The sequence below is a fragment of the Aotus nancymaae genome, unplaced genomic scaffold (assembly GCF_030222135.1).
Source record: "Aotus nancymaae isolate 86718 unplaced genomic scaffold, 86718_ANA_hifiasm-v0.15.2.pri h1tg000033l, whole genome shotgun sequence".
In the NCBI taxonomy this organism is placed as follows: Eukaryota; Metazoa; Chordata; class Mammalia; order Primates; family Aotidae; genus Aotus; species Aotus nancymaae.
Window position 1 is genome coordinate 64,836,647 of NW_026988447.1, and position 72,089 is coordinate 64,908,735.

A 72,089-nucleotide genomic window follows, 5' to 3' on the forward strand; every position below is an offset into this window, starting at 1 on the left:
CGTGACTGAACCACCTCCCAAATAAAGGTTTGAAGAGGCCTTCTTCCAGTTAATGTTATTTTTAATCTACACTAAAAATAACACTGTTGTTTTTAATGACATCTTAATCATAAACTGTTTTAAAATAAGATAGCAAATATTAAAAAAAGGATACTTGATAACTACAATCTTTCATTCAAAGTGATTTGGAACTAATTAATGTAACACAAAAGAAAAAAAGGACTTATTTCTAGTGGGAAAATCATAAAATATCACCTTTACTAATGGAGAGTTATGCAATACTTTTGTGGCATTGACAATGATGATGGTGAGATAAAGATCATGATGGTGATTATGTGGTTCGCTAAAAACTTAAGCCTCCATGGTATTTTCTTCTTGAGGTATTTTTTATTAGTATCTAAAAAAGTACTGATAAGCTGGATGTGAAACGTTGGTCAGTGAACTTAACGTGAACTCTCACTTAAGTGTGAGGATTAGTTAGAAGATTTACTTTGACAAATTTGTGTAATTGGCTAGATTTTTTTAATGGTTAATTCTTTTAATATTTCATGGCAACATTCTCAGCCTTAGATTTTCACCAGTTAACACTTGACACGTTAGATTTTCACTTTACAATTTTCAACCGAAAAGCAGAAACAGTATCTGATTTGTGACACGCTTCTTGTTTATGTAGAACTTTTATTCTGAATCAGTAAGAATGGGTCAGAATATAAATCTGGATAATTAACTTTTGCTTTGTTTTTAAAGAGAAAATTGCTATGAATGTATAAACACGTTGTGAGTATCTCAGTCATTTTCACAATATTCACAGAAAGCTTAATGAGATTCTACATATAAAAGCAGAAATAATGGTAAACATAATTATGTCTATTAGTTACACCAATTATCCTTTCTCACCTTCATATGGAAGAATAAAAATGGTGATGTTACTTATTTAAAAGTTAAACTTAGTCACCAAATTTTTTATTTTACAACAATATCAAGAAAAAAATGATTGTAAGCTTCAAAAAAATGTAGTATGGTTTATATGGATAACTACTCATTAAGTCTGGAGAGAAAAAAAGGTCTGGAAAACAGTGAAGCTTTCCTATTCTAACCACCTGCTTTTTCTTTCCACTAGATTTTATTTTGTATAGCTAGGGAAATTATTTCTTCATCCCATCTGAAATAATGTAGCCTTACTCTCTAAAATATGGGAATTGTGCCACTTTGAGAAATTATCTCATTGATCTTAATCTTCCTCCCTTTTTTAAGATTGATCTTAGTATAAAGTCACCTTCTCAATTTCATTTTAAGACTGTGACCTTAAAGCAAATCATATGTATCTAGAAGTGCCAAGCAGGAAGAATTAAAGAAAGACATTTAGATTCTTGTGTTTATTCAAGAAAAACATCACCTGAAGTTTTCTGACAGTATTTTAGGTTATATCTAAATATCCATAGAAGTGCTGGGGAATGGAATAATCGTCAGTCAGTTGGCTAGTATGTCTGCACAATATCAAACAATTATTTTAGTTTCCTTTTTAATTTATCATTCACTTCTTTGCTTTTACTGAAAGTTGAATCCAAAGCCGAAATTCAAACTTTTCTTGGCAAGATTGAAAATACAATAGTTGAGGAAGTAGTCAGGACTCTATATCCATGTGTGACTAAGGCACCTCTCAGAGGGCACAGACTTAACTTAAAAATAAAGAATATCAGTTAACTTGGCTCAATGACAAAACCTCAGTGATGACAGGAGACATAAAAGTTTAAGTGTGGCCAAGAGTCTGTCACCTAGAATATAAGATCTATGAGAAAGGGAAGTTTTGCTTCCTGTGGCATTCCCAGCATGTAGAAGAATGCCTGGCACAATGGTAGATGCTCAATAAATAGGAATATTGTTAGCTGGGTGTGGTGCACACCTGCAGTCCTAGCTACTTGGAAGGCAGAGGCAGGAGAATCACTTAAATTCAGGAGTTTGAGGTTGTGGTGAGCTATGATTGTGCCATTTTACTCCAGCCTGGAAAACAGAGCAAAACACTGTCTCTAACACACACACATATTGAGTGAATGAATATATGTCCTTAGTCCAACTTCTCATAGAATTATATTTGAATCAGGGTGCTTTGACTGTGGGAATCTGTAAATGCGGGGGGCGGGGGAGGGCAAAGAAGGGAAGAATTATAAGGGGAAACACAGAATTAGTTTTTCATTTTAAGAAAAAACACCATAATTGGGGCAAAAGTCACTGGTGCACTGGTGGCCTTCTGCAATAGATGCTAGGGTGCATCACCTAGATTTCCCCATTCAGGACAGAGGTACTCATTCCTCCAACTGCTGATAATGTTGTCTGCTGATGGCTCCTTCAGAGGAATTGAAGAATTCCAGCTGGCAATTCTTTCAGTCAAAGGGAGCTGTCTCATCCAAAATTATGTTTCCTGCCAGAGGAGCCCACATCCAGTGACTGATCAAGACCAGTGGACCATCCCTGGTTCTCTTGCCTGACGCAGAGCATATCTGAATGCCCATAGGATTGGCTGAGGTCTCTGCAGCAATTACATTGCAGTTCAACTTCTACCTCTTCTCAGTCCTGCCTCCCTCACATCAGTACCGGTGTGGCTGATGAGAGCACTGTCTGTTAAACCTCTGCATGCAAATTCCATATTGGAGTCTGTCTACAAGGAAGTCAGCCTACGACAACCTCTAATAGGGTAAAACACAAAAAGGAAGAAGCATTAATGCCCTTCTACAGAATACATGCAGCTGATGGCAAAAATCAAAATTCAAAAAGAAGAAATCATGCTGGAATAGGATAAAAAAATAAAATAAATTTTAATGGGGTGTGTATTAGTTTGTTCTTACATCGCTATAAAGAACTATCAGAAACTAGGTAATTTGTAAAGAAAAGAGGTTCGATCACCGCATGGTTCTGCAGGCTGTACAGCTTTCTGCTTCTGGGAGGCCTTAGGAGACTCACGATCACAGTGGAAGGCAAAGGGGAAACGGGTCATACTCCCATGACCAGCAGGAGAACCAAGAGGGGAAGTGCCGTGTACTTTAAACAGCTAGATCTTGTGAGAACTCACTCATTTTCACCAGAATAGCAAGGGGCAGTCCGAACCCATGATCCATTCACCTCCCACTAGGCCCCACCTCCAACACTAGGGATTAAAACTCAGCATGAGATTTGGGTAAGGACACAGAGCCAAACCATATCCAGGTGAAGATAACGTTCTAAGGTAATACTTTCAATTAACCTTAGAAGAGAGGGATACAGGAGATTTACTCAACGCACCATGAAAAAACACTTAGGATTTTTATTGAGTGAAAGTTTAGATTGAGCCTATGGTGAGATGTGGCTACAAGGAACTCCAATGGAAACTTAGTACAGAGCCCAAGACAAGAATAGTCCCTCAGGGTTCTTAAATGGCCACCCTGAATCAAAAGTATTTTGTTCAGTCCAACATTTTAAAATTGACTAATGCCTCCAGAAGCCAGGAGAAGAAAATGTGTCATAAAACAGATCATATAAAGAATAGTTGAAAAGACTAGTGATATTTAATTACATAAATCAAATTTAAAATGGCTTGAGATAGGATAAACGTGGAGTGGAGGGCACAGAGATGCAACCTGGCTGTCTTTACACATGTGAAGAGCTGTCATTTAAAAGAAGTATACAAATTATACTGTATCACAATTAATTGTAGGAAATGTGCTAACACTTTGTATCAGAAGGCAAAATTAGAAACAGTGAATAAAAATGCACACTGGCACATTTGATCTCAATATTATGAGGAAACTTTGAATGATTCAAATTGCTCAAATGTGAAGTAAGATTGACAGGTCGATTTTTCTTTCCATTAAGCCACCATTGAGCCCCATCTTACAACTACAGCATTCAAGTACTTTCTAAGCCTGTACTGTGTTCTCGGCCCTGCAATTGGCCCGCTGTGTGTAGCGGACAGCAGGGATGAGGACGTGAGCATGCAGTCAGCTCCTCTGCCCGTGCCCTTTACTCTGGGCACCTGTGCTGGAAGTTACTGTTTCTCTTGGGTCCTGGGAAGTGCCAAAGTGCCACTAGATTTCTGTTTAGTATTGAGTCTTCCTTATTTTTTAAAAAAATATACATTTCTTTCTTAAAACATTTTTCTGAATTCTAAATATTTTTTAACGTTTATCTAGTGTCTCCTTAAGATCCAGCTATACCAAAACTTCTAGAAAACAGAAATAATTCAAGCACCGTAGTCCTCCCTTTGCTGCAGTTTCACTTCCCGTGCCTTTAGTTACCTGTTGTCAATTGCAGTCTGAAAATATTAAATGGAAATTTCCAGAAACAAACATTTTGTCATGTTATTTTTTCTTCTATTTATTATTTGTTAAGGCCAGCTCTAAATTTTATTGGCTTTAAATATCATTTCAGTTAAAGCCAGCTCTAAATTTTATTGGTTTTAAATTCTAAGTAGCATGGTGAAATCTCGTGCCCTCCTGCTCCAGCAGGAATATGAATCATCCCTTTGTCCAGAAATCCATGCTGTAGATGCTACCCACGCGTTAGTCACTTAGTAGCTGGCTGGGACATCAGCCTGACTGTCACAGTATGGAAATGCTTGTGTTCCAGTAACCCTTATTTTATTTAATAATGGCTCCAAACCTCAAGATGAGTGATGCTGGCAATTTACATATGTCGAAGAGAAGCTGTAAAGTGCTTCCTTTACGTGAAAAGGTGAAAGCTATTGGCTTCAGAAAAGAAATTATACGCTGAGTTTACTAAGATCTTTGGCAAGAACAAATCTGCTATCTGTGAAACCGTGAATAAGGAAAGAGCTTGATGGTAGCTTTGTTGTTGCGCCTCAAACTGCAAAAGTTACGGTTTGATAAGTGCTTAGTTATAATGAAAACGGCATTAAGTTTGTAGGTGAAAGGAACAGAAACGGGTTCCAGCTGACAGCACCTGGGCTTGGTCCTAGCTATGGTGTTGGGCATCCCCCGGTGGTCTTGGAACACATCCCGATAGATAAGAAGAAACTGCCATAAAATTCCACATGGCTCTACTTAACTTTATTGCTTCCTGTAACACTGGACATTTATGAAGTCTGCACTAACAAAACACAGCTAATTTGCTCCACAACACATTAACAAAGGGATTCTCTGTCAGTTACCATTAACGGTTACCACTCTCTTTTGCATTCTTTCTGGGAACCTGCTTTCTATCCCCCTGCCATATATACAGCTGTGGAGTCTCAGACTTTTCTGTGTGTACAAAACTCAACAAACCAAACAACAACAAAAACTCTTGGTTAGAGACCCTGGCACTTCTTGAAAGTATATTACAGAGCAAATCATGTTTTCTACGGAAAATTGGGTACCAGGAGGGGTCATCATATGATGGAAGGAGATACCAAAATGTTCACTACCACTGGGCCTCTTTCTCCCTTGAAAACTGTAGTATGAAAACATTCTATGGCCGGGCATGGCGACTGATGCCTGTAACCCTAACATTTTGGGAGGCTGAAGTGAGAGGATTACTTGAGCACAGGAGTTAGAGACCAGTCTGGGCAACATAGTGAGACCCCCATCTCTGAAATAACAAACAAACATTCTATCATTCAAAAGCAGCCTGTCAAAAACAGCCTTGAAAACTGCTCAGGGCCTTCAGAGTGAGCTTTGGGTCCAGGAACACTTATCAGGACTCCCTTCCACTGGTTCTCCAGGGCACTAGCCCTCACCCTCATGCCAGCCAGCAGAGGGTAAGTACATGCATGGGGCGGGGGCTGGGTGAATGCACCTGAGTTGCGTCTACAGGGCAAAGTGAATGACAGAACTGGCCACCCCATCCATTTGGTCTCTGTAAAAAGCAAAACCAGATTATTTGTTTAATTTTGTATATGTATAGAAGTGCAGAGTGTCTTTCTAAAAACAGATTCATGTGAGAAATAAAATCTGCAAAACGGCCCAGGATATTCCAGTCATCATGTCCAGCTGAAGAAATACGAAGGAGGAAGGAGACATAGATGGAGAAAATGGGCAGCCCGACTTCACAGACAGGAGAATTTCCAAACGCTTTTCAGAAATCAGAATGTTTCCCATAAAAATCACCTTATAAAATATATGCTGGTTTCTAGGCAAAGCCACAAAAACCTTTTTAAACTCACCTTGAACCTAGACGTGACACTAGTCTATCATGAAAGTAAAATTTTTAAAAGCCAGCACGTTTCAAACATTTAATATTTTCCAGTTATCTCATTCAATCTTAGCCACAATAAATAAATCATACCTAATAAATTAGATATGATTTATCATCCTCTTCTCTAATACGTAGTTGGGTAAACTGAAGCTCAGGCTCAAGCTATTAACTGTTGGTGAAACGTCTCGTGACAGGACTTCCGGCTGCAAAAGCTCATCATTTTAACCACGACACAGTATTCCCTCCAACTTCCTCACGGCAGTCACGCTTCTGAGACAATGTATCCTGAGCTCCAACTGGAGATATCAATACTTCATCACCTTGGCAGCCCTAAAGCTGAATGTGGATCCTACCTGTGCCCAGCTACCCTCTCTTGAGCAATTAGACGAGATAGTTCCCTGTTCTAAGTCAAACGGTTGTAGGGAAAATGCTAAAACACTGTCAGAAAAGATAGCAGGAAAAAGCAAGCAGAAGAGCGGGATCTCAGGCCCCAGAGAGGGAATTCTCCATCGTAGGAAAAATGCTAAAACATTGTCAGAAAAGTTCGCAGAAAACAGGCAAAGGGAGAGAGAGCATCTCAGGCCCCTGAGAGGGAATTCCCACTGTTAAGAGGCTTCCAAGAGACAAGCCCCTGTTGCAGCAGGGAGGTGTCCTAGCGCTCATTCAAAAGGAAATATAAAATGAGTGTGTGAAGTTAGGTCAGGAACTACTTGTGTGTTCAATACAACGTCGGCCTGCTGAATGGTTCCCATTAGACTTGCCCCTGACCTCACGAAGACTACACTCCATGTTGTAGTTAGTAAGAGTTTGGACACTTGGTTGTTACACTGAGCTCTGACACTAACTAGAACTATGGCTGTCTTAGTCCTAGAGCTGCTATACCAAAATACCATAGACCGAGTGGCTTATAAACAACAGAAATTTATTTCTTACAGTTCTGGAAGCTGGAAGATCTAGGTATCAGAAGATGTGCCTGCTAAGGGCCTGCTTCCTCAACAGACACCCCTCTTCTGACTTCTCGCCACATGGAAGGGAGTAGCTGGAGTTCTGGGGTCTCTTTTATAAGGATTCTAACCTCATGACCTAATCACCTCTCCAGCGCCGCTCCTTCAAATACCATCACCTTATGGGTTACCATTTCAACATATGGATTTGAGGGGACACAAACATTTAGACCACAGCGTGCAGTGTTAGTCAAATCTCTTCCCTTCCCTGAATCGCTGTTTAATATTTAAATTTGAGGAAGCTTCACACAAGCACAAACACAAACTCAAGATTATGATCTCTAAGACCTATGCTAAAAGACTTTGAATTCTAATTATCTTCCTGACTGCTGCGGTCCAGGAAACATAAATTACAAGTACAGGATGAACTAGAAAAATTAGGAGTGAAAAGGGAGGAGAAAGGTCTTTTTTCTCAGTCATTAAAGAAAACATTACTCAGTGACAATTGTTAAAGCACAGAAAGGCAGACCTTATTCAGGATCATAGCAATAAGCATAGGGACCCTGCTACGGGATTTCGTAGTGGAGGAGAGAGATTGGGCTCAACTCCAAAGACAGCATGGGCAAGTGGAAATTTATAGTCAAGAAGCAGGGTTGGGGTGAGTGGATGGAAAATTACTAAGAGGAAGCATTAGGAGTAAGGAGGATTCTGACTAAACTGACCTTACAAGATTCTTGCTGAAGACAGGCCTGGGTGATCAAACATCAGCTGGGATTGGTGGAAGAGAGGAACCCGATCAGGTATCACCCAAGAGTGATCACAGCCAGGCATGGTGGCTCAAGCCTGCAATCCCAGCACTTTGGGAAATTTAGGTGGGAGGATTGCTTGAACCAGGGGTTTGAGACTAGCTTGGGCAACATGAGACCCCCTATTTCTACAAAAAACAATTAAAAAAAATAATTAAAAATAAAAATATCCTGGTGTGATCACACCACTGTACTCTGATCTGGATGACAGAGTGAGACCCTGTTTTAAAAACAAAACAAAACAAAAAACAGAGTGATCAGACATTGAGAGCGGAGGGTTCATGCTAAATTTTGATTTTATAAAAGCATACAAATGGGTCTAGAAGCCTGACTAAAGTTTAGCTGAGCAAAAAATCTTTGTCACAATGAGGGTGGCATCAACCCTACAGTAATCTGGGAGTTATTTTTAGGCTTGCTAAGTGTAGCGTTGAAAAAGGTGTAATACCTTTCCCCATCTATTGAAAGCGTCATGGGTGACACATTTATAAAAGTAGATCACAAGAGAACAACATAAATTTATTTAATCAAAGCTTGATGTGATATGGGAGCTTTCAGAAATGAAGATCCAAAGACACATTGAAAACTTTATTTTTTTGCTTAAGTTCAGTGATGAATAAATAGCTGTATAAAAATATGCTTGGACAAAAATGGTGTAATCTAATGCTAATAGATTGGGGGTGGGGGGGATATCCAGCAAAGTCTGTGCAGATACTTCTTGGCCTCTCTGTGTAGCATTTCTTCCTACCAGGTATGGGGCCTTATGACCAACTGGAATGAGGGTCTATGACCAACTATTAGACAAAATAAGTCGGAGAATTTCTAAGCCGGGCGCGGTGGCTCACGTCTGTAATCCAAGCACATTGGAGGCCAAGGCGGGCGGATCACCTGAGGTCAGGAGTTCAAGACCAGCCTGACCAACATGGTGAAACCCCGTCTTTAAAAAAAAAAAAAGAAAATTTGTTTGTTGCCAGCTCCTAGATGGAAAGTCAGGGGAAGGTTAGAGTAATATTTCTAAGTGCTATGGTTTGATTTTGGGGGAGAGAGATTCTAGTCTCTATCACCCACCGTAGGGAAGAGGAATTCTGGTGTCTGTGACTGGCTTTGCAGGAGAAGAATGGCAGGAGACAGCAAGGCAGGAGAAGGACAGAGAGAACTTTCCGCTTCTGAGGCCTTCCAAGCTTCTTGAGTTCAAAGTACTGAGCATGCCAAAGCAGCATGCTTTAGGGTGTCGTTCCGAGTCCCAACGTAATAATCCATCACAACTGCCTCACTACCGTAAGGCTCTTACTCAGATAGAAGCATTCTTATCTTAAGAAAAGGCCTGAATCTGAATACCCGTAGGTAAAATATTTAGGGCAAACGTTTAGAGGAAATTATGTTTAATATTTGAAATCAATTAGCATTCCTTTGTAACCACCAGTAATGGAGATTTCACCTCCTGCTAATGTTCCTTTTGGTTTTGGAAGCAGCTTTGTGTGAATGCAAAGGGTTTGAGGGAGAATAGTCTGTTAAAAGCAATTCACAGAGAGAAAGAACCAGGAGGGTTCATGAATATGAATAAGGCAAGTCAGACGTGTCTGAAAAGTACAAATGAGACACCTCCTGTTAAACTTTGGATAACAGAAGGCAGCAAAAAAGGATTTTTCTGCAGCCTAAGTAGCCAATCCTTAATAAAATAAGCAGAGCAAAATAGAAAGCAATTGACAAATGGAAAAATACAGAGCACAGTGGATTAGTACGCCCGCTGGTGGGAGCTACCAAAGTCCCGCGTGACGCCCGCTCGTGGGAGCTACCAGAGTCCCGCGTGACGCCCGCTGGTGGGAGCTACCAGAGTCCCGCGTGACGCCCGCTCGTGGGAGCTACCAGAGTCCCGCGTGACGCCCGCTCGTGGGAGCTACCAGAGTCCCACATGACTGAGAAATGAGACAAACTTAATGACATTTGGTTTAATTTGTTAATGCTTTACCACTGGGATATCCTTTGAATGGGCATATTTTCTAAATAAAATATGGGTAGGAATCAAGAGACAGTAGACAGTTGAAATGTCCCTTTTTCTTCCAATTCAGTTAAAGGATAATGCTCTCTCTAAAAATACTATTTTCTCAGTTTAAAAATCTTTGTTTTATGAAATAAATGTTGTGCTCTGAATAGCAATCCTTAATGCTCAGGCGTGGCTGGTTTTTATGCACTCATTTACTCAACAAACATTTGTTAAGTGTCCTCTGTAAGGTGGTATCAGGTGTGTAATCGCTCCTGCCTTAGTCCATCGAGGTTGCTAGAACAAAACACCATAAACTCAGTAGCTTTTAAACAACAGAAACGTATTCTTCACAGTTGTGGAGACTGGAAAATCCAAAAGCAAACCGCCAGCACATTTGGACTCTGGTGAGGGCCTGCTCACAGATGGCACCTTTTGGACTCTGGTGAGGGCCTGCTCACAGATGGCACCTTTTGGACTCTGGTGAGGGCCTGCTCACAGATGGCACCTTTTGGACTCTGGTGAGGGCCTGCTCACAGATGGCACCTTTTGGACTCTGGTGAGGGCCTGCTCACAGATGGCACCTTTTGGACTCTGGTGAGGGCCTGCTCACAGATGGCACCTTTTGGACTCTGGTGAGGGCCTGCTCACAGATGGCACCTTTTGGACTCTGGTGAGGGCCTGCTCACAGATGGCACCTTTTGGACTCTGGTGAGGGCCTGCTCACAGATGGCACCTTTTGGACTCTGGTGAGGGCCTACTCACAGATGGCACCTTTTGCTGCTTTCTCACCTGGTAGAGTTGGGGGTTCTCTCTCGAGTCTCTCATAAGTGCACTAATGCCATTCCTGGGCGCTCCATCCTCATAACCTAATCACCTCCCAAGAGCCCTACCTCCTAATTTAGGAGGGTAACTTACCTTGGGATTTAGGATTTCAGTATATGAATTTTGGGAAGACATAAACATTCAGTCCATTGAAGCTTCCATCAAAACACATAGTATGTGCTAATTTCATACATCAAACGACTTAATTCTCACATTGTTACAAGTGAAGTATAACACCTTTTATATTTCAGAAAAGTTAGGCTCAGAGAGGCTTGTTAACTTCTCAAGTTCTCATGCTTTTATTTAATGGAGCCAGGTTTGAAACTCAAGTTTGAGTCCAAAGTCCGTAATTTTTTCATGATGCCAAAGTGCTTCCCAAATGACTGCAGAGATAGATCTTTGATTGTGCCAGGACTCAGACCTTGTGAAAGGAGCTTCTGATCTTAGTGTAGGCAGCTAGAAAGTGTACAATTTTAACATGACTTAGCTTGATGGTTTGAAACCACGGTCACTGTTGTCTAATTTAGGCCTCAGTTTTCTCATCTATAACATTGGGATACTAATAAGCCTACTGCCACGTAATAGGTATCGATTACATGAGGTATTAGAGTAAAATTCTTATTTCAGAACTCAACAGTAGCGAGCATCAGTAAATGTCAGCTCATGATAGATGGTTACTTCCACAGTATTTTATGCAAGAGTGCCCATCCGTACCTGCTATGGGTACATGTTTGGAGAAGAAAATACTTTTAATTCTTTTTTTCTTCATTTTTTACTATTTTTCTATTTTTATTTATTTTATTTTATTTTATTTATTTATTTATTTTGAGATAGAGCCTCACTCTGTTGCCAGGCTGGAGTACAGTGGCACGATCTCGGCTCACTGCAACTTCCGCCTCCCGGGTTCAAGCAATTCTCCTGCCTCAACCTCCTGAGTAGCTGAGATTACAGGCGTGCACCACCATGCCCAGCTATTTTTTTTATTTTTAGTAGAGACGAGGTTTCATCATGTTGTCCAGGATTGCCTCAATCTCTTGACCTTGTGATCTGCCTGCCTCAGCCTCCCAAAGTGCTGGGATTACAGGCGTGCGCTACCAGGACCGGCCTTTTTTTTCTCTCTTTTTTTTAAGATGAAGTCTAGCTGTGTCACCCAGGCTAGAGCACAGTGATGCAATTTTGGCTCACTGCAATGTCCACTTCCCAGGTTTAAGCAATACTCCTGCCTCAGCCTCCCGAGTAGCTGAGATTACAGGTATGTGCCACCACGCCCAGCTAATTTTTGTATTTTTAGTAGAGATGGGATTTCACCATATTGTCTAGGCTGGTCTCAAACTTCTAACGTCCAATTATCTGCCTGCCTTGGCCTCCCAAAGTGCTGGGATTACAGGTGTGACCTAGTGTGCCCGGCCTTAATTCATTATGTAACTTCTCTCCTGAAATTTCCGTGTTTTCTTATGACTTGATATTCTGGGTATCATTTTAACTGGCTATAAACTCAGATAGAAAAATTGAGTTTTTTAATATACTTCAAATTTAAAATTTTTAATAAATAGATTTATTTTCCTCATAAGCCTCAATATTCCCCCATGGCAGAAAACTTGATTCACTCATTTCTAGGTAAAACTCAGACATATTCATTGATATCTCAGTTTAATCAGGATTTTGGCAAATCTTAGTCTTTTGGGGTTTCTTCCTTCCCCCAGTCTTCTGTGGTCCAGAGATGCCACGGTCTTGGTGCTTGATCCTTGAAAAGTCTTTCCTGTCAAAGCGATTGTCTTTGCTATGCATTTGTGGACATCTATTTGTTAAAGTCAAATGTTAAGCCTTGAATCTTTTCCTTCTTTTATATTTTTGAGGTTAAAGCCCCTACCCATGAATATGAACATAGAAGGCCCTCCCTGCTACCTAAACAGAGGGAAAAAAGAACAAACATAAAAGCTCAGTTACTAGGTCAAAATATTCTCCTACTCTGTAAGAACAGAAACCTTCTCAAATTAATTGAAGTTAAAAAAAAAAAAAGCGAGGGGTCAGGGAAGGCAGGGATTTCATGGATTTCGAAGTCAAGAAGCAAAGCAAGCTGGGCTTCCTGGAATACGAACACCAGAAGACTCCAGGTCCTAGCTCTCTCTTCCCATCCCAGGACTTCGTAATTTCTCTCATCTTCTTTTTTCTATGAGTCTGCTCCATTCTTCAGTCTCAATCTGCTTTCTTTGTTTAATTATCTTACACACGGCTCCAAACAAGGGTTCCAACAACGTTCGTGTGACTTTTCAGCTCAAGTCCTGTAGCGGCTGCAGTTGTCTCTGAGTGTCTTAATACAAAACTATCACCAGAAAGAATCTGACTGGTTGGGCTCGTCTGCTACAGCCAGCTCTGCCAGGCTGCTGAGCAGTCCACGGCTTGACGGCCTTGGGGTCAGTTATCTGTTTCTCGGCCACTCTGCTGCTGCTGTAGCAGATGCCCTAAAACACATCGTTGATAGGTTTTTCATTATAGAAGAAAAGGTGTTAAAGACATTGCATGCTAAAAGTAAAAAGAAAAGTGAATTATTTGATCAAAAAACTGCTCTTATCCAAGACTTCAGAGCAAACTACCTTTGACTGCCCAGCAGCCATTCTAGAAGTTTCCAAGACATGTAATGGCAGCATGAGACCATTTATCCACGTCATTTCCACCTGCCAGTGTTCTCCAGTGCTGGAATATCTGCTGAGGGAGGGGCGGTATGTCTGTGAACCTGCTTAATATTTTATCACATAGCCCTTCTTAGAGATAAGGAGATGGATTTATTTTTCTTCTAGGTAATATTTTCTGTGCAAATATATTAGCTGGGTGTCCTGGAGGAGCTGCGGGACCTGTGAGTTGTCCTGATGTGTCACTGGAGGATAAGAGGCCAAGAGAATCTCAGCTTACTATGAGGTTTCATTTCGTGTTGGCTCAGCCTGAAAGAAACGGCTCTCAAAAGATTTTCATGGTTGTATTTTGGACCTTTAGAAAAGTATATTTAACAGAGGTTTCTGTTATTCAGGAAGTAACTTAAAAGAAAGAATAACTGATTTATGTGAAGTAAAAAGAAAATAAGGTTTCTAGAAAAAGTTATCTCTAAATTTTTATGAGTCCTTATTGAGTATCACTTGTGACAAAATTCTTTTTGTGATTTTAAATGTAAAATTCATGAAATTTACACTTAATTAAGAAGATGCTCTAAATGAAGAAACCAATTACATGTAAAGCAGTAATAAGACTCAGAAAAGAGAGAAAGGAGATGAAATAAAATTAGATTTTATCTTTGCTGCTTTTTAAGGTAATTGAATTAACAGAGCTAACCGCAGTATACAAATGGATAAAATCTCAAAACAGGGTTCTTCAAACCCTGGGTACACATTTTCTTATGCTGGGACATCTGGGAATCTTCCAGAGTGGCTACACTTAAAACCTTCACAGCCAATTGTATCAGGAGAGAAGGGGAAAAAGAAAAAGCTACGGGGACAAACACGTATCGGCTGTAAGTGGTCAAATCACCCTCCACCTAATTCTCATAATTTCGTTAAAATTACTTCCTGTTTGTATGATTTCTTGACTAGTAATTGAAACACCTAATGAGAACCGCCAAAATCTGAAAAGAAATGTACTGGGCATGAAAAAACGCATGGAAAACCTAAGAACCAAACACTGCCTTAAACATAAGAGCACATGCCAAGATCAGTTGCAAAGTTGGTCAAGTTTGTTTTGCGGAAGGAAGCTGTTTGAACATATTTTCTGTGCTTTAGAATCAATTCTTTCCTTTTTTGTCATTACATTTCCCATCTGTAAAAATGATTATAGAAATGTATTTGCAAGATGGCCACGATCTGCCATCTGTGTATAATCGCTACATGTCGATAACATACACCAAAACTATGCGAGCCTTAAGCAGAATGACAACTCTATCATCTGTTAGGAAGCACAGTACTACACAAATAAGTACCGCTTGGAGTTGAAATGATGGGTCAAGGGAGTAATTGAGCAAAATGAGAGACCTGACTTTGTGATATAAAATACGCACACTTAGAAGTCGTGCAATCTGGAACATTTTAAAACGTAAGTGAGATTTGCGTCTGTGGTATCCTTGTTTGCTAGGGAAATCTTTAATGTGTGTGCCTATGCCTGGACAGAGAAAACATTTACTGAGAAAGTATCCTTTTCCTCCCAAAAGAGGAAAAATTCTTTTTACGGTTTTAGATGTAAATATAGTTGGCAGAGAAAATTTAATGAACACCACAAAAAAATTGCATTTAGCCACTCCATGGGAAGTGGTAGTTGCAGACACAGCCAGGTGATTCTTCTGCTACAAGGTGGCTTCTAGAAGGTAACCTGATGTATAAATAGAAGGATCTTTATATTATTTCGCTTTATTGTTTTATTAATGGGAAAGTCTTCAATAAGTTTTATTTGCTAACTCCATAAAGCCTACTTAGCCTAAAAGAAAAATTCAACAAAAAAAAATTACATCCTTCTTTTTGGATAGGAAAAGCAATGGAAACCCACAAGATTCTAAGAGGTCATCAGAGTATTAGCAAACGAAATGCTAAGGTTGGTCATAAGTAGCATAAGCAGAAACAGGCTTCGAAACTAATGACACCTGAAACGTCCACTGGTGACAAGTAGAATTCCATGGTCTGGGGAGGAACGTGTCCGACCGGGGTCTAGGTAAATGGGTTTCACAGTGTGGTCCCCAAGCCAGAAACTAAAAGTACGTGTTATTAAACTATATGTATTATTGCTTAAACTTTATACGTAATTATCATGCTATATTTAATTGCTTATGTAACCATTATGCTGAACAAATAGAATTCAAAAGTGTGGAAACTCCAAGTCTATTCTTTATCACAAATACCCACTGCAAACCCTCTCACCTACCTTCTTCCCCTGGATAAAAACTTGAATGGGTTACATAGCTTTTTCAGTTACTTTTAGACATAATAAGTCCCATTTAATGTAATACTCTTACTTCTCTTTGTTAGTTCAGGCTTATTTCAGGCAGAATCTGCAGCAGGGCAGGGACTGGGATACCTGGTCGACCTTCTCTGTTTCTGCGGTACCCATTCTTCTCTCAGGTCCCTTGCCACATTTCTAATTATTTCACCCCATCCAACCTTCACCACAGTGTCCTCACCCACTGCAGCAGGCTGGCAAGGGGGCAAAGACAGAAAGAAGCACAGGTCTCGCCGGAGCAGCTCTGTTGTGCTCTAACGGTGGCGCTTTCCTACCACGGTGGATCATTAGAGCCGAACACTAAACTGCACCATTTCCTCAAGGGTGACACGCCCTCCACCTAGGCTTTCTGGACCCTCCACTTCCTACCTCCCTGCCCTGGTGTAGACCCACAGCTTCCGACCGCCTTGGTCTCCTCATTCTGGCAGACTCCCTCTTGGGAAGGGTTTTTCATACAGCTTTCACCTGGCTGCCTTCTGTGGCCAGTAGGTCCTGGTACATTCTTCCCGCATCAATCCATGCTCCAGCAGCGCCCGCTGGCCTCACTCTGCGATCATAAGCAATTCCTGACATATCTGCCACCAGCCTCTTGTGTATCCCCAAATTCCAGGAGACACATAACAAGCTTGAATTCAGCTCCCTCAAAACCTTTCTCATTAGACTTGAGGTGAAAAGGAAGCACTTCGCTACCTACACCCTGAAGGGAAGGGGGAGGAAAATGCGACAGCCCTCCAACAACTCACTGCAAAGATACTTTCTCATTCCCTTTCTTCAGCCTCAACCCTTTTATATCCTTTAGGGAAGGTGTTGGATTAAGGGTGCAGAACCCAGTTTTTCTACTTTCATTGCAAATCCTGCATGAATAATTTTTAATTGCTCTTTTGATAAGATAGTTGGATGGTTGGAGCCCCTCATCCCAGTATTTGCCCCTCACTCATTGTAAACTCTGGAAAGCATTTAGCTTCTGGAGCTTTACTTGTAAAATGGGCAATCCCATATTTCCAGCTCAACTTCAATACAGCAAATAAATAAAAAGAGATTGTTAAGAAATAAAGTGTAAAGTTATATCATTTGCCTTATATATAAAATAAGATGAATTCATAAGCAAAAAGAAAACATTGGCCAGGCATGGTGGCTCATGCCTATAACCTCAGCACTTTGGGAGGCCAAGGTAGGAGGATCTCTTGAGCCCAGGCATTCAAGACCATAATAATGCATCAACAATAAATCTAGACATCTCAGTGACTACAGCTTTTCTGCATACATACGAAGAGGAGGTGCTTTCTAGACAAATCACTGCTGTTTAGAGGAAATTCAAACAAAGTTGGCACAAACAGAATAGCTCTCTCTCAGGTTGACACACACAGCCTTGGGGGTACGTGAGTTTGCACATTGAACTTTCAAACAAACTGAGGGTTGAAACAACAGTACCTAAACCATTTTTCATAGGCCTAATCCTGACTTTTGTATATCATCCAATGAGCAACTGTAAGCTTCCACTTGGGAAAGCTGCCTGCCTCCAGTGGTTCTATCTGATAACACCATATCTTTATATGTGCAACTGTGTTTATTTGGGCAAATATTTCTGTATTTATTAAATGTTTCTCTCATAGTTATATATAAATTAGTGGAAAAAATTATCAAAACTTGTTTGATTTTATAGAACTTCCATTCAAACTTGCTTAGAAGAAAGGGTTCAATACAAGGGCATAGAATTATCCCACAGTACCCAAGTACCGAGGCCTATCCTCAGCAGCATCTAAAACAAAGAAATTTATCAGGAGCCCATTCATTCAACAATTTTTTAAAATTTACTTATTATATTTTAAGTTCTGGGGCACATGTGCAGATCATGCAGGTTTGTTACACAGGTATACACGTGCCATGGTGGTGGTTTGCTGCATCTGTTGCCCTGTCATCTACATTAGGTATTTCTCCAAATGCTATCCCCCCCCAATCCCCCTACCCCCTGCTATTCCTCCCCTAGCTCCCCACCCCTAGGCCCGGGTATGTGATATTCCCCTCCCTGTGTCTGTGTGTTCTCATTGTTCAACACCCACTTATGAGTGAGAACATGCAGTGTTTGGTTTTCTGTTCTTGTGTCAGTTTGCTGAGAATGATGGTTTCCAGTTTCATCCATGTCCCTGCAAAGGACATGAACTCGTTCTTTTTTTATAGCTGCATAGTATTCCATGGTGTATATGTACCGCATTCTCTTTATCCAGTCTATCATTGATGGGCATTTGGGTTGGTTCCAGGTCTTTGCTGTTGTGAATTGTTCTGCAATAAACATACATGTGCATGTGTCTTTGTAGTAGAACGATTTACAATCCTTTGAGTATATACCCAGCAATGGGATGGCTGGGTCAAATGGTATTTCTCGGTGTTCTACACGTTCAGAGAAACTTCTTTGGTAACAAACTATAGAAACGATCCCTGAAAGTATAGTCTTTCATTCAACAATTTATTCAACAGATATTTATTAAATGCTTCTTATAAGCACTAAGAAATTGCAGTGAACGGGCCAGGCACGGTGGCTCATTTCTATAATCCCAGCACTTTGAGAGCCTGAGGTGGGTGGATCACCTGAGGTCAGGAACTTAAGACCAGCCTGGTCAACATGGTGAAACCTCGTCTCTACTAAAAATACAAACATTAGCCAGGTGTAGTGGTGGGCACCTGTAAACCCAGCTGCTCGGGAGGCTGAGACAGGAAATCACTTGAACCCAGGAGGTGAAGATTGCAGTGAGCAGAGATCATGCCATTGCACTCCAGCCCGGGTGACAAGAGCAAAACTCCCTCTCAAAAAAAAAAGGACGAAATTGCAGTGAACAAGTCAGACAAGGACTCTGTCTTTATGGAGCTTACATTCTAGTAAGACAATGGGAAGGAACACATTAGAGCCATTGTGGTTCAGGCTCTGAAGGAAATGAACGTGAGGAGACTGAATGTGACTGGGAATGACCTTGTCCGGTGAGTGGTCAGGGAAGACCTCCCCGAGGAAGGGCGGCTAGAGCTGAGATGCAGGGAACAGAATGAATCCCATGTGCAAGGAGCTAAGAGAAGGACATTCCAGGTATTGAGAATAAAAATGCGAATGACTGGAAGAAAGCAAGAGCTCAACTTGTTCCAAGCACAGAAAAAGGGCAGAGAGCGAAGGAGAGGAAAGCATGAGGTGGGTTAGGGAGGTGAGCGAGATCAAGCAGCTCTCGTTAGATTTCTTTTGGCCGAGAAGAACAAAAACCTATCTGAACAAGCAAGAGGAAATTTTACACAGAGTGGAATCTCGGAGCAACCTCAGAACAAGGGCAAAGAACAGGCTGGCCTACGAGGCACAGAACTGAGAAGCCATAAAAAAGAAAGTTACTCTCTGTCAGCTTCTCGGGATCACTGTGGCCTCCTTGTGTACCTGCTTCAAGTTCTCCTAGCACCATCTGCCTGGAGTTTGCATGTGGCCAAGATGGCCACACCATGCTCAGATCAATTTGCTGTGCTGAACACCAGCTGCAGCTTCCTTCTATTTCCTGATCGACTAGCTCATCGCCTGGAGCCAGCCCACACCTGTCGTAAGTCACTGGTGCCTACGTAAACACCTTTCAGGGACATGGTGCCTATTTCTCCTCCAATGACACTTGACCTGTGAAACAGTGTCACTCAGCAAAGAACGTGACAGTAAACTGCAGAGATTTTGCAGAAAAAAATTTCCCCTGAAGATTGTGTGCATGACTGGGTGTCCCGAAATATATATTATACGTTAACTAGTGGTATGATATACAGAATTTGCTTAGTTTTGTGATTGATTTTTTTTCCCTTGAGATGGTCATTTTTTTCCCATGAATTTTCTTGGGAAGTATCTGCTCAACTACAGGATTCCACTTATAGCTGAAATATGTCCACTGCCAATTGCTTCCTTCAGACAATTTTGTTATCATCCAAAACTTCTAAGTACTAGGCTCAAAACATGTAGCTTACTAAAAAAAATTAAATCCATTAAACCTGAGATCTTCCGCGGAGACCCACAGAGCAGCTTTGCAAACGCGTGGCAGACCGGAGGCCTCCCTTAAGCCCGGCTGTTTGTTACTTTAATGGAAAAGCCCTTTGAAGTGGATGAAAATGTGATTTGTCAGTGGAAGGATGATAAAACCCTTATGCTGGCAAAATATCCAAAACCAGGGCCTGAAATTGACTTCTTCATGTGAAGTTTCTGTTTTATGTTCACCATAGGTCAAGAAATCCTTGGAGATGATTTGCAAAGCCTGTGTGCTCTCATCAGCTCCTTCCCTTCCCCACCTGACCAGGAGTGCCTTCTACGGTGCTCTGGAAGAGCTGGCTAAGGAGACAGCTGCTTCCTCAAGGGAGGATGCCATCGCCTCTGTGAGTCAGTCAATCCGCCTAGATATTGTCCCGGCCCAAAAAGTTTTCTGCTGGACCCCATGGGAAGCAAGTAGTGGAGGCTGCAACTCACCTCCCGCGTTGCTCTGAATCCTCTGCACACCAAGCACCTCCTGCTGGTATTCCTAGAAACCACCTATTTCAGTGAAAGCAAAGCACGTTGTCAGCTTGATTAAAGTACATAATGGAAATAATAGCAGTGCTTGTAGTGCTCGATACCTGCACGGGGCTTTACGGAGCATTTTTACGGCATTATTATCGTTACAATGGGCACCATTTAATTCAGCAGTTGCTCTATGCCAGACATCGCGTTAACTGGTTTATACATATAATTTCATTTAAGGAGTGGGTATCCACAGTGAGCTGTGAGATATGGGAATGAGTCTTATTATCCCATCTATTTAATGTGGAAATTCAGGTTCAGAGAGGTTTTGTGAATTGCCCAAAGTAACAGAATCAGTCCAAAATGAATCTTACTGGAACCTCTTTTAATTCCTTGCTATTTATTCATCCATTTAAAACTTCTTTTGTCAAGCACTTACTGAATTCCTGTGCAGCACTAAGCATGTGCTCAGTGCCAAGGCTCCTGAGATGGGCTAGACTTTGTTCAGGAGCTACACCCTAGTTCATTAGTTTTTCTTAAGAAATATCAGTGAGTACATGATAAGTATCAGAACCCCTGGAAACGGCAATGAATAAGACAGTCTCTCTCCTTTGAAAAGCTAAGGAAAGTGATTCTGAAATCATTGTACATAAAAATACCTGGGGAGCTTACTTCAAATGCAGATTACTGAATGCAGCTCGCAGAGCATATTTTAAACCAGTATACCAGATGATTTCCAGACGGTTCTCTGCAGACCACACCTAGAAAATCCTGAGTGGATGAAACTAAGGAAGAAGCAATCTGAGTCGGGTGCAGAAGACGCTGCAAGTGGGTACGTACCTGGGGGCTGTGCGCGGCCGAGCAGGCGTCCCCCCAGCTCTGCTGAGGGTAAGGTGGACTGAAGGCTGAGGGATGGGCAGGAACTTCCGACACCCAGGTGCGAGGTGGGGCGGGACCGCAGTTAAAACCTGGCCAATGCAAGCTCTGTTCCCACTGAATGGTAGAACGAGCCTGAGAAGCATCGGCTTCCTCTTTAGGAGACTGACTCCCACAGAAAAAGCCTTTTGGAACTGGACACAACTGTGTCCTACCAGCAGCTCTGCCGTAAACTTCCTATGTGACTTGAGATGATAATCTACCTAAATTCTAAGATCCTAAGTTTTATTACCTGTTAAACCTTGTAGGAGATTTCTGTAAGACTTAGAAACACAACGGGCATTCAATAAATGACAGCTGTTGTTAATATGATTCCCTTAGAAATTGAACTATTTTGCCCTAAAAAAGTTTTAAATAGTTTTGATCTTTCCCCCGTTTTGCCTTAAAATAGATGATGTCATAATGATAAGTCTGGGTAATTCATCAATTAGACCTCACAAAAGACCAGGATAATCTTCCCGCATTTGGTAGCCTCATGTCTTCATTAACTGTCATTTGGTGTTAAGTTAAACAAACGTGGCCTGAGAACGCCCAGTACCTAAAGTTCCTACCTAACTTAGCACCCAAACAAACTGAAAGCCTAACTTAGGAATTATCACCAGTAACAAGAGGCTGAATCTCAGCCGATCACAGCAGCTGAGCTGCAGCCCGTCGTAGGCCAGCAACGCATCAGACCGTGTCCCGCTGAGGCAAGCACCCAGCTGCAGCCAAGCAAGCTGTTTGGGCACCTTCCTCTTCTGTCTATAAATGTTCCCTAACCTCCACGCCGAGCAGAGCTCTCTGAACTTCCGGTTATCAGCACTGCCCAGTTCGAGAATTGTTCCTTGCTCAGTTAAATTCTGCTAAATGTAATTGCTCTCAAGTTTTAACAACAGTGCAAGTTAGGAATTTCACTTCCAAGGATTTTCAGCATACAGTGTAGATATGCACCACTATCTGTGAACGAGAGTAACAACCAAAGCTTTGTCTGTAATATAAAAGCTAGAAACTACCTAAATGTCAATCAACACAGTTAAATATGTTACATCCATATGAAATGGAAGCAAATACTAAATAGTTGTTAAAATGTAGGTAGAGTTCTACTTCTAACATGGAAAACTATCTGGAATATACCAAAAACTGTTTCAAAAGAGTAGTTAAAATTTGATCGTACTTGTGCAAAGGAATAAGTTTAGATCTACTGAACAGAAACAACTACCCTTTCCTTAAATGATCTTCCCTTCTTCTTCCCACCACACAAATAGACTACGTTCCCAGCCAATGTTTATCGTTCTCACTTTGTGGTAGAAGCTATTCAAAAAGCTTTATATGTATTTTATCATTTAATCAACACAACAGCCCTGCAAAGAACATGTTCTTATTATCTGCACTTTATAGATGAGGCACAGAAGTGTTAAATAGTTTGTCCAAGGTCAAACTGAAAATGGTGTGTTAAGGTCATAGAGTTCTAGCCGATTAAATGTGGAGTGGATGTGTGATGCCCTAACCTCCAAATCCAGCTCATAAAAATTCTCCCCCACGCTCTGCTCCATAACCCCTCTCAGCTGACCAAAATAGAGACCACTATTCCAAAAACCCGGAATCCATCTCTTAAAGGTGATCGTGCCTCTCCTGAGTTCCTGTGTGACTGTCCACGGCCCAATCATGTTACATTCACAAGAAATAAATGTCTCTAATTTGGAGCTATTGAATGTATGGGGTCTATTTGTTATAGGTGTTGAGTTATATTGGCTAACAAACATGCATGTGTTGCCAGGGACTAAATGAAAACAAGTATGTACACGTCGCCAGGAACCAAATACACCTTTGTCTGTTTTGCTCACTGCTGTAATTCCAATACCACGAGTTCTGCCTGGTAATTAGTAGACACTCTATAAATGCTTGTTGAATGAATAAATAGGCTTTAAAATGTCTGGAAATGTTTATGTATGTCTATATATATTACTTTTTGAGAATGACTAACTCTGGGAAATAGAAATAGGGGAGGGGAAACAGGTGATAATTTTTTCTCCACAACCTTCTACAGAGTTTAATTCTATAAACCAGCTTATATTAACTTTATAAACAAATGTATTTAAAACCACATTAAGGATGATAGGCACATACCCTGACTCTCAGGGGATGACGTCACAGAGGGGAACAACCCTGCTTTTGGCTGCTTAGAAGGAGACAGAATCTAGAACTGACTGGATAACTCTTATGGCCCACTCACAGTCTTTGGGCTCTGGAGGAAATGCTGTCATGACTGTCATTTTTTGTCAAAATCCATCTAGGTGGCGTAATTAGCAGAAGTGCCTGTCACTCCAGCTATGCCCCTGTGTACATAGATTGAAAATGATCACCTCCAGTGAAATATTGACACAAATTTCAGCACCTCTAAGGTGCCACTTTGTGGAAGAACACAGTGTAAAACTGAAAGCTGTAGATGCCAGTTATGTGGAGCTGAGCATCAAAGGGAAGGTCACCGAGACGACTGACATTTCATTTTTGTCATATTTCTAGGGTCACATCTACCTGACGTCAAGATAATTGTTTGAAAACTGAGAAATACAATGAGGTTTCCTACATGGTGCCAAGTACCTCGTGTTGGGTTGTCTTTTTTTCTGGATTGGTAAATATTTTGGTGAAACGTAGACACGACTGATCTGATAGTAATATTTGCTCCATGAAAGTAAGACATTTGATTTATTTTTGTAACTTTCACATTAAGACAAGCACTGGAATATAAACCTGAAGACTACATTCCTGCCACTTAAAAACCGTGCAGCCTTGGGGTAGGAGTGGCCTTAAGCTCTGCTCAGTCTTCTCCACAACTGTAAAGATGTGACAATGAGTAAATAGCAAGAAGGGTCTCTGAAAAGTAAAGAAGGTCTATAAAAATAAACATGTTATTAAATACTCTCAGCTTGACTGAAAACTAAAAATAATGTGTGTTATTTCTTTTGTATAATAATAATAATATCCTAGGTTAGACTTTAAGCTCTATAAAAGAGGTCAATACTGAACTGGCTCATCATTGCTACATCCAAACCCAGTGCAGTGTCTGATACATGCAGGCTGTGTCAGTCAGGGGCAACCAGAGAAGCAGTATTACTACGAGTAATGTAAACTAAAGTAGCTGGACGTTTCCTCTGCACCTGATGCGGGGCCTGAGAGTGCAGTAGGCAAGCTGGAACAGTAGTTGGGAAGAACAGCTGGAAGCAAAGTGGGAGAGAGCAAGGATACGCTGGAACCAATATATGTGTCTCACTACCTCCAGCCTCGACGACACAGGTTGGACATGCAAGAGAAGCTAATCCCCACTGACCGCAGAGCTAGGAAACAGAGTGGCCAGAGCAGACAAGCCCCTGGAGAAGCTGCAGACCCAGGGGCTGCCCACCTGGCCACCCAGGTAGGCCAAGCAGGTCAGTGGCAGCACGCACAGGCTGCCGTCATGACTGGCACCATGCACCAAATTTCAGAGCATACAAAAATGGCTGTGCTTCTTTTCTGTTTCCCAAATCTTAAGAAAATTTCTCTTGCGGACAACCCTGATCCTGAAACATACAGGAAAGTGAATTCTGGAAAACATAGTTTCAGTTTAGTGAAGCTGACAAAATTACAAAGCCACCACACAGGCACTTCCTATGTTCTTCTTAAATATATGAGTATCTTTCAACCTCCGAACATAAATATTTTACAGTAAAAAGGCATATGTATGACATTTATGCGGATATGTGGGGCAGAAGCTGACACAGCGTGCAGTCGTCACCAAGACTGGAGGCATCATCTTAGGCAAGGCATCTGCTGTCCTGCTGCATCTTCTGAAGTATGGCTGGAGAGAAGAGCGTTATCAAAGGTGGTCTGGCGACAAAATAGAGACGTAAGAACATTCGAGAAGTTTCAAAATACCTTCAAAACTAAAAGTAGAGGGGAAAATACAATGAGGTTTCTACTGACCACTCAGCAGGGGCGTCGGGCTCCACAGACCTGGGTGTAAAGAACTCTATCATTTCCCGTCTCTTACAGCTTCTGTCAGCTTGTGAATTTCTTTTCCTATTTTTCCGAAAACTCCCAAAATGAAAAACAATGGGATTTAGCTTTATTTGAGGTTCAGGAAAAAAAAAAGGAAGGTTGGCAGCAATTAAGTTATCGACTTTCTGTTTCAAGTGGGAGAGGGCAGCTGACTTTTCTCATTCCCAGGAAGCTTTCCCCACCACACCTCTACCAATCTGTGAACACCAACTTGGGTTCACCATACGCCTCGCACCCTAATGCATATTTAGATCACTTGGAGATGATGTTAAAATGCAGATGATTCAATAGATCTGGGTGGGGCCTGAGTTTCAGCATCTCTAACAAGCTCTCTAATGGTGATGCTCTTACTACTGGTCCTAGGACTACGCTTTGAGCAGCAAGAGGTTCTGCTCATCTCCTCTCTCTTTGGGCAGAGAGAGGAGATGAAAGAGTGTAAGGAGTGTGTGACTTGAACTACTATGATCGTGAGCTGTCTTTGGGCCTTCTGGACCTGGCAGGTATTTAAAGGAAATGATCTTCTGGGGGGATCTCCTGAGCTTCTCTGAGATTTATATCACTGGGGCACTCTGACCTGCAGTTGCCCTGACTAAGCTTGTGAGTCTCTCTTCTGGGTTATTATCTGATTTTCCTTTACCAACCCTTGAGAACCTCAGAACTGGTTTCTTGCTGCTGGGATCTATTTGGCCCTCTGGATGCCCACACTGGTCACGACTAAAAACCTCTGTCTCTCTCTCTCAAGGCCCATGGTCTGTGAAAAATCCTAGCACTACCTTTTCTTTGATAAGCTTTGGGAATGCAGGCTAATCCCTCAACAACAGAAACTTGCCTGACTATGCCACCAAAGAAAGCAGTTAGCCAGTCCATCTCCATGCACTCAACTGCCAGTAGTAGGGGTCACACGCAGAGCTCTCTGAGTCATCCACTTGAAATCTCTCTTTCAGGTCTTGAAGTTAAGCTATAATCCCCATATACCCCTCCCTTTCAGAGATTAGCAAAGAGAGAGTCTCAGAACACAGCTTTCTCCAAAGATTCCTGCTTCAAGTAATCGCTGTTATTTGGTGACAGATAAATGATGATGCTTTTTTTTAAGCAAGGTGATAATCAAATTGAGGATGGTGACTATCTCTGACTGGGCCTCAGGGTTAGCTTCAATAGTTTTGGAAGTATTCTGGTTCTCACTTGGAGAGTTCGCATAAGTGCTTGTCTTATTACCATGCATTGTAACCTACATTTATTTTTCTCTTTTAATCATTACATGACAAAAAGGAATTTTAAGTTGATAAATGAGTAAGTTATCAACCAACGTGTAAAATCCACCCTAACACTGAATGGTGCAAGCAGTGCTTGATTATTGCTGGGATCGTGTCCGCTCTGCGTGGGGCACCCGGCAGGTGGAGGGGCTGGCGTGTCTCCAGGTGCCATGCTGGCTCTTAGCTGGGGCATTTGGGTTCTCTTTCACGTGTGCTCTCTTTCTCCATGATTTCTGATCTTCAAGAGCTTTTCCTCATGACCTTCCTCTTCAGCAAGAGGGCCGAGAGTTCCTTACGGCATGGAGGTCGAGATCCAAGACAGCAAAAGCAGACACTACCAGGCCTCTTAATGACAAGGTCCAGAAGTGGCAGAGCTTCACTTCGGCCACCTCCTGTTGGTTAAAGCCTGTCACAAGGCCTGTTAAGAGTCAGAAAAAGAGAGACAGAACCCACCTCCTGATAGAAAAAGCAGCACATGCATAGAGGAAGGAGAGGGTTTGACAGCTGTCTTTGAAGAGTACCTGCCCCATTAAGCCATGGAGATTTTCCCCATAAAAGAAAGGACTATGATCTGGATTGTAGAAACTGATCTATAGACATGAATCTGAACCTAAGAGAATTTGACTAATTCCATCTGTTCTGTCATCACTCACACATGTTTCTGTAAGGTATACGCTGTCACATGTTAGCATCAACAAAGAAAGCTTTCATGAAAAATAAAGAAAGGGTGTTAATTCAGAGAGGAAGGAGCACGTGCAAAGACGGTTTTGCCGTCAACTTATTTGTACGCAGCAAACCAAACATCCCCGACATCCTCCCACGTATTTATTACGCAGATAAATATGTGTAAGGAGGAATTCTTGACTCCAAAACTACTCGCAAATAAGAAAATTAAACAATAGTTAATTCTAACTGATGCCAACTTAAGAAAGTGAAAACGTGCCCCTCTTCCCTCCTCTGTCCTGGCTTTTCCACTTTCCTACCCCGTAACTGTTAATGGAATCCCTCTTTCCCCATCAGGGAAGCTCGCATCCTCTGAAGGCGGTGATAATTCTTTCTTCCTCTTATCGATTCTTCCTTCATTGTTTGTCTCACATTTACCCCTCCTCTTCAGTTCCTTATCCACAACAGTGCTCAGATTTTCACAGCGTTCATTAAAGGGACTCCAGTTTCCTCCTGTCTCTGAGTTCATGTCCACCCCAGCCCAGCACACCTGAACAATGGCGTTCCAAAAATACGTGTTCCTCTTCCCACGTTCCCACTCAAAAACTTCAGTGACTCTTCACTCTCTCTACTGCCCTGGTCGGGCCTGGGAGGATGCTTTTCACATGCCATGAAGGGATTTTTTTTTTTTGTTTCCAAAAACTAGATGCCTCCCTGAAACTTCTCACTACACGGCTGCCTCGTGCCTACCCTTCTCCCCTCGCCACGAAACACACACATGCACTCAAGAAAAGAGGATAATCATGGCTGGTCAGAGGGCATCACATCCCTAGGTGCTGGCCTAGAAAAAAAAAAGATTGAGAACTACTGGGCTACAAAATAATGTCCAAATTCCTTGTCAGATACTTGAACTCACATCCAATCTATTTACCTTCTTTAAATTTGTTTCCACCAAGCCTGACTGAAAACCAGTTACTAGTAGAAATAGAAATAGGATAAAAACAGGGAACTCGGTCCCCACTCTCACAAAGCTTACAGCGTAATGGGAGAGAGAGGCGCAAACACATTCAGAACATGAAGGCACAAAGTCAGGTGCCCGAGGCAGTGAGCGGACGCAGGCTCACGGTTCCACAGCAGAAAGGAGTCATCCCGGATTAAGAAGAGGAGTCTCTCCGCTTGGGTGTCACATAATAACTTCCTCTCCATGGAAATGTTATACAAGCAACTGTTTATTCTCTTATTCCCAGTCTCACCTCATGCCAAACAAGGGCGTGGGCTAAACAGCATGCTCGAAATCCAAGACAACATAACAATTTTCTGACAGATCCTGAAAACAAGTCAGATCTATTCTGGTAGATTTTGCTAACCACCCAAAGTGTCTAAAATGGGAAAGAAAACAAAATAAAACAAAAAAAGGAGAGGCTGTGGGTGTGTGTCGTTCATTCATATCTTGTAAGTTGTCCTGTTTGTGTTGTCAACTATTTTTAATAATAACAAACAAAACAAAAACAGTCACAAATAGAAGATGCACATTGAGGGTCTCTAGCTAAGGAACAGGAGATGACAAATTGAAAAACAAGGTCAGATTCTCCTGAAACGCAGAAAGGGTTGACGCATACCCGGGCATCGTCGTGTAGCCCTCTGACTTCCACCACAGGGAGCGTGTCCTGTGCCGGCGGGCACGTCTGCGCTTGGTAATTATCCTCACGGGGCAGCGGGGCCTGCAGGGTGGAAGGAGCCCAGGCTGGGGACGGGCAAAGCCAGCTTTGATCCGGGTCTCATCACTTCCTTGCAACAGAAACCTCAGTTTCCTCTTTGGTGAAACTTTCTTTCCTCAATGAAAATGAGAAGAAAAAATTTTCCTTGAAGATAATTTGGTAAAAACTAAGAAATGGTAAGTGTGAAGAGACTGACTGACAGTAGACAGTCAATAACTTGCAGCTATTATTAATATTACTTTTGCTAGCCCTAAGCCAAGGTCACCGCTATTTAACCTATAACCACATGCCCAATGAAAAAGCACAGTGAGACCACCAGCGTTAGCAAATCTCCCCAACAACTCAAGAAACAATCAAAACTTACGAGCTTGGCAAACGCTAACTTGCCTACGGCTGCACGGCTGACAGATGACCCAGGGAAGCCCGCAGCGCTGGTCAATCCGGATGCACAGTCCTGCTGGTTTTACCATGAGGGCTCTCGCAAAGGAATCTACTCATCGTTTCACCTGAAGCTTTTAAAGTACGTAATCAAATCAAAGTCTGTAAAGGTGAAATAGCGCTTTTCTGGATAACAAAATTAAAGCTTTCAATTCGGGGCAAATACTAATTTCTTAAGTTTTTCCTCATACATATCGGGATAACAACATCAAACTTCTGAGGATTAAGAGAAATTATTTTAGAGTTCAGGTTCAGGTTAGAACCTGGCACATAGGAAGTGCTCAATAAATGGGAAATGTTGCTATTATTATTCCTCTTTTGCAAATTTTAAAAGTGAAGAAAATAGATTGACATTGTTCTTTTCAAGAGTCTGAATTTTCATCTTCTCTACCAAATGACGTCACCCTCCGTCTTCCACGAGCCCAGATGAAATTAAGACCCCACCTTTGAATTCTTGTCGCATCTTCTTTCTCCTTTATTTTGTTTTCCTTTAAAAGTAGGCATTAACGTTTCTACAAAAGGTCCTGCTGGCTCATCCATTTTATCTGTTTTAAGGCACTGCTGGGTGGTGGGATGGTAACGTGAGCACAAATCAATTACATCATTATCATTTTCTCCGACGTTGACCATGGCTAAGGTTTTAGTGCAACTGACTAAAAAATCGCATAATACGTATTTTGATTATCCATCCTTCTTACTGTAGTTCAGCTTCCTGAATTTCAGGAGAAATGGGCCACTTAATGAGCCTCATCCAAGGGACTTCAGAGTTATTTCACCTTCATAAATCCTTAGAATTGCTATATGATAAAACCAGATTATGTAGAAGGTACATTGAGGAGGAGGCACATTTCCTGCAAATACATAAGCCCTCGGAGACTAATAGTAGCCAGACGCCTCCCTCTACTAAGAGTCAGAAGGAATATAAGAAGAGGGCGCTTTGTGTTCGAAGCGTCTAACGTTTGGTTTCTTATGTCACAGTTTCGTTTGGAGGACGGACTGTATTGAGTCAACATGAAGTGATTTCAGCGGGAAACTGGGAGTTCACAGTGGGCCTAGAAACGTTTTTAGAAACATCATTCAACTTTGATTCTGCCTTTGCAAAGAGACTACACTACACCAGGGACTGGGGTGGGCACTGTGACGGGGCTGATTAAAATAAACCCTTGTGACAGTTCGCTGTTGCTGAATTTCCAGAGTATTGACCGGCAATTTGTGGCCAAACTTCAAGCCTGATCTTTATTTGTCAATCTCCCCTTCTTTTGGCAATGTGGTAAAGAATCAGGTGTTTCTCTTCAGCAGCAATTAATCAGATAATTACTCACTTTCTTACTTGATGTAGACAGAGCCAATCTATGCCATTCTGGTGAAATAATACACCTCCCTGAATTAAGCGCACGAGGTCCTCAACAGAACCTGCGTTAGACACAACAGCTGGTGGACAAAATGCCCCGAATAAGCATTTGCTTGATTACATTCAGGCTTTAATTTTGTTATCCAGAAAAGCGCTATTTCACCTTCATAGATTTTGATTTGATTACGTACTTTAAAAGCTTCAGGTGAAACGATGAGTAGATTCCTTTGCGAGAACCCTCACAGTAAAAGCAGAAGGCGGAAGGGTGCCATTAGCACAGCAGGACTGTGCATCCGGATTGGCCAGCGCTGTGGGCTTACCTGGGCATTTATCAGCTGTTCAGCAGTAGGCAAACTGCTTAATCTCTCTGAATGTCTCCTTCCTAATCTGAGTATTTACAACAAAAACCCCAACTTGATGAGGTTATTGTTGAGAATAAATAATACAATCAATGTAAAGCGCATGGCATATATCAACCATTTAGTAAACGGTTATTTCCTTTTTTTCCTCTTCCCCTAGCAAAAATTTAACTCTGTCTTGAAGTTGGCCCCATAAGGAGACAGTCCCCAAAGCTGCTCGCTCTTGCGATGATTACAGACTCTCATATTCACCCAAGTACTTGAGAAGTGTCAGGCACATTGCAAACTCCAAAGGAAATTAAATGCTGTTCCCCAGCCACAGGCTCTGCCCCGCAGGGTCCCCCAGCACATTAAAATAACATTAGGGCAATGATCTAAGCTGAAAATTGGGCTGGCAGGGAAAGCACCAGGCCCCACTCTTCAGAGGCTTAGCTATACCTATGGGCACAGCAGGGCGGCTCCCCGGCTGGCTGACGTCAGAGCTTAATGTTGTTTTTACCCCTAGCATCTGTGGAATGGAAAGGGCGGGGTGAGGAGCGCCGGTGCCTCTGGTGCGTTAAAAAAGCCTGCTGGGGACCCCTAGTGGCCGACTGCTGTCAAAGGTTTCTCTGCAAAAAGAAAGCATGAGGCCTCAGGAAAACCACTCGTGCTTCAATTCTGTTTGTCTCCCTTCTCGCCTCAGTGATCCAGGTTCTTCTCGGAAGTTAGTGGTCAGAAGGTAACCACTTTGTAACAGGTCTGTACAGCTCTCAAGTTTAGAAATTGAAGTTACAGGCGGCACAGACATCAAAACGATGGCATCAAATTGGAGGAGAGTTCTGAAATGCTTTTCTAATCCTCCCAGGAAAGCAGAGGGCAGAGCAAGCAGGCCGAAGACTGCCAAGCATTTGCGTGTCCTCCGTGAGCCCTGATTTTCATGGGGACAGCTGTCTCAGTGACTGCACACAAGGGCCACTTCTTAGATCCGTTCCCAGAGACGCAAGAGAAGAAGCAGAAGAGTAAGTCAAGGCTGCCCTGCTCAGAAAAAACCGTCAGACTCTTGTAGTTGGTGTGTTTCTGCTTCTCGAGTCTTTATTTCCCAAACCTTAGTGAACAGGAGCAATAAAGCTATATCATGCTGGGGAATAAATAATAAATGATTCAGCCTCGACTCTAGGCATGTGCGGAGAATAGGTATGAACCCAGCAGGGATTTACATACACAAAGCACCGAGACACTCCTGGGGAGAAACTTTTCCTTTTGGGAAGAAACAGAAAATACAAGTTTGTTTCAAAGCGGAATGGGGGGTGATTTTGGAAAAAACATAGTTTTAGTCATTCAGATTAATCTTCAGCTCAGCTCTCCAAACCTCAGTTCTTTCCTCGCAATGATGAGGCCCGAAGTTGACTCCTCCTTTGGCCATTAGAGAAGAGAGTGCAACGCCAGGCCTGACAGATGAGTCACCAGCAGCTGCAGCGTAGCCTGGACAGCACCTCAGGCACAGCTCTTAAGGACCCACCTTCAGACACTTGCAACCTTGGTGTTGCTGAATTAAATAAGCAAGAGACCACTGGCCTGGGACTGCCTCATGCTTCAAAGTCCTGTGTAGCAAACCGCAAACCTAACTCAGGAGTGTATTTTCTTCTTGCAAGTAGCCAAGTTTCAGCCAATCACAAACAGCTGACCTTCAAGCCAGTCACAGGGACTCAACTCATCGGATCACGCTCAAATAAGGCAGACGGCTCAACACACCATGGCCTGATGATGCCTAGCCGAAGCCAATCAGAGGATTTTTTTCTATTTTTCTTCGGTGTTCATCCTATAAATGTTTACTGCTCACACTGCTGGGCAGAGCTCCCTAAAACCTCTTCTGGTTCTGAGTGTTGCTCAATTTACGAGGTGTTCTTTGATCAAATAAAGTCTGCCAAATAAATTTGTCTAAAATTTTTCTATAACAATATCTCTGGCTTCCCTGCTGACTGTCCTGCCTCAGTGGTCACTGGAGGTAGAGCTATCACTTTTGGCATTAGCTGTGACAGGAAACATCCCCCGAGGCAGCCAGAACAGGTTCCCAAAGGCTAGCTTGTCATTCATGGATCCTCTAAGCACGCTTTTTGTAGTGGGTTCAATGGTTACACCCCAAAAAGATACGTCTATGTCCAATCCCCTGGAGTCCATGAACACGACCTTATTTGGAAAAAGGCTTTTTGCAGATGTCATTAAATTAAAGCCCTTGAGGAATGAGATCATTCTGGATTATCCAGGTGAACCCTAAACTCAAGCAAGTATCCTTATAAAAGTTACAGGGGTGAGATAGAGAGACAGAGATGAAAGTCATATGGAGACTGAGGCAGGTATTGGAATTATGCAGCCACAAATCAAGGAATGCCTGGAGCCACCAGAAGCTGGACGAGGCAGTAAATAATTTTTCTCTAATAGTCTGTGGAGGGGACATTGCCCTGCCTACACCTCAGTCTGACTTCTGGCCTCCAAAACTGGAAGAGAATAAATTTCTGTTGTTTTCAGTCACTGTGTTTATGATAATTTTTAAGGCAGCCCTAGGAAATGAACACATTCTCCATGCCAAACACTGTGCCAGACAGCAGATACAGCAGTAAATAAAACAAACACCCTCTCTCATGGAGCTTACTGTACAGAGAGGAAAGAGGTTATATACTGGCTAATAGACAAACAAGAAAATTTTTATGAGTGTGAAAAGTCTTACATAAATATGTCAAACACGGCCCTGTGGTAAAGAGTAATTAAGATCATACACCAAGAAAGATTGTAAAGGCTCCTCCAAAAGACACCTACACTTGATAAATGAATTCAGCAAAGTCTCAGGTTACAAAATCAATGTACAGAAACCAGTAGTGCTGGTATAAGCAACAAGACCATGCTGACAAAAAAACTAAGAACTCAATCTCCTTAACAGCAGCTGCAAAAAAAAATAACTAGGAATGTCCTTGGCCAAGGAGGCGAAAGACCTGCTAATACAGGAACAGCTACGAAGCACCGCTGACAGAAATCATGATGACACAAACAAACGGAAACACACCCCACCCTCACAGAAGGAAGAATCAGTACCGTGAAACTGACCATACTGCATCAAGCAATATACAGATTCAGTGCGATTTCTAGCAAAATACCAACATTGTTTCTTACAGAATTCAAAAAAAAAAATCCTAAAATTCATATATAACCAAAAAAGAACCCTAATATCCAAAGCAATTTTAAACAGAAAGAATAAACCTGAAGGCATCACAGTACCCAACTTCAAACTATACGATGCAGTTCTAGTTACCAAACAGCAGATACTGGTATAAAAGCAGACACATAGACCAATGGAACAGAGCAGCGGACCCGGAACGAAAGACAAATACTTGCAACTAACTGATCTGTGACAGAGCATGAAGAAAGTACACCCTATGTATTAAATGGTACTGGGAAAACTGAATAGCCACACGTAGAAGAATGAGTAAAACTGCATCCCCATCTCTTACCTTATAATAAATCAACTCAAGATACATCAAATACTTACATCTAAAACCTGAAACCATAAAAATTCTATAAGAAAACCTAGAAAAAACCATCTTCTGAATATTGACCTAGGCAAAGAAATTATGGCGAAGACCCCGAAAGCAAATGCAACAACAACAACAAAAATAAAAGGACCTAATTCAACTAAAGACCTTCCGCCAGCAAAACACATAGTCATCAGAGTAAACAGAAAACGCACAGGATGGGAAACAATATTTGCCAACTTGGCATCAGGCAAAGGGTTAATATCAAGAATCTATGAGGAACTCAAATCAGCAGAAGAAAACTAATAATCCCATCAACAAGTAGGCAAATGACATCAATAAACATTTCTTAAAAGAAGACATATAGATGGCCACCAAACATGAAAAACTGTCCGATATCACTAATCATCAGGGAAACACAAGTTAAAATCACGACGAAATACCACCTGACCCCTGCCACAATGGCCACTATTAAAAAGTCAAAAAACATTAGATGCTGGTGTGGATGTGGTGAAAAGGGAGCACTTTTACACTGCTGGTGGGAATGTAACTTAGTACAGCCTCTGTAGAAAACAGAATCGAGATTTCTTAAAGAACTAAATGTAGATCTACCATTCAATCCAGAAATCCCACTACCGGGTGTCTACCAAAGGAAAGAAGTCATTATATCAGAAAACACTGGCACGCGTGTTTGTTGCAGCATAATTCATGATTGCAAAGATACAGAACCAACCTAAGTGCCGATCAACTTATGAGAGGATAAAGAAAATGTGGTGTTTATAAACCACGGAATACTACTCAGCCATTAAAAAAGAATTAAACAATGTCTTATGCAGCAACTTGGATGGAACTGGAGGCCACTATTCTAATTGAAGCAACTCAGGAATGGAAAACCACAGACTGAGCTAAACTGTGGGCACACAAAGGTACACAGAGTGGAATAAGGAACTCCGGAGACTCAGAACGGGAAGTGTGCGAGGAGGGTAAGCGGTTAAAAAAAAACACTACATATTGGGTACAATATACATTCCTCTGGGACAGGTGCACTAAAATCTCACTTCTGCACTACACAATTCACCCACATAACCAAAAACCATCTGTACCCCAAAAGCTATTGAAGTTTTAAAAATGTAAATAGAAACACTTACAAATGTGATTAGGCAAGAGTAGGGGACATTTTAGCTGACTCCACCCAGAAATATCCAGAAAATTTTTAGAAGAATCTTAGGGGCATTGGACTTTTTCAAGAGGTCAGGGTAAAGCCAGAAAAAAATGCTATTTTGTAACTACTACTGTGTCCCTTTAAAATCCCCAAAACTGATTTTCAAACTGTACTCCTTAGAACCATAAGGTGATCCACTGAAACCCGTGCGGGAGCCACAGCTGGAGGAGACTCGGGCAGGGTTCTTTGTCCCTGACGTCTCTGTTAATCACAGCAGCTGTATGTCTTCCAACTTCCTGTATTGTAGCTTCCAAGTAAGCTTTTGCCAAAGAAACTGTTTTGCAACTGAGAGAAAAGTTGAAAACCACTGCCCTAAGTTGATGCAGCCTAGGAACTGTGAAATTATGCTACTGTAGAGAATGTTTTATCGAGGGCCTTCTATGTTTCAAAGCACAGCCATTAATTCATCAAGATCTACATAGACTAGACAAGGACATAGAATGTTTTCTCCATCCTCCTGGATTCCTGTCTCCCTTTAATTGAGAGCCATTCCTCAAGGACGGAGGCTTTACTTAACTGAAAGATATATACTGATTATCTGAATCATTTTTTAACTCGTCACCTCCGAATTATTTTTTTAACTAATTCAGGCTTTAATACTTTGCCTAAATATTTTTCAGGATTCCTACCCTTCGTAACGTATTACAGTTGCTTCACGACCGTGCTGAAGTAGAGTCAAGGAGGCAGCCAGAGAGAACTTCCCATTAGCCGGTGATACGGTTCGGACGCTCGTCCCCGCCAAATCTCGGGTTGAAATGATGCCCGGTGTTGGAGGTGGGGCCTGGTAGGAGGTAACCAGATCACAGGAGCAGCAGGTCCTTTGTGAATGGTTTAAAAGACGCTGGGACCTCCCCCTTCTCTCTCTCTTGCTCCCACTCTCACCATGTGACTTCATCTGCTATCTTTTTGCCTTTTGCCATGATTGTAAGCTGCCTAAAGGCCCCCACCAAAAGCAGATTTTGGAGCCATGCTTGTATAGCCTGCAGAACTGTGAACCAATTAAACCTCTTCTCTTTACAAGTTACCTAGTTTCAGATATTCCTTTACAGCAGTGCAGAAACTGACTAACACAGAACATTGGTACTGAGGAGAGAGAGATCCCAGAATGGTAGATTCACTGAGGAGAGGGATGTGGCTTTAAAGGTAACTGAAAATGTGGACGTGGCTTTTAGTAACGGGCAGAGGTTGGAAGAGTTTGAAGGACTCAGAAGACAGAAAGATGAAGGGAAGTCTGGAATGTCTTAGAAAGTTGTTAAGTGGTTGTGACCAAAATGCTGCTAGAAATAAGGAGTGAAAATGAGGCTGATGGAGTCTCAGATGGAAGAGAGGAACTTATTGGGAACTGGAGTTAAGGTCACCCATGTTACACCTGAGCAAAGAATGTGATTGTGTTGCGTTCGTGACCTAGAGATCTGTGGAAGTTTGAATTTACGAGTGATGACCTAAGGTATTTGGCAGAAGAAAGTTATAAGCAGCAAAGTGTCCAAGATATGGCCTGGATGCTTCTAATAACCTATGATTAGATACAGGAGTGAAGAAATGACTTGAAGTTGGAATTTATAATGAAAAGGGAAGCAGAGAAGAAAGAAAGAAAGAGAAAGAGAAAAAAAGAGAGAAAGAAAGGGAAAAAAAGAAAAATTTGCCTCCTGGTCTTGTGGTAAAGAAAACAAAAGCCTTTTCAGGAGAGGAATGCAAGCAGGCTACTTGTAGAGATTAGCATGACTAAAAGGAGTGCTAATATCCAAGACAGAGAAGAAGGGCTTTGAAAGTTTCAGAAGCTTTCAGGGCAGCCTCCCCTCACAGGCTCAGATACCTAGGAGGAAAGAATGATGTTGGTGGCCAGACCCAGGGCCCCACTGCCCTGTGCAGCCTTGGGACACTACAGCCTACATTCTGGCTAATCCAGTTTCAGCTCCAGCTCAAAGAGGCCAGGTACAGCTTCAACCACCACTCTGGAGGGTGCAAGCCGTAAGAACGGTGGCTTAAAGAAATCTGAATGGGGAAAACTTTCCTAGTAGCTTGAACTACAGGTGTGCGCCGCTAAGCCTGGCTCATCTTTGTATTTTTTTGAAACCGTGTTGTCAGGGCTGTCAGCCTTTTCAATAATGTTTTCTACTGGAGAGCATCTAAAGTATATAATGTAGTAGCAAAGTTACTACAACAAACACCGTGTATCCACTTACAATTGATATCCCAATTCCTGTACTTTGTAATACTGTGTGGCAAACCCAGGATCACGTATAATCTTGTGGGTAAATGCTGCACTATGAATGTCTGAAATATAGAGTCTCTTTCAAATATTCAGCTCATAATATCATTATCAGAAATCACAGCTTGTGAACACTTATGAGATTTCCTCTATCCCAATGCACTTTATTTTTAGAAGGGTTTATGTAGAAATAAGGAAAATTATTAGGTAGATATTTTCACTGATACACATGTTCTTTATTGCTTTAATAGATCCTATTATTTTTTCTCCTTTTGTAGTTGAAGACAACTGCCTTCTTGTTCTGTTCAAAGTCTCACCCTCTGGAGTATTTTACGTGGTCATTATTTTCCATTGCCTCTTGTAACTGTGGCTTTCTCTGAGAAAGAGCCCAGCTTGAATTTGAGTAAAGGAGGATCTGGTACCAAGGGATCAGCCGGTGCCCTGGGCCCTCCCTCCTGCTGGAGCTGCTTCTAGAGCCAAAGGGAAAGAAACAGACTCAGGCCTGTGAAGTGCTTGCAGGAGAGAACACAGAGGAGGCGCCAGCTTCTCACCTTCCCTCCTTCCTGGAGGATCACACCTTCTGAAGGGAGTCTCCCCACACAGATCCCTCCCTGCACCATGGCCCTCGCAGCATCCCTGGCTGAGCTCCAAGCACAGGCCAGCTGCCCCATCTGCCTGGGTTACCTGAAGGACCCAGTCACCACTCATTGTGGGCACAACTTCTGTCGCTCCTGCATCCACCAGTGCTGGGAAGACCTACAGGACATCTTCCCCTGTCCCGTCTGCCTCCACCACTGCCCTGAAGAGAACCTCAGGAGCAACACCCAATTTCGCCACATGACCGATATGGTTCAGCAGCTTCTGGCCACGAGGAGGAAGAGGAAAAGGCAGGAGGAGGAGCCGCTGTGTGGGAAGCACTGTCAGCGTCTGGCCCTGTTCTGTGAGAAGGACCTGGAGCTGTTGTGTCCCGAGTGCAGGGTCTCCTCTGACCACCAGCATCACCCCCTGCTGCCCATCGAGCAAGCGGCAGCCAGGAACAGGAGAAGACTCAAAAGCTACATTCAGCCACTAAAGGAGAAAATTGAAGATGCCAAGATGCGACGTGAAGCGACAATTTTGAAATCTTTTAATGTGAAAATAAAGACGGAAACATGGAGGAAGGAGTTACAGTCTGAATTTGAAGAAATTAAGGTTTCCTTGGTAAAGGAACAAGATGCAATTTGTGCCTCGTTCGAGAGCACGATGCTGAAGAAAAACTCACTGAAAACCAAAGACAAATTTCAGCCCATTTATTCGTACTACAAAATCTGTTAAATGAAGTAACCGAGAAGTGTTTTCAGGGAGACCTGGATGTGCTGACAGGGATTGAGAACATCTACAACACATATGAAAACCTGAAAGCCCCTGCAGTCTTCTCACATGAATTCAAGAAGGAGAATTTGAGGCTCCCTCCACATTATTTCGGTCTGCAAAGAATGATGAGCACATTTCAGGAAGATTTGACACTAGACCCGGAAACAGCCCACCCTAGTCTTATTATCTCAAGAGACAGAAAAAGTGTGATATTTAGTAGGCTGAATCCATGCTTTATTGACAATCCTCAGTCATTTCGTTTTTACCCAGCTGTCCGGAGCTGTGAGGGCTTTGATGCTGGGAGACACTTTTGGCACGTAGAAGTGAGAGGCACAGGTGCATTGTCTCTTGGTGTTTGTAATGAAACGTTTCCCAGAGATGGTCTGACATCCCCAACCCCACAGATGGGGTGCTGGGAAATTCAGCCATTCTGTAGTCCATGCATTACAAGGAATACAGAAGTCCTACAAATGGGCATTTTTCTGGACTATGAGTTGGGAGAGATTTCATTTTATAATTTAAAAACCAGATCACATGTGTACACTTTCACTGATAAGTTTACAGAAAAGCTTATGCCTTATTTCTCTGTTGACCCTTCTTCCCAAGTTATCACAATCAGTATTGTCATAGACCAATGATGGGCTCTTAGAGAGCCCTTTACATGTGGCTATCTTTTCTTCCTGTGTTGTTGGAGGGCATTTGTAATAAAGCCTCTGATTCCATGTTTATGTATGACTCGATATTTTGGGGGGACACACTCTTCTCATCCTTTCTGTGCATCTGGAGAAGCTGATGAGAAAGCCTGGGTGATCCCTCTGTCGCTGCAGGTGGGAGTTTCAGCCCCAGGTAGTGGAGGACCCTTTCAGCAGCCCCACCCATGACCACCATCGCAGCCCCAAACTAGTCTCCTTTCCCTGCTCTCTCGAGTCACTTTTGTACCAACTGTGTAGACACCCTGTTTCCCCCATAAACCTTATTACATGATTAAGAATCCAACTCACACAGTCTTGCAGTATGTGGCATCAGCAGTCTGAACACTGAGCCAAATTGTCAGGGAGGGTCCACCATATCTATGCAAACTGACCCCTACATAGGCCATTGTGAGCAGGATTATCCAGCTGTTGGCTGCCACTGTCAGGGAATTGCTGTTCCTGCTCTGTTCACTAGCTCTGCACCCCATGACAAGCCTGCACTTTCAGCTCTGCTGCTTTGTGCTGCTTTTACTGAGTTCAGCTGAGGCTCTTTCAGAGATTTCTCTGACCAAACTCAGTAATTTAGAAATATTTTGGTATTTAAGAACAGAAATATACACTCACATCCCTTTTAATGTCTCCCTGAGTCATGCATTTCAGTCCAGACATATCACTATGTCTTTTATAATTTAAAAAACAAATGCTGTGGGTATACTTTCACTGACACCTTCAGGGAAAAGTGTGCCTTATTTCTCTATTAAACCTTCTTCACAAGCTGTTAAAATTAGTATTGTCATAGACAATAATTACATTAAATAACTACTATGTCTTGACAAAGCATAGTCACCTTAGAAGAAACAACCTGTGAAGTGTATTCAATGTCTATAAAAAATAAAAAGATAAAAAATAATGGACATGAAGGTCAGATAGAGGAGAATAAAGAGAAAGAAAAATAAAACCAAATTACAGATACACAGAGAGGGAAAAAAACAAACAAAAACCTCTAACAGAAGTTCCTAATTTGCAATTTCCAGTTAAAAATGCAAAATTTACCAGAAGAATCTACACAACACAAAAGATTCAAAAGTGCTCATTGACTTTTCTGCCCCGGTAACCTGGATGATTGAACCTCGGTTCGTTAAAATGCATCAGTTGAAAAACCTTCACAGACTTAATCCTTTTTCTCCAATTAGCTAACCAGGGATCCCTCTTAGTTTAAATGAAGAGTCCTCTATTACCTTGGCGAGGTTGCCGACATCAAGTAAAGGTAAAAGAGGTATCCCTTATCTTAACTATGAGAATCACTGGCTTTCCTACATTTTCCATGGCGGGTTTCTAGATTCTAAGAGAAGGTGTGACTGATATAAGTTCAGGGGGAAGACTCTAATCTGACCAATTGGTTGTGTGTCTCAACTCCAAATAGGTGCCTGTCCTATAGAGCACTTAGGGGAAAGATTGTACCCTGTGCCAAACATGGGCTCATTTGGTGGTCACAGTGTGAAGCAAGAACATTCACTCGTCTGTAATCCCAGCACGTTGGTGAGGCAGGCAGAACACCTGAGGTCAGGAGTTTGAGACTACACTGGCCAATGTGGTGAAACTCCATCTCTACTAAAAATACAAAAATTAGCCAGGTGTGGTGGTGAGCACCTGTAATCCCAGCTACATGGGAGGCTGAGGCAAGATAATCGCTTGAACCCGAGAGGCGGAGGTTGCAATGATCCAAGGTTGCACCATTAAACTCCAGTCTGGGTGACAGAGTGGAATGGAGACAGAGACATTTTAAAAAAGAGAAAGATAGAAGGAAGGAAGGAAGGGAGGGAGGGAGGAAAGAAAGATGATCTAGGTTACACAAGAAGTACAGATGTCTTTACTTGCCCATGACACGATTATCTATGCAGAAAATCCAATGGAATCTACATAAGAGCTCCTAGAAATGAGTTTAACAAGCTTATGGGAAATAAGATTAACACACAAAAATCAATTATTTATATATTCTAGTAATAAACAATTAGAATTGAAATAATTGACATAAAATATCAAATACTTAAGGACAAATTTGACAAAAGATGTTAAACACATGTACACTAAAAATGACAAATTTTAGACAATTACATAAAAATTCATGGAATAGACTAGATTTAGATTCGCTCTCAGTTATGTCTACTAGCTGACATGTTAAGATGTTAATTTTCTCCATACTAATATGAAAAGATACAACACATAATCCCATCAAAATCACACCAGTCTTTTTGTTAACACGTTTTTCCAAAAGTTACATATTTTTCATCTATTGAAAGATACTAATCCCTGAATTAATCAAATAAACCTAAGGAGGAAAATATGGAACTAAGTTAATACAGATTCTGAGCCTAGAGCTCGGTTCCCAAAGAGAAGTGAAGGACAGTAGCTGACTACACTAGAGGGTACTCTGTGCAGTGGGAACAGAAGGAGAACAGATGTTCTACTGACTGTGTGTGTACAGTATGCAAGTGTGTGTGTGGCAGAGGACGATGTAAGAGTGCCATCTCTTTTTTTTTTCAGACGGAGTTTCACTCTTGTTTCCCAGGCTGGATTTCAATGGCACAATTCAGCTCACTGCAATCTCCGCCTTCTGGGTTCAAGCAATTCTCCTACCTCAGCCTAATGAATAGCTGGGATTACAGGCATGTGCCACTATGCACGGCTAATGTGTTTGTATTTTTAGTAGAGATGGGGTTTCACCATTTTGGCCAGGGGTTCAACTTCCTGATCTCAGGTGATCTGCCCACTTCAGCCTCCCAAAGTGCTAGGATTAAAGGCATGAACTACCATCTCATTTTCTATAAAACTAAGGTAGTCCTGACAAAGACACACTGAATAAAAAATTAAGTTACTTAGAAATATTGAGGTAGACAGATGAAAGGGAAAAGTGGCATTGGGCATGGAGGTTCATGCCGTTAATCCCAGTGCTTTAGGAGGCTAAGGTATGAGAAATGCTTGGTCACACATTCAAGACCAGCCTAGGCAAAATAGAAATTTAAAAAATTAATTAAAAAAAAAAGTTGGCCAGGCACAGTGGCTCACACCTCTAATCCCAGCACTTTGGGAGGCTGAGGCAGGCATATCACAATGTCAGGAATTTAAGACCAGCCTGATCAACATGGTGAAACACCGACCCTACCAAAATACAAAAATTAGCCAGGTGTGGTGGTGCGTGCCTGTAATCCCAGCTACTCAGAAGGCTGACGCAGGAGAATCGCTGGAACCCAGGAGGCAGAGGTTGCAGTGAGCTGAGATTGCGCCATTGCACTACAGCATGGATGACACAGTGATTAATGAAGACTTAATCTTTCCTAAAGGAAAAATACATAGGCAATACTGAAAAAACATTATTGGGCTTCTATTGGCAATAACTGGAGTAATAATTTTTTTTTACATAATACATTACTTTATAGTAGTATATATTTCTAGTATTTTATTTTAGGATTTTTTTTTAATTTACTTTTTTCTTTTCTTTTTTTTTAAAGATGGGGTTTTGCTATGTTGGTCAGGCTGGTCTTGAACTCCCTACCTCAGGTTATCCGACCGCCTTGGAGGCCGACAGCCTTGGCCTCCAAAGTCCTTGGATTACAGGTGTGAGCCACTATGCCTGGCCTTATTTTAGGATTTCTAAAGTAGTTTGTCTTTGACCCCGTAATTTGTTATAAGGTAGGTCCTATAATCACATTTTTTAGTGCTGAAACTGAGATATAAACAATTCTGGGATTTTTTGTGGGAAAAATAGGACAAAATACAGAATTATCAAAACTAGATTCACTGGCTCTATTATGTTTGCTAGGTGTCAGAAAATGACAGTTTTCTAATAGTTATTTATTCACAATCTGTTACTCTAGAAATTTTAAGAGGTTTTGAGTCCATTCCAGTATAAAAATAAGGCCAAAGTCATCCTGTAAAATCATCATTAAAGGTATACCATAGAGATTTAGCATTCAAATTATAAAAGGAAACCTCATTCATTTCATAATCTAAAAAAATACCAATCTTACTAGGTGTTACTTTTGGTAGCAGATTAATTTCCTCATGACCAAATACAATGTAATTATCCTGACCAGATCACCGAATTCCCCACAATCCATTCTGTACTGAAGTTGGTCGACTCTTCCTCCTTCTGGAAAGAGTCATTACAGACACCAAGGATCCATTCAGGCTTGTCTTTCACTTCTACTTCCCAGTACTGCCGGCCACAACTATAGCCCTTTAGCCCTTAGAACCCACAACAGCTGGGAGGCGATAAAATCTTCTTGGGTTTGGAGGTAAGTTTTGCACTGTATTTCCATATCGCACAGCTTTTCTATCTGCTGAGACTTTAAGTTTACGATGTGCTGTTTCAGGATCTAGAATTACATCCACTTGAAATTGCTTGATAATTTTGTATAGGCCAGAATATTGTGGAGGCAGACGGTAACCGTATTCTTTTAATCTGAATGAAAAAGGTTCAGGGAATTTGAATTTTTGTATCTGTGATAGATATCCTTAACATTTGCCAGCAATTCCAGTCCTGACTTCACATATGTGCGCTCTATCTCCTTTAGTAGCTATTTTAATGAGGAGGTATGATCTGAGAATTTTCTTAGGCTTTCATTTAGTTGTGCTAAAATATCCATCTCTTCATCTTGTAATTGCCCAAGAACAGTCTCTTGCTCATTTTGGAGAAATAATCTCAGTTGTTCAAATTCAGACCTGACTTCTTCTTCCCTATGGTTTACCTTTTTATTCAGTTCTAATAATTTTCTGGTTTGTATAGTTATGATTTTTTCAGTTAGTTCCACTCCCTCCTTCCATGGTACATTGTACTGCTCCAGTTTTTCCCTGTGACAGGACGCAGCCTTCTTTATGGGCCAAACACAGTGAAGCCGGTGATCAGTGGAGAAACTGCACCTTGGACATAAAAGCTCTAGGTCTTCCTGACAGAAAAAGGTCAAAACCTGATTATGCTTCTTACATACATGCTTCTCTTCCTGCCGCTTTCTCTTGCTTCTTATCTGGAGGTGCTTAGCAATTCCAGTCAAACGACCCAGCTGAGGATTGCTTGTCAATTTCCTTTCTGGACAGCAAAAGTGGCAAAAAGGGCAGGAAAAACTATCATCTAGATCCTTCCAGGATTTAATGATGCAGGAGAGACAGAAGTTATGCCCACAACTGATGGTCACTGGGTCTTTCAAGTAGTCCAGACAGATGGGACAGCTAGCCACTGCTTGGAGGTCAGCCACTGAGCCTTGAACAAAGATGGTAGGTAAAGTAATTATTTTAATAAGGCCTAGGTCTCTAGACCTCAAGTCCCAGTAAGCAGTAGATATCTTCCCCTAGACCTTGAAATTTGAATTGGCTTTCAGTTTTACTGCTTTGGCATGTTGATGGCAGCTTCTAGAAACTTCTCAGCTCCTTAGCTTCAGAGTCTATGGCCATGAATACTTCACAGACTGCAGCCTATTGCACATTTCAACATATTAGCTGGGCTGCTGTTCTTCCCACTTAATGAAATAAAGTCAAGTTTTCTTCAAGAAAGTAGACTCAGGTCCAAGATAAGGAATCCTTCCTATGAGTGAGAAAAAACACCACGTTACAAATCTGATTACATAATCACAAATGTACTAAACATTCACACAGGAATCATCAAAGAATGCTGAAATCACTGGGTGGATGTTCTTGGAAAAACATGATATTCATGTTGCAGAGATTCACAATGTACATTACACACACACACACACACACACAATATCTTAAAAATGTGGAACAAATTTATGTGCTTCCTGATACAATGCAATGGTAAGTTTATAGCATTGCTCATATCATATTCTTTCCAAAAACAATTGACTTTCAAGCTAACCATGAGAAAATTACTCTAACTCAGATTGTGGGGCACTCCTACTAGACAACTGGTATGTATTCTTCAAAACTGTCAATTATAGGAAAAACAAGCATAAAAAAAGATTTCCAGATTTAAGGAGAGGAAAGAAACATGAAAAATACAACATATGATACCTGATTGGATCTGAAATCTTGAAATTTAACAACAACAACAAAAAAAAAAAACTAAAAAATGCTGGAAACAGGCCAGGTATGGTGGCTAACACCTGTAATCACAACACTGAGGGGCCAAGCCTCGTGACTCCCTTGCAGCCAGGGGTTCAAGACCAGCCTGATCAACAAGGTGCAACCCCATCTCTACTAAAAATACAAAACATTAGCTGGGCAAGGTGGCATGTGCATGTAATCCCAGCTGCTTGAGAGGCTGAGGCAGGAGAATCACTTCGCTGGACCCCGGGAGGTAGAGGTTGCAGTGAGCTGAGATTGTAGGACAGCACTACACCATGGACACTAGAGTGAAACTATATATCAAAAGAAAGAGAGAAGAAAGAAAGAAAGGAAGAAAGGAAGGAAGGAAGGAAGAAAAGAAAGAAAGAAAGAGAGAGGGAGAATTGGGAACAAATAAATGTGAGAATCTTAGTATGGACTCTATCTCACATGATGTTCTACCAGTGTTAAATTGGGTACAAAAAAATTATAGTAAAAAATAAATGGCTTCATTGTTAGGAGATACATATTGATACACAGTGGGAAGCCATCTGGAAATCTGAAACTTTCAGATATTTCCACAATTTAACAAAATATATAGCCAAGCATGATAGCTCACACCTTTAATCCTAGCACTTTTTGAAGCCAAGGTGGGCAGATCACCTGAGGTTGGGTGTCTGAGATCAGCCTGACAAACATAGAGATACCCTGTCTCTACTAAAAGTATAAAATTACCTGGGTGTGGTGGTGCATACCTGTAATTCCAGCTACTCAGGAGGCTGAGGCAGGAGAATTGCTTGAACCTGGGAGGTGGAGGTTGCAGTGAGTTGAGATGACACCACTGCACTCCAGCCTGGGTGACACAGCGAGACTGTGTCTCAAACAAACAAAAACATATATAAACAGAGAAAACATGAATGTAACAAAAAGTTAACAATGGGGAGAATCCAGGGAAAGAGTATATAAGGATACCCGCCCTTTCAAACTTTCTGTTGGTCTGACACTTTCAAAATAAAAGTAAGGGATCAAAACTTCCTGGCTTGCTTTCAAGACACTTACAGGTACCTGATTTTAAGCAAGTCAGATTCCTCCATCAAAGCTTGCAAGCTACCTAACCCAGCCTGACTAACATGGAGAAACTCCATCTCTACTAAAAATACAAAATTAGCTCGGTGTGGTGGTGCATGCCTGTAATTCCAGCTACCCGAGATGCTGAGGCAGGAGAATCACTTGAACCTAGGAGTCAGAGGTTTCAGTGAGCTAAGATCATGCCATTGCACTCTAGCCTGGGCAACAAGGGTGAAACTCTGTCTTTATATATATATATATGATGTAAATGGCAGCCAAATATGTGCCATTCTTCTTGGCCAAAGGAACTTTCTGCTGGATATCCTGTAATCTGAAACCAAACAAGAGCCATGAATTGCATTTGCTTATTAGTTCTTTTAAATCTTTTTCAATCTAGAAGAATGCTCCCTGCCCCCACCTATGTCCTAGACGACCCTGAATTCAAGATTTGCCAATTGCTTTACTGGTTCTTCTTTTCTTTTCATCAGGTAGAGCCTTGCTCTGTTGCCCAGGCTGGAGTGCAGTTGCAGGATCTTGGTTCACTGCAGTCTCCATCTCCTGGGTTCAAGTGCTTCTCCTGCTTCAGCCTCCTGAGTAGATGGGACAACAGGTATACGTCACCACACCCAGTTAAATTTTGTATATTATGTGGAGACAGGTTTTCGCCATGTTGTTCAGGCTGGTCTTGAACTCTGGACCACAGGTTATCTGCCTGCCTCGGCCTCCTAAAGTGCTGGGATTACAGGCAAGAGCCACTGCTCCGGACATGCCTATTGCTTGTTGACCTCATTTAATTTTTACCTCAGGCCTTCACTTTTTAAACAAATTACATGTTTCCCCTCTTTACAATCTGTTAATAACTCCCCATAAGTCACTACAAAGTTTTTCATCCTGAGCTCACCATTCAGAGCCCTCCGTATTTCATAGGTATCTTGCTTTCCCTCTTCTGCACAAACCACTTTCTGCTTAGATTACCCTACTCTCACTTCTTTCCTAGGATTGTTTTGCAACTAGAGACTCAGCACAAGAGACATGTTCTCAAGGATAATTTATTATATGTCAGGCACTATGTTAAGGATCTTCCATATAGTCACAGGTTCAACCAAAGCATCAGAACAACTCCATCAGTTAGGAGCTATTATCCTCACTTAGAGCTGTAAAAGCCGAGTCCACAAGACTTTGAACACGCTTATCCAGCATTACGCTGATTGGCATAGCCACTGGCATGACAATCACTAAGTTGTAGCGCTCCTTCCTTAGACTCTCACAGCAGCCTATGCATCTCTCTATATGAAACCACCTTACATCTTTCATATTTGATATGCTCAGTTGTTCATACTTAATAATGTCTCCAAATATTTTAACAGGGAATAATGCACTTACTGGTCCAGCACTACAATGGTGAAAACAGGTAACATACAAATTGAGAGCTAACAATACCCAACAGAACTGGGTTTTCATCCAACTCTTAACACTTTGCTCCCTACATGTACTTGGTCAAGTTAATTTCTGAGTTTCGCTTTTCAGAAAGTAGGAAATAACACTATCTCAGGTTTTAAGCATAAATGAATAAATTACATAAGACATTTGTCACAGTCCTTGGCATTTAACACATGTTTAATAAAAAGTGTTATAAGACTATCTCAGAAAATCTCTCAAGAGGTCACACAAATTTAGCTGAATCCACATATTTCTATTACAGGCATGAGCCAACTTACCCAGCGTACTTTATTTATTACATGTAATACATGCATATATAGAGATATCTCTATTTACTTACATATAAAGCACATTGCCAGGGTAGATCACACCTGTAATCCTAGCAATTTGGGAGGCCAAGGTAGGCAGACCACGAGGTTAGGAGTTCGAGACCTGCCTGACCAACACGAGGAAACCCTGTGTCTTCAAAAAATACTAAAACATTCCATATGAAAGTCTTAACTACAGTGGAAAAAAAAATATGAAAACATTAACAGGGCATGGTGGTGCACACCTGCAAGCCTAGCTACTCAGGATACTGAGGAAGGAGAATCATTTCAACCCAGAAGGTGGAGGTTGCAGTGAGCCATGATCGCACCACTGTACTCCAGCCTGGGTGACAGAGAGAGATGCTCTCTCAAAAAGACAAACACACAAAGCATATTGGGCCAGGTGTGGTGGCTCAAACCTGTAATCCCAGCACTTTGGGAGGGAAAGGCAGTGGATCACTTGAGGTCAGGAGTTCGAGACCTGCACGGTCAACATGGTAAAACCCCATCTCTCCTGAAAATAAAGAAATTAGCTGGCATAGGCCAGGCATGATGGCTCAGGTCTGTAATTCTAACACTTTGGGAGGCCGAAGTGTGTGGAACACCTGAGGTCAAGAGTTCCAGACCAGCCTGAGCAACATGGTGAAACCTTGTCTCCACTAAAAATACAAATATTAGCCACGCCTGGTGGTGGGCATTTGTAACCCCAGCTACTAGGGAAGATGAGGCAGGAGAACTGCCTGAACCTGGGAGGCAGAGGTTGCAGTGAGCCACAATCGTGCCATTGCACTCCAGCCTGGGCAACAGAGGAAAAAAAAATCTCCATCTCAAAAAAAAAGAAGGAAACATTTTAGGCTGGGCGCAGTGGCTCACACCTGTCATCCCGCACTTTGGGAGGCTGAGGCAGGCAGATCCTGGCCAACATAGTGAAACTCCTTCTCTAAAAAAAATAAGAAAAAAATTAGCTGGCAATGGTGGCGTATGCCTGTATTTCCAGCTATTTGGAAGGCCGTGGCAGAAAAATCACTTGAACTTGGAAGACAGAGGTTGCAGTGAGTGGAGATCTTGCCACTGCACTCCAGCCTGGGCAACAGAGCAAGGCTCCGTCTCAATAAAAAAACACATTGACATTTCAACCTAAAACCTGTTATTTCTTATAAGGTTGTTAATCCTCAAATGATTAGTAAGGGTAGTAGCTTCCAAAGGCTCACTGCAGTAATGGTGTGCTTCAGAAAATTTTTCCATACTAATTGTGGAATAAAACAGAAGTTTCCAAATTTTAAAATACATCCCTTATTTTAAATAGCCCTCCATATCTACAAGCTCAGCATCCACTAACGCAATCAACTTTGGAAAGAATTGAAAATACATATTCCTGGGATGCAGAATCTCCATCCACTGGTCATGAGCATTCATATGGACTCATGGCCAGGAATGGTGTCTCAGGCCTGTAATCCCAGAACATTGGGAGGCCAAGGTGGGCAGATTGCTTGAGCCCAGGAGTTCAAGACCAGCCGGAGCAACATGGAAAAATCTCATCTCTACAAAGTCCCATTTCTACCAAAGAAAAGAAAACAAATATAAAGAATGCTGTCTCTTACAAATCGCTCTTCCCATCTACCCACACTAAGTGTGGCTATGGTGACGCCCAATACTTGCCTAATACTTTCAAATGGGTACTTTCGAGCAGAACAAGAAAGTTCGAACATGCACGGTAATGGGGTGAGGTTGCATACGGCGCTCAGAGATTGGAAAAATTGAGGCTTTAGAAGTTTTAAGAATCCTTCATGTCCAGGTGTGGTGGCTAATACTTGTAATCCCAGCACTTTCCGAGGCCATGGCAGAGGGATTACCTGAGGTCAGGTGTTCAAGACGAGCCAAGACAGTATGGCGAAACCCTGTCTCTACTAAAAATACTAAAATTAGCCAGGCATGGTGGCATGCCTGTAGTCCCTGGTACTTGGGAGGCTGAGGCAGGAGAATCACTGAAACCTGGGAGGTGGAGGTCCCAGTGCACTGAGATTGTACCATTGTACTCCAGCCTGGGTGACAAAAGCGAAACTTTACAATCTTGCATGTTCTTCAAATGTACCCCAAAACCTAAAATGCAATTACAAAAATTTTAAAAATAAAATAAATCACAAAAAACTCAAAAAAATATATGAGCATACTGTAATCCAGATATATATATATATATATCTGTAATCCCATAACTTTGGGAGGCAGAGGTGGGTGGATCGTGAAGTCAGTAGGATCAGCCTGGCCAAGATGGTGAATCCCTGTCTCTACTGAAAATACAAAAATTAGCTGGGTATGGTGGCGGGCGTCAGTATTCCCAAGTACTTGGGAGACTAAGGCAGGAGAATCACTTGAGCCCGGGCTGCAGAGATTGCAGTGAGCCGAGATCCCGCCACTGCACTCTAGCCTGGGCGACCGAGCAAGACTCTTTCTAAAAAAAAAAAAAAAAAAAAAAAACTTGCCCACACATAGTAAACTGCAAAGCATCATTGGAAAAAATTATAAAATCAAAAGAAAATATTTAGTTTTGAAAAAACGGCCGGGGAGCAATAGCTCACTCCTGTAATCCCAGCATTTAGGGAGGCCGAGGTGGGCGGATCACCTGAGGTTAGGAGCTCAAGACCCACCTGGATAACATGGTGAGACCCCTTTTCTTTTCTTTCTTGCTTGCTTCTTTTTTTTTTTTTTTTTTGAGACACAGTCGTGCTCTGTCGCCAGTCAATCTCAGCTCACTGCAACCTCTAAGTCTCGGATTCAAACAATTCTCCTTCCACAGCCTACGAAGTAGCTGGGACTACAGGCGCGTGCCACCACACCCTGATAATTTTTGTATTTTTAGTAGAGACGCGGTTTCACCATGTTGGCCAAAATGGTTTCCATCTTCTGACCTCGTGATCCACCCACCTTGACCTCCCAAAGTACTGGCATTAGAGGCGTGAGCCATCATGCCCGTCTGGTGAAACCCCATTTCTATTAAAAACAGAAAAAAATTAGCCGGGCGTAGTGGCTGTAATCCCAGCTACTCCCAAGGCTGAGGCAGGAGAATCTCTTGAACCGGGGAGGTGGAGGTTGCAGTGAGCAGAGATGGCGCCATTGCACTCCAGCTTGGGCAACAAGAGCAAAACTCTGTCTCAAAAAAAAAAAAAAAAAGAAAGATAAGAAAGAAAGAAAAGAACAAAAAAGGAAGAAAAGGAAACATATACAAAAAAAAGGACTCTCGCACAGTGCAAAGGACAGAAGTACTCACTCCAGGTATCATTGTGCCCCTCTTCCCCCAAGCACACACACAAAGCAGTCTTCGCTACTATTTAAAATCAGGACATTAAACAGCTCTGTAGGCAGGATCACCACCCTAGTTTAAGCCGCCTAGGTCTCTTTCCTACATACACAATGGTGCCTCCAACTTCCTAATTCTGTAGCTAAATTGATCTTTTCAAATACAAATATAATTCTTTCATCTTGCAACTGAAAACATTCCACTGGTCTTTTATTACTTTATGGAAGCAGTTGGCAAACCTTATCTTGCATTATAATCACCTGGAGGTGCTGGTAAAAGATTGTCTGGGCCACTTCCCCAGTTTCTGATTCAGTAGATCTGGTTTTTTCCCCAAGTTTCCAGATGATGCTGCTGGCTGGCAGACTGTACTTTGTGAAGTAAAACAAAGCAAAAAGATCCATTAAGATCTAGTCCAAGTTTTTTGCCTAGCTCACCATCTCGTCACATATCACAATTATAATGTGATTTTACAGCTACTCTGCAATTCTTTACCTAACGTGCAAAAATCCGTCACTAGGCAGCAAGCTTCTTGGTGGGAATATGTATCTAGCTTGTCTGAGGAATCAAAACCTGTGGTAGATTCCAAGATCTCAGTTTCAACCATCGTCATACTGGATGATTCTTAACATGCCTGCACCTAAAGCGCCTCATCTGCAATGGTGAAATGATAATTCGTACCTGTGTGACCCTCGTGAGGATTAAAGGATGCTTCCATAGGTCAGGGGTGCAGGTGATGGAGGCCGGTAGGTTCTCAACTGGCAGCTACCACTTCACTCCTTTAACTCCCCATCCCCACACCCAAACATTAGTTCTTTGAAGATAACATGGCCACTTCATAAACCCTAATTCAGATCATAACATTTAAAGCTTAATTGACACAGGCCCACCACCCCCTTTCTAACTCTACAATCCTGAAATTTTCGCAAGACCTTCTCTGGAGACTAAGGCGATCCAGTTGTTGGCAGGCTGCCACTCAGAGGTTTAGGCACAGGGAATGTTCAGGAAGCCCCTAACCAGGTAAGCCTCATATGGAGGGCCCTCCCGGACCTTTCCTGTGGCCCTCCCAGCTCACCTGGAACAGACGGATCAGTGGCCCTGCCCAGGGGTTCCGCAGGACTCACCGAGCACCGGCGAGGAAGGACTCGGACCCCAACCCACCAAGTGCTCGGTTTCCTGCCTGGGGCTCAGCCTGTGCGGGGGTTGGCGAGTCCTCCGGAAGTGGGAGGGGAGGACCTGCGCATGCTCTGTGACCCTGGGTGCAGGGACAGTGTGAAGCTTATGAGAGCTGGGGCGACCTTCTCCATGATCAGGGCCTAGTTGGCCCCAACTGGCATTTAATTCCCCTGGCTATCTTTTCAGATTCTTACCATTTTTTATTTATATGAGCAAACTTGAGGGTCCAAGTGAGGCTGCAAATTGGTTAAAAGCTTCACCAGCACCGCGTCCCCTCCCAGATGGTGAGGGAGGGGAGCGCTTTGCAGGGTCAAGTGCTTCCCATACCCTGGGGTCCTTGTTTATATGTTACTCATAACCAATTTATGTAGGCACCCTGTAAGTCCTTTCTCCTTTGCAGCTTTTCCGAACAACAGGGGTTTCACTGTGTTGGCCACGCTGATCTCAAACTCCTGGGCTCAAGTGATCCACCTGCCTCAGGCTCCCAAAGTGCTGGGATTACTTACAGGAGTAAGTCACCATGCCCAGCCTTTATATTATGTATTTTAGATTGAAACTATGCAGCTGGGTATGGTGGTTTCTTTCTCTGTCACAGTACGTGGCATTAAAAATTACATAAGATACTCAAATGATTATAAACCTTTCTAATATAAAGACACACATATATTTATATCTAATGCAGCACTATTGACAATAGCAAAGACTTGGAACCAACCCAAATGCCCATCAGTGATAGACTGGAAGAAGAAAATGTGGAACATTTACACCATGGAATACTATGCAGTCATAAAAAAGAATGAGATCATGTCATTTGCAGGGACACGGAAGAAGCTGAGAATCATCATTCTCAGTAAACTAATACAGGACAGAAAACCAAACACTGCATGTTCTCATTCATATAAGTGGAAGTTGAACAATGAGAATACATGGACACAGGGAGGAGCAACACACACGAGGGCCTGTTGGGGTTTGGGCAGGAGAGGATGGAAAGCATTAGGACAAATACTGAATGCATGAGGGGATTATAACCTAGACGATGGGTTGACAGGTGTAGCAAAACACCATGGCACATGGATACCTATGTAACAGATTTGCACATTCTGCACATGTATCCCAGAAAAAAAAATACTTAAGAGACCAGGCATGGTGACCGATGCCTGTAGTCCCAGCACTTTGGGAGGCCGAGGTGGGTGATCTCTTGAGGTCCCAAGTAGATAGATAGATAGATAAATAAATAAATACTTAATATAAGAACCCCATCAATATGAAACTGAATCCTGCAAGGCTGACTATACCTCACTGGGTACAGGATAATTTAACAGGATAGGGTCCACCTGCTAGATGCTAATTAACCTGAAAAGATGTAATTTAATTCTTCTTCTTCTTCTTTTTTTTTTTAAGATGGGGTTTCACCCTGATGGTCAGGTTTGTCTTGAACTCCTGACCTCAGGTGATCCACCCACCTCGGCCTCCAAAAGTGCTAGGATTACAGGCGTGAGCCACCACGCCCGGCCCGTAATTTAATTATTCTTCTGGACCAGTTGCTCTTAAGAATTTTCTTCTTCCCTATAAGAAGAGTTCAGAAGCAAATCTGGCTTTCACCCTTACTCCTCCACTGAGACTGTGCCAAGTTTATCAATCATCAGCCAAGGAATATTTTCATGCCTGTCACATTCTAAGATGCTTTGTAGCCATGCTCTGTGTCTGTTCCATCTGGATATAGCAGATTACTCTCCTTCTTTCTGTCCATATATATATGTGTGTGTGTGTGTGTATATATATGTGTGTATATATACGTGTGTGTGTGTGTGTGTATATATATATATATGTAAAGGTCTGCAAGGACACATGACAGACTTTTTGCAGGTAGTTTGAAATATGTATGTATGTGTATATGTGTGTGTGTAAACATATGTGTGCCTGTGTAATTCTGCAGATTGAAGGAAGAAAGTAAAGAATGGTGGTGAAGGCTTCACTTTAGAACCAGGCTTCCAGGAGTTCAAATCCATGCTCTGTCCTCTTCCATCTGTGTGACCTTAGCCGTTACCTTTTCTGCCTTTCTCATCCAGTTAAATAAAAAGGAAGGATGGGGCAATAATAGTTCAACTTACTTTTTGGATTTAGGAGGACTAAATGAGTTTTCATGAGTTAAAGCACTTTGAATAGGGTCACATATGGTAAATATAGTGTAAAAAATATATAAAACATACATTTTATAAATATAAATACATGCCAATTATCTATACATTCGTTTGAAAAAGTTTTTTTTTTTTTCTTTTTCTCCTGTTTCTCTCTGAAGACAGAAGTAAGATTATACAGGGAAGTGGTCAGGTGAGGTGCTCATGCGTATAATCCCAGCAATTTGGGAGGCCAAGTTGGACAGATCACCTGAGGTCAGGAGTTTCGGACCAGCCTGGCCAACATGGCAAAACTCTATCTCTTCTAAAAATACAAACATCAGCCAGGTGTGGTGGCAGGTGCCTGTAATCACAGGTACTTGGGAGGCTGAGGCTGGAGAATCACTTCAGCCCAGGAGGTGGAGGTTGCATTGAACCAAGATTAGGCCACTGCACTGTAGCCTGGGCAACAAGAACAAAATTCTATCTCAAAAAATTTATTAATAATAATAATTTTTAACTGTTATTTTAATTTTTATCTCTTCTATTTTGTCAGTGTTCATAAATTTTGATTTTTTTTTTTTTTTTGAGACAGTTTCATTCTTGTTGCCCAGGCTGGGGAGCAACGGTATGATCTCATCTGACTGCAACCTCTACCTCCTGGGTTCAAGAGATTCTCCTGCCTTGCCTTAGCCTCCTAAGTAGCTGGAATTACAGGTTCCCACCACCACACCTAGTCAATTTTTGTATTTTTAGTATAGATGGAATTTCTCCATGTTGGTCAGGCTGGTCTTGAACTCCTGACCTCGTGATCTACCCAACTTGGCCTCCCAAAGGGCTAGGATTAGAGGTGTGAGCGACTGCACCCAGCTGGATCATTTGTTATTTGATATGCAAATGCCTTTTAGATGTAACATCTGTTTTGTCTGATGACCACTGCTCTCTTTTGGCTTCTGTTTCCATGAAATACCTTTTTCACTCATTCACTTTCATCCTGTTTATGTCTTTGGATTCAAAGTGAATTTCCCTTAGACCATATACATGTGGATCATTTTAGACTTAATTCTGCCAATCTGCCTATGAATAAAGAATTTAAGTCATTTACATTTAAAATAATAACTGATAAGAAGGGATTTACTTTTGTCATTTTACTATTTGTTTTCTAAAGGCTGCGTAGCATTTTTGTTTCTCATTATTTCCATGCATAGCTGATGCTAAAATAAAGGCTAAAATTGACTGACATTAATGGCAATTTATCCTCCAAGACTTCCCCTGGAATCTGCAAGCCTTAAAGACTGCAGAGGCCAGGTGCGGAGGCTCATGCCTGTAATCCCAGCACTTTGGGAGGCCGAAGCCTGAGGATCACAAGGTCAGTCATTCAAGACCAGCCTGTCGAATATGGTGAAACCATGTTTCTACTAAAAATACAAAACAAAAATTAGCCAGGTGTGTTGGTGCATGCATGTAATACCAGCTACTCGGCAGGCTGAGGCAGGAGAACTGCTTGAACCTGGTAAGTGGGGGTAGCAATGAGCCGAGATAGCGCCACTGCACTCAATCTGGGTGATGACAGAGGGAGACCTTGTCGCAAAAAAAAAAAAACACCACTCCCGAGTTCAAAACAGTTTTATCAGTGAGATTTTGTTAGTGCACTTTATGTTTAAGTAGGGAAAAAGGTTCTTGGTTTTCTTACTTCTCTTTCTTCCAAGAATTCTTCCCTGTTGCTTATTTCAATGTGTAAAACCGTACTTATGAGTTGTTATGGTGAAACCCCATCTCTACTAAAAATATAAAAATTATCCGGGCATGATGACAGGCACTGAATGTGTGTGCTGCCCCAAAATTAATATATTTTTGAAAATTCATGTTTAAACCCTAATTCTTAGGGCTTACATTCTTACATTCAAAATAATTTTTTAATTCAATATATTCTTAAATTCAAATTTTCTTTGCATTCTTAAATTCAAAATTCATATGTTTAAGTCCTAATCTGAACTTAATGACTTCCCAAAAGTGTCACCTTTATATCTTGCACAGTGAAAAAATATAAAGATGGCGCCTTTGTGGAGGTCATTAGGTTTAGATGAGTTCATGAGGGTGGGGCTCCCATGATGGGATTAGTGGCTTTATCAGAAGAGGAAGAGAGACCTGAGCTCTTTCTGTGAACACAAGTAAGAGAGAAAAGGCATCAGAATGAAACCTATCATGCTGGCACTTTGATCTTGGACTTCCTAGTGTCCATAATATGGAGAAATAAATTTCTAGTTTTTAGGCCACCCAATGATGGTGTCTTGTTATGGTAGCCAAAACAGTCTAAATCATGATAAATCAGGTTTGCTGAATTTTATAAGCTTTTATCATGAATTATTGAACCTGAAGGTAGTCTTTAGGACCTCCTGAACTTGTAGTGGTGATTAGCAAGATTTTTTTCAGCTGGATGTGGTGGCGCAGGTCTATAATTCCAGTACTTTGGGAAGTCAAGGCAGGTGGATCACCTGACGGCAGGAGTTTGAGAGCAGCCTGACCAACATGGTGAGACCCTGTCTCTAATAAAAATACAAAAATTAGCCATTTATGGTGGCAAGTGCCTGTAATTCCAGCTACTCAAGAGGCTGATGTGAGAGAATTGCTTGAACCTGAGAGGCAGAGGTTGCAGTGAGCCAAGATCACACCACTTCACTCCAGCCAGGGCAACAGAGCGAGACTCCATCTCAAAAAAAAAAAAAGAAAGAAAGAAAGACAGATTTTGTTTTCTGCAATGCTAGTCTGAGAGTGTGCAGAAGAGATTATACAGTTTGTATAATATTCTAAGTGTGGGTGTACAGTGAATTACTTCAATTGTTGGATTGTTAAAAAAAATTACAGGTTTTTTACCATTGTATGTAATATTATGGTGAAATCTGACACATATGTATTTTTAAATTACATTTTTCATAACACATCATGAGACCTACCCATTCAACTAGGCTTCAAGTGTATAATATCCTGTACAACCATGTTGTACAGCAGGTCTGTAGAGATTATTTATCTTGTTTATCTAAAAGGGAATGCTTGTTGATTAGTAACTTTCCATTTCTACTACTCCCAACCCTTGGCAAACACCATTCCCCTCAGATTTTGTGAATTTAACTCTTTTAGATACCCCATACAAGTGGAAACATGCAGTATTTCTTTTTTCTGTGACTGGCTTTATTGCCTTATTCTAATGACCTTAAGGTCCCTCCATGTTCTCACATATTATACAGTTTTCTTCTATTTTAAGGCTGAATACTATTCCATTATATGTATCTGTCATATTTTCTTTATCCAGTCATCTTCAACGGAAAATTAGATTGTTCATACATCTTAGATACTGTGCTGTGTTGCAATAAACATGAAAGTCCTAATATCTCTTCAAGATCCTAATTTTAATTCTTTTGTATAAATATTCAGAAGTGAGATTGCTGGATTATATGGTAGTTGATAGCAGCTGCACAATTTTTCTTTCCCATTGAAAGTGTGCAAGGGTTAAAATGTTTCCATATTATTACCAACACTTGTTGTTTTTTGTTTTTTATTTGATAGTAGCCATCCTGACAGGTGTGAGGTATTATCTTAGATTGTTTTGATGCACATGTTCCTGATGATTAGTGATTTGTGGCTTCTTTCATATGCCTATTGGCCATGTGTATATTTCCTTTGGGCACAATGTCTATTAAAGTCTTTTGTCCATTTGAAATTGAGATTTTAGATTTTTTTTTGAACTACCTAGTTGTAGAAGTTTGTTAATATGTATTTTGCATATTACACACTTTTTGAGACATACGGTTTGCAAGTATTTTCTTTGAATTCATAGATGGGATTTTCGCTCTGCTCTTTTTTCCTTTGTTGTGTAGAAACGATTTAGTTTGAGGTAGTCCCACTTGTTTATTTTTGTTTTCATTGCCTGTGTTTTTATCCTTAAAATCATTGTCAAGACCAATATCATGAAGCTTTTCACCATTGTTTTCTTTGGTAGGAGTTTTACAGTCTTGGGTCTTATATTTAAAGTGTTTAATCCATTTTGAGTAAATGTGTATGTGGTAGAAGACAAGGGCTCAATTTCAAGCTTTTGCATGTGGATATCCTGTTTTCTCAACACCATTTATTGAAGACACAAACCTTTTCCAATTACGTAGTCCTCACACCCTTGTCAAAAATCAGTTGAATATATGTGCATGAACTTATTTCTTCTAGGCTTACTATCCTGTTTTATTGGTCAACATGTCTGCCTGTATTCCAGTCCCATAATGTTTTGATTACTGTGGTTTTGTCATATATTGTCATATCTGGAATTGTGATACCTCCAGCTTTGTTTTTCTGTCTCAAGACTGACTTGGTTATTTACATTTTTTGTGGTTAGTTCCATGTAAATTTTGAGGTTTTTTTTCTATTTTTGTAAAACTGTTATTCGGATTTTGATAGAAATTGTACTGAATCTGTAGGTTACTTCGGGTAGTATGGACATTTTAACAAGAGTAATTCTTCCACTCCATGAACATGAAATATATTTCCACTTTTTTGTGATCCTTGTGTAAATTTTTTTTAAATAATATAAAATGGAAATCTTCACGAATTTGCATGTCATCCTTGTGCAGGTGCCATGCTAATCTTCTCTGTATCATTCCAGTTTTAGTATATATGCTGCTGAAGTGAGCACTATTTGTGTAAATTTTTTAATCAATATTTTGTAGTTTTCATTTTACAAATGTTTCACCTCCTTAAGTTTACTTCTAAATATTTTATTTGTTATGATAGTAATATAAATGGAATTGTTTTTCTAATTTACTTTTCACATAGTTAGTATACAGAAATGCAACTGATTTTTGTATGTTGATATTGTGTCCTCAACATGATTAAATTTATTTATTAGTTCTAATAGACTTCTTAAAATATCTTCAGAGGCCGGGCGCGGTGGCTCAAGCCTGTAATCCCAGCACTTTGGGAGGTCGAGGCGGGTGGATCACGAGGTCAAGAGATCGAGACCATCCTGGTCAACATGGTGAAACCCCGTCTCTACTAAAAATACAAAAAATTAGCTGGGCATGGTGGCGCATGCCTGTAATCCCAGCTACTCAGGAAGCTGAGGCAGGAGAATTGCCTGAACCCAGGAGGCGGAGGTTGCGGTGAGCCGAGATCGCGCCATTGCACTCCAGCCTGGGTAACAAGAGCGAAACTCCGTCTCAAAAAAAAAAAAAAAAAAAAAAAAAAAAAAAAAAAAAAAAAAATCTTCAGAGTTCTTTAATATATAATATAACCTTCAAACAAGGACAATTTTTCTGCTTTCTTTCTGATTTGCATGCCTTTTGTTACTTTTGTCTTGCTTAATTGCACTGATTAGACCTTCCAGTACTATACTGAACAGCAGTGGTGAGTGGGCATTCTTGTCTTCTGAATCTTAGAGAAAAGCTTTCAATTTCCCACCATTGAGTATGATGTATATTTTTTCTATACATAGGTCTTTTAGAGTTGCTATCATAAAATGTGTATTGAATTTTGTCAGATGTTTCTGCATCAATTGAGATGACCTTTTTTTTTAGTCTATGAAAGCAGTGTATCACGTGATTTGTCATATGTTGAATCACTTTGAGAATAAATCCCACTTAATCATAGCAGATGATCCTTTTAATATAGTGTTAGATTTGGTTCCATAGTAGTTTGTTGAGGATTTTTGCATCTGTGTTTTTCAGGAATATTGACCTGTAGTTCTTTTTTTTTTTTTTTTTTTTTTTTGATGCCTTTGTCTTGATTTGTTATAAGTGCAGCACTGGCCTCGTAAAAGGACTTAGAATATTGCCCTCTCTTCCAATTTTTTTTTTTTTTTTTTTTGTGATGGAGTCTGGCTCTGTCACCCAGGCTGGAGTGCTAAGGTGCAATCTTGGCTCACTGTAACCTCTGTGTCCCGGGTTCAAGCAATTCTCCTGCCTCAGCCTCCCGAGTAGCTGGGAGTACAGGCAGCTGACACCACACCTGGCCATTTTTTTTTTTAATTTTTAGTAGAGACTCATGTTATCATACTGGCCAGACTGGTCTTAAACTCCTGACCTCGTGAACCACACGCCTCGGCCTCCCAAAGGGCTGGCATTAGAGGCGTGAGACACCGCGCCTGGCTTCTCTTCAATTTTTTAAAAGACTGAGAAGTTTCCTGCTGACAAGTGGTGGTTTAAAAAAAAAGTTTAAAAAAATAAGAATAAAAAAAGATTGAGAAAGTTTGCAATGAATTGTTCTTTAAATATTAGGCAAAATTAATCAATGAAGACTTGTTTCTGGGTTTTTCTTTGTGGGGAGGTAATTTTGAGTACTGATTTCGTTTCCATCCTAGTTTCAAATCTGTTCAGACTTTCTATTTCCTTATGATTTTGTCTCAATAAGGTGTATGTTTGCAGGACCGTACCTATTTCCTCTTGCTTCTCCAGTCTGTTTGCAGTATAATTTTATACGAGTTTCTTATAACCCATTTTATTTATATGACATCAGCTGTAATATCATCTATTAGTTCTTATTATATTTATTTGCATGCTTTCTTTTTTCTTCATTAGTCAGCCTGTTTATCAATTTTATCTTTTTAAAAATGCAAATCTTTGTTTTTTTCTCTATTGCTTTTCCATTTCCTATTTTATTTGTTTCTCTTGTAATCCGATATTTTCTCCCTTCTGTTAACTTTGAGCTTAGCTGTTCTTTTTTTCTAGTTCTTTACCATGCAAAGTTGCTTACTGAAGATCTTTGTTTTTGTTTTGTCGTTGCTGTTTTTAATGTAGATATTATCGCTGTCAACATCCCTCTTAAAATGCAGGTCATCTGTGAGGAGCAATCCCAGGCCCCTGCGGCGAACTCAAAGGCAGATTCTTGGCCACCGCGACCCTGACTACGTTCCCGTTTTCCTGGATACTCCTTGGACTCCATCCCGAGACCGTGGGGAGGCGCCTTCGCCAGGTTCCCCCAATCCGAGCCGCGGCTGGTGCTGTCGCCTTTTGGAGTCCACCCGCGCTCCCTTCTCCCCGGCGCTCGCTGGCTTCGCTGGGCTCCAGGAAGCTCTGCTCCCGGTGGGGAGCGGCGCTCCTGTCTGCGTGGCAGGGGCGCTGCGCCGGGACAGGCGGCTCCTGGGGCGGACAGCCCCTCCCTTCCCTGGGAGCAGATGCGTTTTCTCAGCCATCTCAGAAGACCGGACACACCCAACTTCCCAGTTCACTCTTTGGGTCCCTACCTGGCCAGAGTCACCTTCAAACCCTGTAGGGAGTTTCCCTTTCAGCTGTCAGCTAGGTGTTAACAGCTGCTGAATCTTGACCTTCAGCCCTGATCTTCTGGGATCTTTTCATTAATAAATCCAATCACCGGCTGGGCGCAGTGGCTCCTGCCTGTAATCACAGCACTTTGGGAGGCGGAGGCAGTGGGGATCACCTGAGATCAGGAATTTGAGACCAGCTTAACTAACCAACATGAAGAAACCTCGTCTCTACTAAAAATATAAAAATTAACTGGACGTGTTGACTTGTTTTGTTTCATTTTTTGTTTTTGATTTTAGAGACAAGGTCTTACTCTGCTACTTAGGCTGGAGTGCAGTGGGGTGATCTACACTCTGCAGCATTGACCTGCTGGGATCAAGTGATCTTCTCACCCCAGCATCCCAAGTAGCGAGGACTATAGGACCGTAACCCCAAATCTGGCCTTTTTTTTTTTTTTTTTTTTTTTTTTACTAGAGACAGGGTCTTGCTACACTGACCAGGCTTGTCCAAGAAATCTTGGTATAGTGATTGCTACATAATAGTTACTCTATAAATAACATTATTCATAGTCCAAAAATAAGCAAATAAAATTAGGGGATGAGACTACAATCTTCAGAGTAACAAGCGAGTGCATGAATTATGTACTTTAGAAACCTGCCGTCTAACTAAAAACTCATAATACTAATCTATTTGCTATGTCATTTATACTAAAACAAAGCAGTGATTAGAAAACATGTTTTGTATTACCTGGATTATAGTCATGCTATAGTGTAACCTTTAAGCGCACAAATTTTAGATAAGTCTTGTTCATAATTTAAAAATCTCTGTGCAAATGTGTGCTACAGAAGTAATACAATAAAACAGTAATAATTGCATATAATATGGCAACGTGTAATGTAAAAAAGCATCAGTAACAAATTAACAGCCGAGTGTGATGGTGCGCACATCTGAAGACCCAGCTACTCAGGAGGCTTAGGTGGAAAGATCTCTTGAGAACCAGAGTTCGAAGCTTCAGTAAGCCATGGTTCCATCATTGTACTCTAGCCTGAGTGACAAACCCTGTCTCAAAAAAAAAAAAAAAAAAAAAAAAATGAAGAAGAAGAAACAGAAGCCACAGCATTCAGCATTCATATATCTTGCCACTCACTTTTCACCTACCCCATCAGCTACTTCCCCAAAGTAAACTGTTGGAAATGTGCTTTGTATTCATCTGGATTTCTTTTCCATAGTACCCTGCCATCTAGATTCAATTACTCACTCAAAAAATACATGGATTTACTTTTTGCTGTTATGTATCATGTTAAAGAATTTTTTTTTTTTTTTCTGAGACAGGGTCTTGTTCTGTTACCCAGACTAGAGTGCAGTGGCATGATCATAGCTCACAGCAACCTCAAGCTGCTGAGTTCAAGTGAATCTGTGGCCTCAACCTTTCTAGTAGCTAGGAATACAAGCTTCTGTGACCACAGCTGGCTAAGCTAAGAAAAAAAAATTGTAGGCCAGACATGGTGGCTCACACCTGTAATCCTAGCATTTTGGGAGGCCAAGGGGGGCACCTCATGAGGTCAGGAGTTTGAGACCATCCTGGCAAATAACCTGTCTCTATTTAAAAAATACAAAATATTAGCTGGGCATGGTGGCAGGTGCCTATAATCCCAACTACCTGAAAGGCTGAGGCAGAAGAATTGCTTGAACCCAAGAGGCAGAGGTTGCAGTGAGCCGAGACTGCGCCACTGCACCCCAGCCTGGATGACAGTACACATGGGAGCCACCCCACCTGATCTGTCTCTTTGTTATTTTGCAAACCTATAGAGAAAATGTGTAAATTATTTCATAAAAAAATAAAATGGAAAAATGCATAAAAATGAAAGTCTTGGGAGGCCAAGGCGGGTGGATCACAAGGTCAAGAGATCAAGACCATCCTGGTCAAGAGATCGAGACCATCCTGGTCAACATGGTGAAACCCCGTCTCTACTAAAAATATAAAAAAAAATTAGCCGGCCATGGTGGCGCGTGTCTGCAATCCCAGCTACTCAGGAGGCTGAGGCAGGAGAATTGCCTGAACCCAGGAGGCGGAGGTTGCGGTGAGCCGAGATCGCGCCATTGCACTCCAGCCTGGGTAACAAGAGTGAAACTCCGTTTAAAAAAAAAAAAAAATGAAAGTCAAGCTCAAGAAAACTTGTGGTGCGGCTCAGTGGAAGCTGACTCCTAATCTCACTGCACATACAGAACAGCCAGCATGGAGGTGGAGAAGCTGGGATTTCTCAACTGCTGGTCTGTGATTTCATGGAAAGTTTGTGATGACATTTGGAAGTTTTTCTCTTTTTAAAAGGTGGGAGACAATCATAACTTTCTAGTTCTCTTAAAAGCAAATTGCTGGATAAAATAATTATGTAGTCTCTTTCTCCTTCTCTAAAAAACTAGAATGGGAATTTAGAACTATGCTCTGTGATGAGGGACGGCCCAGTCAGTCTACACAAGACATGGGCTGTCACCTAAACAACCACCTGAACTCCACTAGTAACAGTTGTGGTTTCAATCACTAGTAATGACGTAGGGGTTGGGGCTAGGAAAGGCCCCATATGGGAACAGGGCCTCAGAGGGAACCTTAGCTCCTTACTGGGATTCCCTGAAGTCTACCTATAGTTTTGCAAACAGTCCCTTTATTAAACTTTCCTTAAATCCATATTTTACTGTGCTTTTCTGTTTGGACCCTGGCTCAGCTCAATACAATGAATCACAGAAAGTCCTGTTGTTTCACCAATTTAGGGTTAGAGTGAGGATCTGCTTTAATATTTTATAAATAATCGAGTGACAACAGGAGGAGTCTAGCAGATGACGGTGCTGTGAAAGTATTGTTCCTGCAGTAGCACATTATTCACATAAAATCTGATGACTATTTTTAAAAAAGTTATTATTTATAATCAATTTTTTGTTAAAATCTGAGATTTATTCTTGGAGCACACAAGTTTCTTCTATTATGTTGATAGTTGGCTTTGTCCTCAACTTCAGCCAAATATTAACTGTAAAATTCAAGCAATTGGCATTTGACTGAAATGCAAATTACATATACACCCTATTTACTTATATATAGAGATATGCACGTAAATATATTTAGTATGTGTTATGTTCAGTATGCTATGGTGAAAAAGCATAGATCAAGTTATTAACTGTGGTTGTTCTAAAGAGTAGAGGTGAGATCCTTTCAGTATCGACCTCAACACAGTTCTCAATTTTAAAATATAACTAAGCCAGTGTGCACTATTATAAGAGAAACAAGCATTTGGGAGAAATTATGATTTTTTTAAAGAGTGTGTAAATGGGTAATTTACATCTTATTGCAGATTTGTAGTGAGTTTTGAAATTGGAAACTGTGAGTCTTCCTATTTTGTTTTTCTTTTTCCATAGTGTTTGTTTATTAAGGATCTAATGTCATTCCATATATATTTTAAGATAAGCTTCTCTATTTATTAAGAAAAAATAAGCCAGTAGGGTGTTAGTAAGGACTGCACTGAACCTGTAGGTTGTTTTGTGTATTGCTGTCATCTTGACAGTAGCTTCTAATGTATAAAGACAGAATATATTTTTCTGTAGTTAAGTCTGATATTTATTTTACCGATGTTATGTGGTTTTTCAACGTGCCTCCTCGGTTAAATTTGTTTCTAAATATTTCATTATTGTTAGTGCTATTGTAACTGGAATCATTTTCTGAATTTCTTCTTAGGATTCTTTATTGCTAGTATATAAAAAATACAAATGGCAGGGCACAGTCGTGCGTGCCTGTCATCCCAGCTACTTGGGAGGCTGAGGTGGGAGGATCGCTTGAGCCCAGGAGTTCTGGGCTGTAGTGCGCTATGCCGATCAGGTGTCTGCACTAAGTTCAGCATCAGTATGGTGACCTCACAGGAGCAGGGTACCACTAGGTTGCCTAAGGAGCGGGGAACCAGTCTTTGTTGGAAACGGAGAAGGTCAAAACTCCGGTGCTGATCAGTAGTGGGATTGTGCATGTGAATAGCCACTGCATTCCAGCCTGGGCAGCATAGAGACCCTGTCTCTAAAAATAAGTTAATTAATTAACTTGTAAAAAATACAAATAATTCTTGAATTTGGTTCTTGCCTCCTAAAATTTTGCTGAATTCACTTATTAACTTGAGTATGTGTGTGTGCTTGTGTGTGTGTTTGTGTGTGTGTGTGTGTGTGTGTGTGTATCCTTTAGGAGTTTTTACATTTAGGATCATCTGAATACTCATCTGTTGACAGAGATGGTTTTATATATTTCTTTCCAATTTGGGATTTCTTTTGTTTTTCTTGCCCAGTTTCTCTGTCAAAAACTTCCACTATATTGTTGAACAGTAGGGTCAAAAGCAGGCATTTTTGTTTTATTGTTCTTCATCTTAGGAAAAAATCTTTAATTCTTTGACCATTGAAAATTATGTTAACAGTCAGTGTTTCATAAATGGCCGTGTATTCCAACTTCATTGAGTATCTTTTAAATTTTTGTTGATTTAATTTGTATTAATTAAGGCTAGTCACATGAACCAGCTGGATTGGAGAAGATGGAAGACATTCTATAACTGGTGGTGATCAATTGATTATAAGCAATACTGCACTTGGACAAGCCTGCTGAATGTTTTTACGATAAAATGATATTGGATTTTGTCAGCTACTTTTTTGTGTCAATTAAGATGGTCGTGTTTTTCTCCTTCAATTTGCTAATGTGGTATTTTACAAAGAATGATTTTTGTGTGATGAACTATTCTTGCACTCCTGGAATAAATACCATTTTGTCCTGGTGTATAAGTTCCTTAACATGCTGTTGGGTTCAGTTTACTAGAATCTTATGAGAATGTTCCCATCTGTATCCATAAGGAGTGTTAGTCTCTAGGTGTCTTTTCCTGTAGTTCATTGGTCTGGCTTTCGTATCAGGGTGATTTAGGCTCATAGAATGAGTTAGAAAGTGTTTCCTCCTCTTCTGTTTTGTAAGAGTTTGAGATGAATTGATTTCAATTCATTCAATGTCAGGTGTAATCCACTAGGAAAGCAATCTGTTTGTTCTTTTTTCAATGGGATTTTTAAAAATTAGTGAGTAAACCTCTGTGCTTGTATATTAGTCATGGTTTTCCAGAGAATCAGAACCAATAATAGCATATGCATTTTATATATTATCTATATATATACTCATGTATATATATATATATACATATATATATAGAGAGAGAGAGAGAGAGAGAAATTGAGATAGGAAGAGTGAGAGAGAGTGATTTTGTTTCTTTTTTTGAGACAGAGTCTTGCTGTGTCACCTATGCTGGAGTGCAGTAGCATGATCTCAGCTCACCTCAACCTCTGCCTTGTGGGTTTAAGCAATTCCCCTCCGTCAGCCTCCCGAGTAGCTGGGATTACAGGTGCACCCTATCACACCCAGCTGATTTCTATATTTTTTTAGTACAGATGGGGTGTCACCATCTTGGCCAGGCTGGTTTCTAACTCCTGACCTCAAGTGATCCACCCACCTCAGCCACCCAAAGTGCTGGGATTACAGTCATGATCAATGCTGTCCGGCCAAGAGAGTGATTTCCTATAAGGAATTGGCTCACATGATTATGAAGGCTGACAAGTCCCTAGATCTTCATGGTGAGTCAACAAGTTGAAAACCCAGGAGAACTGAAGGTGTGCTGCTCCTTTCAGTCTGAAGACCTGAGAAGCCTGAGAGCTGAGGTTTGGTTCTAGTTCAAAGACTAGCAGGCTTGAGATTCAGGAAGAGCTGAACTTTCAGAGTGCAAACTCAAGAAACACTCAGTCATCCCGGTTGAAGGCAGTCGGACAGGAATAGTTCTTTCTTATGCAAAGACAGGTTAATGCTTTTGTTCCATTCAGGCTTTTGACTGATTCGATTAGGCCCACCCACAATAGGCAGTGCAATCTACTTTATGTGGTCTGCCTATTTACATATTAATTTTATCCAAAAACACCCCAGCAGAAACACCCATAATACTTCTTGTCCAGATATCTGGGAGTCCTGTGGCCCAGTCAAGGTGACACATAAAATTCACCTTCACGTTTCTTATATATCTATTGACATTGTCTACTCTTCTTGAGTCATTTTTGTTAGTTTGCATAATTTTAGTATCTAATTTGTTGGCATACGATTGTTAGGAATCATTTCCTATAACTCTTTTTATTTCTGTAAGGTCAGTAGTAACGTGCAAACTTCTATTTCTGATTTTACCAAATTGGGTCTTCTCTATGGATTGTTATGGGGGGGATTGATTTTTATCTTTTTCCTCAGTTGACCTCAAGCTTTCTCAATTTTGTTGATCTCAAAAACCATCTTTTGATATCATTGATTCTCTTATTATTTTTCTATTCTCTATTTCATTTATCTCTGTTCTAATCTTCATTATCTCATTATTGTGCTTACTTTGATTAGAGTTTGCTCTTCTTTCCCTAATGCATCAAGGTTTAAATTTAGGCTATTAATTTGATTTTTTTTTAAGGTACAGCCATAAATTTCTCTCTTAGCAGATTTCACTGCATCCCATAAATTTAGGAATGTTGTGATTTGGTTTTCATTTATACTAATGTAGTTTCTAATATCTCTTGTGATTTCTACTTTGATCAACTTGTTGAATAAGAATTTGTTGTTTAAGCGGTCTATAGTTTAGAATATGCCAAAATTCCTTCTCTTACTGATTTTTATTTGTCTTCTATTATGATCACAGAAGCTGAAGTGCACTAATTTAATGCTTTAAAATTTACTGACACTCGTTTGTATCCTAAGATGTTTTGTATTTTGAAGAATGCTCCACGTGCACTTGAACAGATTGAGTGTCTGCCTGTTGCTGGGTGAACTGTATGTGTATGTCTATTAGTTCTAGCTATTTTCCATGTTGTTCATGTGTTCTGTTTTCTTGCTCTCGTAATGTTCTATCCGTTCCTAAAAGTAGGCTAGTGAGACCTCAAACCTTAATTTTTGAACTGCCTATCCTCCTTTTACTTCTGTCAGTTTCTGCGGCATGTATTTTAGGGCTCTGTGATTACATACATATACACCTATATTTTAGGTCTTTTTGATGCTTAGATCTTTTTATCAGTAATATAATGCTCTTCTTTGTCTCTTATAACTTTCTTTCTTTTATTTGTGTTTACAGTATATACTTCATAGGGCATTTCCCCTTTATCCTATTCATATTTATAAGCTAACCCCTTCACTGTGCCAGGAAGTACTTGAGTGTTTTTTCCTGTAACCCTGAGGTTCAGAGTGACAAAGGCACAGGCACCAGCAGCAGGAGATGCAGGCATTGTGTATGGTCCTAGTGAGGCATCTGTATTTAGGAGTGTGGACCTCAGTAACTCAAATCTTCAAATACTGATGACACTTCAAAAAGTGAGTAGTCTTGCTGCATACAAGTCACCTCCCAATGGGCCCACATATGAAACAGGCATGATCACTTCCCTGAGTAATGTATAGTATAGGGGCTAATGTCTGTTTCAGACACACAGTCACTTGGTCACAGGTTAAAATCTTTCTCGTGAACTTCTAGCAGTCTCATTGTATGTAAAAATCTAAACACAGAATTCATTCTAAGAAATAGAGATAGGTCTGGATTCAGACGCACGACCCAGAGCCACAATAAGAGGTACCAGAATGCATGTTCCTGTCCGCAAATACCAGTAATTATAAAGGTTTCTGACACAGGTTAGTTCACTCTCTAATACATGCCCAGAACTCAGCAAATGCACCACAAAATCGCAGAGCTGGAAGTGCACGCTTATAATCGAGAGCAGAGCCAGTGAGCAAAGCATAAAAAGAAATTTCCTCATGGTCGTAACCGCCACCATGACAACCCTGCTCACAATGCCAATAGTAGGGGCGAATGTCCACAGACAGTGTAGAGCCTCCACACTTAATAATATTTGGTTCAGTATTGAGATTGCTGATGCCATGCACACACCAAGGAATTACCAAATGGATGACTATTTACATAACGAAGTTTATGGGGAGAGGAGGTACCTACAAAGTAGGTCCAAAAATTACTTCCACCAGCAGGGAAAGAAGACCAGGTTGAGGTTGTCATGGTGGTTTCAGAGCGAGGCTGACTGTGCTTCCCACACGGGGGCTCCTCTTCTTGCCCTTTCCTGGCATTCCTCGTGGTGGGAAGCTGCTGAACAGTATCAGTCACGTGGTGTAATTGGGCGTTGCTCTTGAGGTTCTTGTCAGGGCAGTAGTGGAGGCAGATGAGACGGGGAAGTCGTCCTGTACGTCTTCCCAGCACTGGTGGATGCAGAAGGGACAGAAGCTGTGGCCATAGTCAGTGGCGACTGAGTCTGTCAGGTAATCCAGGCAGATGGGGCAGCTGGCCTCTGCTTGGAGCTCAGCAAGGGCAGTGTCAAAGGACATGCTGCAGGGAGGGTGTGTCTGGGGACATGTCTTTCAATAGGTGTGATTCTCCAGGAATGATGGAAAGTGAGAAGCTGGTGCCTCCTCAGAGTTCTCCTTCCCACCAGCAGCCTGCGGGCTTCCCAGGGTCCTCAGAAAGCTGTCACCACACAAGCCTGTGTCTGTTTCCTTCTTCTCAGCTCTAGAAGCAGCTCCAGAGGGAGGGATGGTCCCAGGGCACCTGCTGGTCCCTTAGCACTGAATCTTCCTTTACTCAGTCATCTTTCTTAGGAAGGGTCATGACATCAAGAAGCTGTGAAATTAATGTCCACGTAATGTATTTCAGGTCATGGAACATTAACAGGACAGTAAACCAGTCTTCTTCAACATAAAAAAAAAAAAGGAAAATCATAACAATAAACAGTTGACACTTAAACAATGTGGGGATTACAGTGACAAACCCCACTCTGTGTACAATCTTTGACTCCTCAAAAACTGGACCAATAATAGCATACTGTTGACGGAAGGCTTCCTGATGACATCAACGGCTGAGTAACACGCATCTCATGTTCTGTGTATTATGTACTGTATTCTCACAATAAAGTAAGCTTAAGAAAGGCAAACTTTATTACGAAAATCACAAGGAGTAAAAATATATCTACTCTTTATTAATTTAAGTGATCGTCATAAAGGTGTTCATCCTCATTCTCTTCACACAGAGCAGGTGGAGGAGCAGGAGGAGGAGGAGGAGGAGGAGGGGTTGTTCTTGCTGTCTCAGGGTTGGTAGAGGCAGAAGAAACTCTGCAAAACGTGGACTTGCGTAGTTTAAACTCATGTTTTTCAAGGGACAACTGTATATTAAAGCAATGAAGAGAATGTATATCAATCAAAAGGATTTACCTAATTTCTTTCTTTCTATTTTCCTTCCTGCCTTCCTTTCTTCCTCCATTCTTTCCTTCCTCCCTCCTTTCCTGCCTTCCTTTCTTTTCTATCTATTTTTGTTGTTGTTGTTTATGGCAGGGTCTCGTTCTAGGGTATTGCACTCCAGACAGGAGTGCAATGGTGTGATCACAGCTCACTGCAACCTCCACCTCCCAGGATCAAGCCATCCTCTCACCTAA

The 72,089-nt window shown here is 41.3% G+C and overlaps 1 protein-coding gene, 1 non-coding gene and 1 pseudogene across 2 annotated transcripts; all 3 read right to left on the reverse strand.

The window, feature by feature from the left end:
- Positions 1-18,064: 18,064 nt before the first annotated feature.
- Positions 18,065-18,141, reverse strand: LOC135277892 (small nucleolar RNA U3; annotated as a pseudogene).
- A 24,073-nt stretch (positions 18,142-42,214) lies between these two features.
- On the reverse strand, positions 42,215-52,667 carry LOC135277771 (putative tripartite motif-containing protein 61). Its single transcript, XM_064383746.1, is given in 4 exon segments — positions 42,215-42,224; positions 43,125-43,225; positions 44,644-45,152; positions 52,556-52,667. Coding segments are annotated over 4 exon segments (732 nt in total).
- A 7,257-nt stretch (positions 52,668-59,924) lies between these two features.
- LOC135277833 (U6 spliceosomal RNA) lies at positions 59,925-60,031 on the reverse strand. Its single transcript, XR_010345416.1, has one exon. It is a non-coding gene; the product is annotated as a U6 spliceosomal RNA (small nuclear RNA).
- Positions 60,032-72,089: the final 12,058 nt, after the last annotated feature.